The sequence below is a fragment of the Pseudochaenichthys georgianus genome, chromosome 10 (assembly GCF_902827115.2).
Source record: "Pseudochaenichthys georgianus chromosome 10, fPseGeo1.2, whole genome shotgun sequence".
Taxonomy (NCBI): domain Eukaryota; kingdom Metazoa; phylum Chordata; class Actinopteri; order Perciformes; family Channichthyidae; genus Pseudochaenichthys; species Pseudochaenichthys georgianus.
Window position 1 is genome coordinate 3,787,576 of NC_047512.1, and position 72,089 is coordinate 3,859,664.

General features: G+C 41.7%; 1 long non-coding RNA gene across 2 annotated transcripts; it reads right to left on the minus strand.

Moving 5' to 3' along the window:
* Window positions 1-28,832: 28,832 nt before the first annotated feature.
* On the minus strand, window positions 28,833-29,748 carry LOC139434565 (uncharacterized). 2 transcript variants are annotated; one of them, XR_011643884.1, is made up of 3 exons: window positions 29,580-29,748; window positions 29,374-29,485; window positions 28,833-29,090 (listed from the first exon to the last, which is right to left on the minus strand). It is a non-coding gene; the product is annotated as an uncharacterized lncRNA (long non-coding RNA). The 2 variants fall into 2 exon arrangements; XR_011643885.1 differs by having other exon boundaries at window positions 29,374-29,482; window positions 29,580-29,747.
* Window positions 29,749-72,089: the final 42,341 nt, after the last annotated feature.

Below are 72,089 nucleotides of genomic sequence, written 5' to 3' on the forward strand. Positions count from 1 at the left end.
TTCTCTGATCATTTAAGAACCAGACCACCAGGAGCCACATTTCCTACAAAGTTCTCCTCCCGTCCAAAACAAATGGACATGTTGAATTTAACTGATAGCATTTTTAAATATAAGCAGCTTTAAGTTAAAAAACAGTGTTTATTTTCTGCAGTTTGGCGGGTAGAGAGTGGCTACGAGCTAAAGGCTAACGCTCAGCTTGTTTTTCTGATAACTTCATATCTAGATTTCCCATGACTAAAATCCTCCATACAGTTAAATTGTAGCGATAAAAAGCACCAATATCCAAAAAGTATATGTTAAAAATGTGGCCTTAAACTGTATACAAATTATATGTATGACTTCGGAAAGACAAAGGTGGTGCTTAGTGACAGGGGCGGGGCTTAAGGGTAAACTCAACTATGCTGCTCTCTGAGCTACATACGGGTACTTCTGCTCTGACAGCAAGGCATGATGGGTAATCTGTGACGTTTTGCTCTCGAAAATCTCAGGCCATTTTGTCCTCATTTAAAAAAAAAAAAAATGTATATATTTATTTGACACATTGATTGACATTTCTGTAAATGCGCCAGAGTTAGCCAACAGGCTATTTTTCGTCTGTAGTCCCTTGACAGATGTTGAAAGTCATCCTAAAAACAAAAATTCACTTCAAATAACAGGTAAATATAATCAGTAAATCAACATTCAACAGAGATACTTATATTATGATAAAAGCATATATAAAAACATAAAAACTAAACTAAAATACATATTCACAAAGCAGACAGATAGCAACATGCGCCAATGAGCAGCTCTTATAGGAAAGAACGAGGCCTCCAACACTGTATCCAGTTCTTATTATACATCCATGACCTGGACCTCTTACAAAGTCAAAGCCAAGTCAACTTTATTGTCAATCTTTCAGTTTGTGTGTACAGGCAGAGAGATCGAAATAACGTTTCCCACAATCTCGAATACAAAAATACAAATATATATAAAAATATGTATACAAAAATATATGTACCTATATATACACAATCAACAGACACATGTATACATATGCACACATTAAGACATACATAAAAGCACAACAATAAATATATACAAAATAACAGTGACTTCAATATCTTTGGGAAATGTACATTAGTGCCCCATTTTCAGTGTTAAAAGACCCCCCCCCTGGCTCCTGAAAGCAGCTAAAGTGCGTTGCCAGCTCTGAGAGAATCGAACCGTCTCTGACCCAGGGCTTTTGGCCGCCACCACCAAAACCCCGGGAGAAATCAGAGTCTGGAAGCGACCCCTCTGTAATTACCCGACGCTCCGCTGCGCGCTGATTGATGCCTCTTGATGAAGTAGCTCCGTGATTGAAGAGAGAAGACGCAACGGAAAAATCTATAAGAGGCCTTTAACTGCAACTGGAGAGCAGCGCGGGGATTGGCCGTCCTCCACTCTGCTGGTTAATCAGACGGAGGTTTGGCCAACGATCATCAACGCTCATCAATCAGATCGATCAATGATAGAAGAAACAGGAAGTCTCACATGCTGGTATCTCTGCACTCCTGTATATCCTCATGTGTGTGTGTAATGTGTGTAAACAGAAATTTCCCTGTGAGGGATTAATAAAGTACGTCTTCTTCTTCTTCACTCTCTGATTTAATGGTTTTATGCTTTCATATTTCCTCAGCGCTGAGTGGGAAAGTGCAGCTTTAAAAAAAGGGCTGATGGTTGTTGAAATATGGAGAAAAATGCATTCATTCTTTTTGATGGTAAACAGGATTTGTCAACACTTGGTCAACTGAATCTGCTTTGTGCTTTAAAACAAATGTATTCATGGACACACACACACACACACACAGAATATGTTGTTGAGATTTGTTGTTTTCAGGAAGACAAACCAATTTCATTTGTGTTGAATTTCAAATAAAACTTGTTTTTGTCCCTCAGACAAAAGCAGCTATCTCAATTTCCCAGGTTTAGGACGTAACCAAATAGTAACCAAAAATAGATGGTTACTATTCGTGACACCTACTGTATGAATTAATCGTATCAACGGTTTCTTTTAAAGGGTCACTCGTTATAGTTGTGAGTAAGTCAGAATGAAATGCGAGAGGTCCCGGGTTCAAATCCCTGGAAAAGCCCGCATTATCTCAAAACATGTATTCATGGACACACACACACACACACACACACACACACACACACACACACACACACACACACACACACACACACACACACACACACACACACACACACACACACAAAGCATATGTTGTTGACATTTGTTGTTTTCAGGAAGAGAAACCAATTGTATTTGTTGAATTTCAAATAAAAATGTTTTTCTCAAGCAGACAAAAGCAGCTTTCTTAACATTTACCTTTTAGAACGTACCCGTAAACAAGTATCCCTTTTGACGTGACCAAAAATAAATGGTTACTATTATTGTCACCTGAATTAATCATATCAACGGTTTCTTTTGAAGGGTCACTCGTTATAGTTTTGAGTAAGTCAGAATAAAATGCGAGAGGTCCCTGTATAAAACAAAGACACCAAACGTACAGAGGCACTTTAGTTTGTTTCTTGTTTTTATTAATATAATGTTTGCCTGTAGGTGTGCCCGGTCAACCTTTAAAACCCCACGGAGCCACAACCACAAGGCTGGACAATTTGTATTCAAAGTTTGCTGAAGAAAGCAGTAAAATAAGCATTTTATAATTGGCTTTTCTGGAGGTTTGTCCGACACCTAAAAAGCCATTTGGAGACTCCAAAATGGCCATTAGTGACCAAACGATACCATGGGTCAAAACTAGGGCTGTCGAACGATTACCATTTTTAATCAGATTAATCACAGCTTAAAAATTAATTAATCAGATTAATCACCATTCGAACTATGTCCAAAATATGCCATTTCTTTATGTATATTGTTGTGGGAATGGAAAGATAAATGAAAGAAGGCGGATATATCCATTTAACATACAGTATGTATGTTTATTATAACATTGTTCTGTGTGTCAAAATGAAAGACAGCCCACACATCAATCATCAAACCGTGGGGTCTTAATTCATTACGTGTTGATTTCAACCCGATATCACGGCAAGACGTGAACATGTGACGATTTACCATGCTGGGAGACGTGTCACGATTTCGTCCCTTCAAACGTGACAGTTAACGGGATTGTTAACCCATGTTAACCAGTGGAGAAATAACCGGAAATGCCAAGCAGATGCTCCCCCGACGCTCGGTTGTTATTGTCAATATTAATATAATAATGATTTATTATTTAATAGTCAAACTCGATTACGCCGATTTTCTTGTTGCCCCAGCTGGTCGACACCTCTTCTAGCAGAAACAAAGGCTACATTAATGTATTAAATCTATGTTAATCCATGCGTGTGGATGTGGAATTAACGGACGTGACGTTGTGCGATTGAGTTGCCAGGCAACAGCTTCGGTTCATGTTAATTTACAAACTCTTCAACTACAACCGTAGTTATATTTAAAAACATGTTGGAAGGCCTCACGAAATACTTTAATGCAAATTAAAATGTGAAGGAATGTGTGTATAACAAAATACATCGGTGATAAATGAAACTGGAAACTGACGATTGGATGGTTTAGCCGCAATGCATGCTGGGATTTGGGGTTTATGTGATGTGAAATCTGAAAATGTTTTTTAAAAACAAAATAAAACTTTATTCCGAGTGTGCTTGCTTTTCTCTTTGAAAGTCATCACATAACGGCATTGTAATACACGGTTCGGGTGCATTAAATATTACACATCTGCCGTAGTTCTCTATTTATAGAGCCCTGATGAGAAGACTTCTAGACAAACAGGAAGAACTGCCGCCAAAACTGAAAACGTGACGTGGATCATAAATATATCAGCAATTCAATCTTACATTTATTTTCACACAATGCGTCTCCTTGCAGTATCAACACTAATTCGGCTGACTTTTATATTTGATCCAATCGGTAGATAGGCTGTATTTACACCATAAAGGTGCACAGCTGATAGAAAGGGACACCTAGTGGTTAACCCTCTGAGACCCACGGGGCCGTATACGATCCCAAATATCACGTTGTGTTAAAAGCGTCATAACTTCTCAGCTGTTTGAGCCAGAGACATGCCGTGTTTTTCCTCTTCAACTACAGAAACGGCACTAAACAACTCTATTCAGTTTTTCATTGAGAGGCGTTTACTTATTTCGGTGAAATGAATGCATAGAGTTGTATATGCTGCGGATGGTCTCACCTTGATTCTGGCGCATCGCTCATCATTTATAGATCTATTCTCATCCACCATCTTTGTTTCTGACGTAAACAGTGTAAGAGACACGTCTCTGAATAGGACACTCTGAGTGGATGAAGTCACAGCCAATCGGAATCTGATTCAGAGGGTTGCCAGTCAGTTCCGTTGTTTACAATGTGTTGTGTATTGCAAGTTGAAACCATAGAAACGAGATATAATACTGTATAATTCCACCCGCGAAAATAAAAGTTAGAACACATACTGTTATGGTCTTATAAATAAACTGAGGTATAATATATATTTTGTTCTATCTATTCTGTTCTATAATAATTAATTAGATTGTTAGTTAGAGCGCTTTTAGGTATGGCAAGGAAGTTTACCACAGCTGAGGCTTTGGAGCTGATTTTTCAAGGTGACGACGTTGAGGAAAATTCAGAGGAATCTGCGCCCGAGTCGTGCTACTCTGAAGACGAGAGGAATTTTGGCGATGGGATAGATCCTCAGGAGGACAAGTAAGTAATTATATAATGCAATTATTTAAAGTATGACGAAATATTTAGACTACAAAGATGGTCTATATAATTACGGGCGGTGTTTGGGACAGTGGTTTAGAGCGTTGATCATCAGACTATTACATTTTGAGGATCACCAGTTCGAAACCGGCGTCAGGCTGTTCTGTCCTTGGGAAAGACACTTCACTCTAACTTGCTCCTGTGCTTACTGTGGGTATTGTCCACAGTAATACTGTTACATGTATAATATGTGTAATTTGTCATTGTAAAGCGCTTTGAGTACCTTGAAAAGCACTCTAAATAAAAATGTAATGAGTTATTATTATTATTATTATTATTATTATTATTATTATCATTACTATTGGAGTCGTGCTCCACTCTGACTAGAAGGCCAGGGAGAAGAAGTGAGTCTTTAGTGTAGATTTAAAACCCCTAGGGTCTGGGGCCGACCTCACATGGAGGGGCAGAGTGTTCCAGAGATAGGGCCAGCTGCTGTGAAGGCTCGGTGACCTTGGGTTTTATTCATATTCATATTATTTATATTGTGCACTATGACTTAATTTGGGCAAAGAAAACTCAGACTATTGCTGTAAAATATGTGTGTTTTTATGGGGGAGGTGGATAAGATAAGATCACTGGGGAAGTGTGTGGTTTTTGAATAAGTCTTTGAGTAATTATTATGATCCAGTGAAAAAGTAGTTTTATTTATTTGTTTTCATATGTTATAGTGTGGATGCTGATGAGGTGGGTCATCACCAGAGTGGAAACAGTAGGGGAAGAGGAAGTCTGTGTCTCCCTGACCAACCAAAAACATCCCTTCTAGAACAGACGTCTCTTCCAGGTCCCACTACTTCAAGAGAGAGGAGAAGGTTTAGGAGAACACCCTTTCTCCCTACAGTTCCAGAACAGGGACCACCTTCCACATCCCAGCAGAGACCAAAGAGGAGGGGAGGACAACCATACACACACTCAGATGGTGGACCTAGCCGTGGGCGTAAGGGTCGTAGACGAGGACGTGGCCATGTCACTCCAAGCCCACCAACCCACTCAGATTCTGCATGGAAGACAGAGACAGATGCTGACATAACACCTGATCTCCCAAGGTTCAACCCGAAGCACAAGCCTGGTGTGCAGCCACCACTAATTCCACTCAACAAACCAAGCCCCCTGGAGATCTTTAAAAACGTTTTTGATCACAGGACTGTAAAGACCATCACAGAAAACACAAACAAGAATGCTGCAAAAAACTCTGCCAGTGGGAAGAAATTCAAATGGACGGACGTCACTCCAGTGGAGTTTTTCAAATTCCTGGGACTTCTGGTGTACATGGGAATCCTCAACCTTCCAAAACTGAGAGACATGTGGAGGGTAAAAAGTATCTTTCATGTCCCATTTCCACGCACTGTTATGACGAGGAACAGATTCATGGCGATTTCATGGAATTTACACATGAGTGACCCAGCAGAGGATCTATTGAATGACCGCAAAAAAGGCACAGCAGAATATGATTGCCTGCACAGAGTCAATCCTCTGTGTGATTCAATACGGAATGCCTGTAAATCTGTGTACCAACCCTATCAAAACGTGTCGGTGGATGAAAGGATGGTTGCAACAAAGGCCAAAATCGGACTGAAACAGTACCTGAAGCTCAAGCCATCCAAGTGGGGGATCAAGCTGTTTGTTTTGGCAGATACAAATGGATACACCGTTGACTTCAAAATTTACACAGGAAAGTCAAAGTTTGTGAGTGGAAAAGGATTCTCTTTTGATGCTGTGATGTCACTAGTGAAAAAGGATTACCTGGGTTCTGGTTACCATGTATACTGTGACAATTTCTACACTAGCCCAGCCCTTTTCACACACCTGAGTAGCTTGGGCTTTGGAGCATGTGGTACCTACCGTGATGGAAGATTGGGGACCGGGCGAGGACGTGGCCATGTCACTCCAAGCCCACCAACCCACTCAGATTCTGCATGGAAGACAGAGACAGATGCTGACATAACACCTGATCTCCCAAGGTTCAACCCGAAGCACAAGCCTGGTGTGCAGCCACCACTAATTCCACTCAACAAACCAAGCCCCCTGGAGATCTTTAAAAACGTTTTTGATCACAGGACTGTAAAGACCATCACAGAAAACACAAACAAGAATGCTGCAAAAAACTCTGCCAGTGGGAAGAAATTCAAATGGACGGACGTCACTCCAGTGGAGTTTTTCAAATTCCTGGGACTTCTGGTGTACATGGGAATCCTCAACCTTCCAAAACTGAGAGACATGTGGAGGGTAAAAAGTATCTTTCATGTCCCATTTCCACGCACTGTTATGACGAGGAACAGATTCATGGCGATTTCATGGAATTTACACATGAGTGACCCAGCAGAGGATCTATTGAATGACCGCAAAAAAGGCACAGCAGAATATGATTGCCTGCACAGAGTCAATCCTCTGTGTGATTCAATACGGAATGCCTGTAAATCTGTGTACCAACCCTATCAAAACGTGTCGGTGGATGAAAGGATGGTTGCAACAAAGGCCAAAATCGGACTGAAACAGTACCTGAAGCTCAAGCCATCCAAGTGGGGGATCAAGCTGTTTGTTTTGGCAGATACAAATGGATACACCGTTGACTTCAAAATTTACACTGGAAAGTCAAAGTTTGTGAGTGGAAAAGGACTCTCTTTTGATGCTGTGATGTCACTAGTGAAAAAGGATTACCTGGGTTCTGGTTACCATGTATACTGTGACAATTTCTACACTAGCCCAGCCCTTTTCACACACCTGAGTAGCTTGGGCTTTGGAGCATGTGGTACCTACCGTGATGGAAGATTGGGGACCCCATCAACAAAACAAAATGCCCTCACCAAGAAGTCCTCCAGGGGCTCAATAAGGTGGATAAGAGAAGGAAAACTTCTTTTTGTCAAGTGGATGGACACACGGGAGGTGTCAGTGTGTTCCACTTTACACACCGCATACTCTGGGGAAATGATCATCAGAGGCAGGAGGACCAAGGAAGGTGGATATGAGAGAAGCAGAATTGCAAGACCTACCCCTATCGGAGAGTATAATAAGTACATGGGAGGTGTGGACATGTCCGACCAGCTGTTAGGATATTACTCGGTGCACCACAAATCAATGAAGTGGTACAAAACCCTTTTTCACCACTTTGTGGACATTGCAAGTACCAACAGCTACATTCTCCACAAGGACATGTGTGCAGTGAGACAGGATACTCCCATGAAGCACCAGGATTTCCAGGAGCTACTGTCAGCTCAGCTCATGGGAGTACCACTCGACTTTTCTCCAGGGGACAGGCAGTACAACCACACACCCGTTGCCATCGCTCCAACAGACGATCAGTCCAAAAAGGGGACTGCAGGACGCAGAAAGTGTGCAGTCTGCAGGAAAAATACCCCATTCTGGTGCAAAGCATGCCATGTCCCCCTGTGTGTGATTGTGGACAGGAACTGCCATGATATATATCATGTGTAGTCGTTCTTATTTTCAGTAAAAAAAAAACGAACGAAACGCCCATGGACACTGCCCACAAGAATGGGCATAACTAATGAACAAAATAAGTTAGGATCTTCAAATCAGTTCTGATACAATGACAACAAATGTGTGCAATTGTATGTGTCAAATGTTTCTTTCAATAGTATAGTCAGTAGTTATTTTTAATAAAATAAGTACAAAATTCAAACGTCTTTTTGTTTTTTTGTTTTATGGAAACATATCCCCTATTTTAATGTATATAAGTCTCTAATGAGTGACATATATCATTAGCTGAGGTTATGCTGATTTCTGGGATGTGTAAAACTTGATTATACTGTAAAGAAATGACAATTTATAAGGCAAAACACAAAAATATACAAAAACGGTAATGTCATATGTGGGTCTCAGAGGGTTAAAGCACGTTATTGAATTGTATTATTTTATTATTAGATATTAATAGGATCCCTATAAAGTATATTCATTACTCGTTATTCTCTACTAATAGTTAATTAAAGACTGTGTTGTCACAACAGACTGTATAAAATGACTAGTTTCCACACCCCTTTCAAGATTTCAAGATTTTCTAAGCTAAGGTTTATTGACATGTCATATACACAACTACGGTGTAGTTATGCAATAAATGAACAACTTGGGTCGCAGGTTCCTCAACAGTGCATTACAAGCCATCTATCAATATGTGTGTACCTCCACCATTAAACTGTCATTCTGCACATTTCTTATACTATCTACATACATCTTATAAGAGTATAATACATATGTATAATATCATTTTAATAATAAACAAATAATAAACAAATAAGTGCTTAATCATAGTTAACATTGCAGGAAAGCAATATATTAGACGCTAAGTACTTTGTCAGGCTTAATATTTATCTGTAGATACAAATGTCACTGTGTGTGCTGTGTGCTCTGCATGTGTGACCATTAAAGAGGGTTTCATCTCTCCATATTCTTCTTCTATACCCTCAAAGCTTTTTTCTTATTCAAAAGAAGACCTTAACCTAAAGTACTCTTTAATGTTTGAATTAAGCCTTATTAGTTTGTCTGTTTTGCACATCCTCCTATTAATATCTAATAATAAATAATACAATTCAATAACGTGCTTTAACCACCAGGTGTCCCTTTATATCAGCTGTGCACATTTATGGTGTAAATACAGCCTATCTACTAATTGGATCAAATATAAAAGTCAGCCGAATTAGTGTTGATACTGCAAGGAGACGTATCGTGTGAAAAGAAATGTAAGATGTTGTTTAATTGCTTATATATTTATGATCCACGTCACGTTTTCAGTTTTGGCGGCAGTTCTTCCTGTTTGTCTAGAAGTCTTCTCAGCAGGGCTCTATAAATAGAGAACTACGGCAGATATGTAATACTTAATGCAACCGAACCATGTATTACAATGCCGTTATGTGATGACTTTCAAAGAGAAAAGCAAGCACACTCGGAATAAAGTATTATTTTGTTTTTAAAAAACATTTTCAGATTTCACATCACATAAACCCCAAATCCCAGGATGCATTGCGGCTAAACCATCCAATCATCGAGCTGAGGATCTTGCCTACGTCAGTTTCCGGTTTCATTATCACCGATGTATTTTGTTATACACACATTCCTTCACATTTACATTTGAATTTGCATTAAAGTATTTCGTGAGTCCTTCCAACATGTTTTTAAATATAACTACGGTTGTAGTTGAAGAGTTTGTAAATTAACATGAACCAAAGCTGTTGCCTGGCAACTCAATCGCACAACGTCACGTCCATTAATTCCACATCCACACGCATGGATTAACATCGGTTTAATACATTAATGTAGCCTTTGTTTCTGCTAGAAGAGGTGTCGACCAGCTGGGGCAACAAGAAAATTGGCGTAATCGAGTGTGACTATTAAAAAATAAATCATTATTATATTAATATTGACAATAACAACCGAGCGTCGGTGGAGCATCTGCTTGGCATTTCCGGTTATTTCTCCAATGGTTAACATGGGTTAACAATACCGTGTAACTGTCACGTTTGAAGGGATGAAATCGTGACACCTTCACGTCTCCCAGCATGGTAAATCGTCACATGTTCACGTCTTGCCGTGATATCGGGTTGGTTGATTTATATTAACGGGGGAGTAGGCTACTTCAGGAAAGTCGACGGGGGGGGGCTAATGGAGTACTTGTACTTGTGATCAGCTGTTTTAGCGCAGTTCTGCAGTGAAGGGGGGAGTCTCCCTCCGCAGCCGGTTGGCGTAGTTTTGGCACAGTTCCGTTGTACAGACCGACGTTAACAGCAGCCCTGTTTGTGCACACGGAGACCGACTCTGTCGTCCGGTGATCTAACCGCCTTCTGGAAAAGCTTCACAAGTACGTCGGTACGCAAATGCGCTTTGTGACACAAGTGACGGTACGCATTTCAGATTACGCACATAACCTGCTTACCAGGTATGTGTTACCTGTATTGCAGCAAAAGTATTCTCCGTCGGGACTTCCTGCAACAACACCACGCCGTTATCTTGATTCTGATTGGCCAGAAGACATTATCAAAGATGTTCTATTGAGAAGACGATCACTACGTGACAAAAGTTTTCAAAACCGTTTCTGGTCTTCGGTATTTCCAGACAAGTGGCTACTGAAATCAATCTTACTAACTGCTGTCTGTGCAATTCTCGGCGCGAGTTGGCGGACTTTATTTTGCTTACTTTAACATCATTTTTCATGGTGGGGCTGAGCCATTTCTTGGTATGGGTGTAGCCTACCCCAGCCATACCCTGGCGCTGCCACTGGTGGGATGTATGGGGCGGGCCATTCTGCACATGCGTTAATTGCGTTAAATATTTTAACGCAATTAATTCAAAAAATTAATTACCGCCATTAACGCGATAATTTTGACAGCATTAGTCAAAACACTAAATAATGGAAGTGTTTTTCGATTTTTGTGGGAAATTCAAACAGCAGAAATACTGCTTAAGCTTTATTATAGCTGTTATTAAAATATAGTTTTGTGCCATCTCCCCGCAGAGCTAATGGTCAAAGCGAGATGTTCACCTCCTCTGACTCCTTTAGGTTTGACACCAGTAGCAGGAAGTGGGAATAAACTGAGCTAGGACACTTTGAAGTATTTCATCTACAGTGTTTCTATATTAGCTCTCACTGCCTGAACCGTAGACACATGTCTGCACTTTAAGTCTAACCATAGGATGTTAAATAATATCTCCAATTTAAATTATAAGAGCCACACATTTGGCGATAGCGATCAGATAACATTCGCTAGCTAGCTTGTTAGCTAACTATTTGTACAGAGAGTGCCTCACAAACATGGCGGCTCGTTTGGCAACCTTCTCTTCATTACAAAAATATGTGTTTGTTAAAGAATTCAGATGCTGACTGTCTTCATTTCAAATTGACAACAGTTCAAGTCTTTGGGGAGGTGGTGAGTTGTCATTCCCAATTGTTGATGGGGTTTATTAGTTCCTTAACTCTTTATAGAAATGTGTACAGTCAGCATCTTAGATCTGTTTTTCCGTTTTTCCAAGTGGCTTTGCGGCAAATCTAACTTTTTAAGGTCGCGATTAATCTCGACTTAGTTGGTTTGGTTTCATGCTTAAAGCCATTCATATTTTCCAAACTCCAATAGCATAATGTAAGGGAGAAATCGGAGCAGTTTTAAAATCGCGCCGTTACATCTGTCGGCGTAGCTCCATTTCTAAAGAGATACAAAAATGTACTTCAACTTTTTCTTTGAGTTTGTTTGCATACCTGAATTTCATCGACGGATAGGACATATGAATCCAATTGAAAAGCCTTTGATCTGCTTCACAGAAACTATTTTCAGCATAAGTTGTCATCAATAACTAAAAAGACGTATCTCACAAAGCTGAAGACTCCGTGAGGTATTTCTCAGGAGGTGGAAGCGTCTCGTTTCTCACGTTTTCGCCTTCCTTAATCAACACGGCAGCTGTGATTCTGCCTTCCTCCCTCCCCCCTCCTCCCCCCTCCTCCTCTCGCTGTCACTATCACCGGCAAGCCCGCCATGACAGGTAGGTATTTGCAAGAGATTAGGGCTGTAGTATGTTGGCAACTCGGCATTAAGGTGAATTAATACAGCAATGAATATGCAAAATGCGGGTAATTACCAACTCTGAGGCGCTCTGAGACGCTTTAGGGACGTGTCAGAGGATTTTCTCTTCCTGCTGTCTTCTTTACCCTCCTCTAAAACTCCACCAGGCTTTCCTCCCCTGCTGTTATCATCGTCTCTTCTGCTAATAGCGCAGCGACCCCCGAGCTGGCAGAGAGCGAGCGTAAGACCGGTTGAAAGCATTGATTATCACGGAGCATTCCTTGATGGAGCTGTTTGGCTTGATGCGTGTAATTGTGGTGTAATTAAACATTGACACAGGGGCTTTAACGGAGGCCTGTCAGACTCCCTGACCTTCTCGCGGCTCGGAGATGAACGTGTCGTTTATTTCCTGCCGCAGAGAGACAAAAGAGGAGGTTTGCTCTGTCTGTTGGACATAAAGGTTCCCAGCAGGGAGTCTATGAAGTGAAGTGTGTATATTCTCTGATTCGTGGGATGTCGAGCTGTATATACACGTTGTGCAGATGCAGCCTTTTGAGGTTAGTGTCGCGGACGTTTTGGTCGCTTTCAAGCTCGAAATATAAAGTCATCATAAAAGATCCTTAATTATGTAATGACTTCTGATTTTGACAATACTTCATTTGTTGCTAGGTAGATTTACTCAAGTACTAATCTTAAATACAATTCAAAGGTATTTCTAGTGACTAAAAGGGGCCCTTTGAATATTTAAGCATGTTAACGTGTCACATTAGAGGCAGAACATATACATATGAACCTGAAAACAAGCAGAATAGGGACCCTTTAAGTTATTCTATATCCTGCGACCTGATTTATCTCCTGCACGGTTCAAAGGAAGTTATTGCACTTTTCACCCATTTGATCATTTTAGTAAAGATTCAGATACAATTACAAAAAACAACTTGTATTGCTAAAGGTTCAGATTAGCCAACTGTATTCCTCTGTAAAAATTAAACTATCCATCCATCTTCTCCCGCTTATCCGTGGTCGGGTCTCGGGGGTAGCAGTTCCAGCAGAGAGCCCCAAACATTCCTTTCCCCTCATCAACCAGCTCTGACTGGGGGATCCCAAGGCGCTCCCAGGCCAGCGAAGAGATATAATCCCTCCACCTGGTCCTAGGTCTACCCCTTGGTCTCTTCCCAGCTGGACGTGCCTGGAACACCTCCCTAGGGAGGCGCCCAGGTGGCATCCTAACTAGGTGCCCGAACCACCTCAACTGGCTCCTTTCGACGCGAAGGAGGAGCGGCTCAACTCCGAGTCCCTCCCTGATGACCGAACTTCTCACCTCATCCCTAAGGGAGACGCCAGCCACCTGGCGGAGAAAACCCATCTCGGCCGCTTGTATCCGCGATCTCGTTCTTTCGGTCATGACCCATCCTTCATGACCATAGGTGAGGGTAGGAACGAAAATGGCCCGGTAGACAGAGAGCTTTGCCTTCCGGCTCAGCTCCCTTTTCGTCACAACGGTGCGGTAAAGCGACTGCAGTACCGCTCCCGCTGCTCCGATTCTCCGGCCCATCTCACGCTCCATTGATCCCTCACTCGAGAACAAGACCCCGAGATACTTGAACTCCTTCACTTGGGATAAGGACTCATTCCCTACTACCTTATTGTAAATAATGGAAGATAAGATGTACTTTATTGATCCCAATTAGGGAATATTTTGCGGTGCAGAAGCATAAAAAGACAAGGCATTGTACATTAAAGAAATTAAAATAATGGAAATAAACAATTCAAAATGTAAACATCACAAATAGAAATAAAATAGCATTAAAAAAGTAGAACATATACATGATGACATACCAATTTACAGTAAACTAAATATGAAGCAGGATATTAAATATACATTAAGTGAGTAAACTGCAACATAAAAGTGACGAAAACATTATCGAGTCTATAAATGTAATAATATAATATAATATATATTAATCTGGAATACGATTACTTTTACTTTAACGCTAGTACTTTTACTCAATTACTTTCCTTTCCTTTTCCTATAGAGTATTTCTACACTGTGGTATATCTGAGTACTTTGCCCAACTCTGGTCAAAATACAGATGAATATTATATTGTCTTTTAGCTATGAAAGTAACAGCTCTAAATACAAAACAGTTGCCTATTTTTGAGGTGTAACAACATGGGAAGATCTCCAAAAACATTTACTTTGCGACTTTCTCACTGAACTTTGGATAACTATCCTCAGACAGAGACTTAAGGGATTCTTTAAAGAGACTTTTAATTGATGCCTTTGTTCTGTCACAGTTTTCTTCGCCCCGGCAGCCGAGAGAAAGACCCTGATCCACTGGGATCAGCAGTGTCTGCCTAAAGAGAGGTGAAGTCAAACCATTACTTTAGGGTTGTCTTCCAGAAGCTTCCACACAGTTCTGGGCCAGGTTTCTCACATTTTAACCAAATTATAAGAACATGTGTTTGAGTCCATGCACTACGGTTGGACTATTGTTTCATTGTTCTCGTGTTGATGTTGTAGAAGCTTGGAACACCACACAACGGACCTTATTGTGTATCTTCATGTCAACGGTTGACACATGTTTGCTCTTATAATGGACAATAAAGTGGTGCACTATGATGAAGAACATAAATATGTCTATAGTTACAAGAGGATGGATGGATGGGAAACAGTTGACACAATACAAATACACACAATAGATTACAATACTCTATATAATACACACACCTCCAGACTACATGGAGGTATAGAGTACTTTATACATTACAACTTGTGCACAAATTAGCTGGTTTTTTTAATTGTAATGTAGATCCTGAGAGGTATTTTAAGTACAATCGGCGCATTCACACTGCGGTACTTTTCCCACAAAGGTTCATGAGAACTTAGTTCATGAGAACTTAGTTCATGAGAACTCTTTAGTTCTCATGAACTAAGTTCAGATCGTGTTCACACCGGAATAAGTCCCTGGGGGAGGATTAGGCAAATGAAGCCGCTGAAGTAACTTCTTCTTCTTCTGCTTTGGGTTTACTGGCAGGCCGCAAACCACTTCACGGTGTATGCTGCCGCCCAAAGTCCCCGTCCGGAAGTCCCCGGAGTTGGGGAAGGCTTCAGTCGAAGCTGCTGGGAGTCCCAGCAGCTTCTACTGAAGCCTTCCGAGTAAATCGCCAGAACGCCGACACCTCCTCATCTCCACCGCTCCCATGTTTTATTTTGTGTTGCCATAAGTTAGTCTCTCTGCGTTTCTGCGCTGGGCTAATGCTAATGCTAATAATGCTAATGCGAGGATAATAAAATGGCGGCTTCACAAAAACTTTTTGGGAGCTTTACGGGGTGTGGTTTGCAATCCGCCCAGCCAATCAGACACAGGAACCTTGTTCTCCCACGAAGGTCCCTGCTCTCTAGCAGGGACGGAAAAGGGGGTAAAAAGGTCCTCATGAACTCATTTTAGTTCGGCTCTGTTTGGTGTGAACGCAACATTTCGGAACTATATTGGAACCAAAGTGAGAAAATTACTGCGGTGTGAACGCGCCTAATGTGTACAAATTGTTCAGGGTGTTTTGAAAGGGATAGCAACAGACCAATGGAGCCGGGATGGATGGTAGCTGTAGTTTCTTGACGGCTTTAGCACCGACATTTTTCTTAAACTCATCGCCTGAAAATATAGACCCAAAGCACATTGAAACCTTTTCTGATAGACATGATAGGTGCAGAAAAACAGGCGATCCAACTTCACACCTGTAGGAATAAACGTGTCCCTCGTAGGTTTTCCCCTCTCCTCTTTTCTTCACCTCCCCTTCATCACCATGATCACGATCACATTTGTCCCATCTGTTTCTTTTGTCCGCTGTGGTTAGGTTGGAGCCCTGTGAGCAGCACTTGAGGTGGAATTGAAATCTAAAATGTAAATGCTTTTTTCCTCTGAGTGTGTGTGTGTGTGTGTGTGTGTGTTTTGTGGCATGAGAGCAAACACATCAGAAGGTAAAGAAGGGCCACGACGCCTCGCTGTCGCAGCAGAATCATTTCCTCGTGCATTTACATGCAAATTCTCCCCTCTGCTGCCTCTCCTCGGCCACAATGGAGCTCAGCAAATCATTGTCTCATCACACAGAGATGGATTCGGTCCCCGGGCCTCGTGGATGTGGCTGAATTCATATGTGGAGCTCTGAGCGGCTGCCAGACTCCTCGTCCTCCATCACGCAGGAAGGCAAACAGCCCGGGCCCTTTAGCATTTGTGCAAATGTCAGAGAAAAGGACAGATCTCAGGAATTAACAACGGCAGAGGTGGAGGCGGCCTAAAGAGCGCTCTCCAGAAGAAAATGGATGGACTTTTGGTGCCAGCCGCCAGCTCTTCCTCTGCAGAGAGAAATACATCAGCAGGGGCTCGGAGTTAAACAGCCTCGTGAAGATCATAATACATATTTAGATAATAAAGCACGCTACAACGCAAGCAGCTGAAGATGAAGGATATGTATACACACGTCATTATATTCATTGGATTTGTTTTAGCCAATATAACGATTACATGTTGTGTAATTGATGTGCCAGATTGTCATGCTTTGTTATCAATTTGACAATATGTGTTTACCCAGCTGACTGTCAGTGAGCAGACATCGTAAGGGAAGAGTTAGACATCTTGGGAAATGCATCGCGTTAAAAACAAAGGCATGAGATCAGGAATTAGTCCTACCTCGTCTGGTTCCATCGAAGTCTGGTTTTCTGAAATGTGTTGTTGTTCAGAACCTGAAATAAGTGGTTACCAGAAGCTGAAGAGATGTTTACATTTTGATCTGCTACATAAGATACGTTAGATAACACTCAACTCGTAAATATCCGAACCGTCTATGTGTCATAAAAACTACGGAGCCCCCTAGGGGACATGGAGAAGAAAAAAAAAAATAATAATAATAATACTTTTCATTTAGCTCAATGTACTTCCTGGTCAGTTCGGCTGCTACGGAAACACAGAAACCACAACAATGGAGTGGTTCATCGATTGTACTTTGAGCTTGGCCTTAAAAATAAAGATATAACATCAGTGCTTGGCAATAGGCACGGATTTCACACATAGACTGTATATATAAAGGGTTTCACATAAGTGAAGACACCTCAAGAGAACACTCAGAGCGAGGGGACATGCACGTTCCTCTGAGCTGAGTTATTGACAGATTCGAATTTCGCGGATCAATAACTCATGAACATAACGTTGTAAAAATACAAACTGAGAGTGATGCGCAGTTTTTAAAGCATTGTTCTAATTCAGTTGAATACGAGGTCAGCGCAGATATCACATTAAACTCTCCCTCGTACAGGAACAGAAAAACCTTCAGAGGGTTCAAGTTGAACCTGATGGAAGTCAGCCAGGTGCATCGTGGGGGAAACAGAGAAAACTCCGGCGAGGAGAGAAGTCGGCTGCCAAGTTCCTGTCAGACTCTGAAACCGATCAGTGCTGCAGAGAAAGAGAAGACAGACAGCTTCTCTCATGGCGGTTCAGAGGAATTACAACCGGACTGATTCCTGGGATGAGTTTTACTGAAAGCACACAAGCCCTATGTCTTCTCCTCACCTCGTGTCTTCAACCTCAGTGAGACAATGTGGGGTTGAGGAAAGAAGTAAGGTAGTGTTACAACCTTCCTTAAGGCTGGCCACACCGAGGTAGGCCACACCGAGGTATGTCAATAAGTTGTTTATTTAACACTTAAAGTACCTCTTAGTAAGTGGGGTGTGTAAGAATAAGATTGTCAGTCATGTCAGCGATGTGTGGATGTGTGGAAGTGTGCTGTAGGCACGTTGGATGGTCATCAGGATGTAGGAAAAGAGACTGGGAGGTGTTCGGATGTAACGGAGTCTGCCGTGGGGAAACTAGAATGTACCGTAGACCAGGGGTGTCAAACTCAAGGCCCGGGGGCCACATTCGGCCCGCGACTTCATTTTATGTGGCCCCACAAGAGCTTGCAAAGAATATAATATGTTTATTATACGGTTACATGCTACAGAAGCACGTTGCCCATAAACTACATGTCCCACAATGCATCTCAAATATGACTTTTTTTCTTCAAAATATGCATTTTTTTCATAGAATTCCTTTTTCTCAGAATTAGATTTTTATTTCAAAATGTCACTTCTATTTCTTTTTTCTCCAGAATTTGGCTTTTCTTTTTAAATCATTTTGGGACATACGCACTGAAGAGACTTGCAATTATTTGCCCTAGACTTCTGCTTTCAGACGTAGTTAATTATGAAGTTATTACCCTATCCGATGATAATCCAATGCAGAGGCAATGATGTAATATAATACATTATTTTATATATATGATATATTTATATATGTATTTTTATATAGTCTTAAAGTTACAACCGGCCCTTTGAGTGCAACCATAATGCTGATGTGGCCCGTGGTGAAATTGAGTTTGACACCCCTGCCGTAGACGGACTAAAAGCATCTAGATACCTCGCCCTGTGATTTCTTAACGTGTTGTTTCAGGCTTTATAAACTTGGACACAGTGATATGACTGCTTTAACAATCATCGTCATGAACCCTAATGAGTACGATTGTATGAAAATAATCAAATACATGACACTTGTTGCAGGTCATGCAGAACATGTTAAGCCTACACATATATCACGGTGCTTTCCACAGCTGTAGCTTAAAGGCAAGTGTGTTCATTTGGCACAAAAGACCATTAAAAGTGGTTCATAAAACAATTGAGAGTATTAAGACGAAGACTCAGCAAACACCTTCAAACTTTATTTTAACAATTTACAGCAATTCACGTAACGCTCATAGTTCTCATTTTGGTTTCACATATAGTTGAACATTCAAAGCATACAGTATAGGCACATATTTCGGCATGACGTATACAATTATGAATACAAATAATATTCATAAAAAAGTATCCGTTGTTTCCGTGAACGGCCGAATTGTGATGCCATTATCTCCGTCCATTCGTAAAAACGGATCCATTGTACCCTAAAGGAGAAAATAAATATCAAACAGATCTTATGATGGCTGCCACTGAGGTGCTTCCAGGTCATTCCACTGCGTTGGAAACCTTCCTAAGAGAATAATGATGATCTCCACCAACCCCTTGTGTTGTCCGGAGAGCGAAGTTCTTGTGATCTTCAGACTTCAATATCATCTTCAGATGGGTGGGTAAAATGTCATTTCCATTCCAGCCTGCTGCGAGTAGAAATGCCTCATCATTAGACAGACTGTCCAAAGAACATCAAATGGCCACATATCAGTCGGATTCTGTTATCGTCCGAATTGGATTTGGCGAGTCTCTAGAAACCAAAGAGGGAGTTCTGACCCGGAGTGAAGCTCAGCGAGCGGCAACGAAACAGATGGGATCTACGCCTCGGAACGTTTGAGTTTGGACCAATGACTGGTGGCTTCTCTTAATTACTCTGCCTCTGTGTGTGTGTGTGTGGTGTGTGTGTGTGTGTGTGTGTGTGTGTGTGTGTGTGTGTGTGTGTGTGTGTGTGTGTGTGTGTGTGTGTGTGTGTGTGTGTGTGTGTGTGTCATGCTGCTTTTGTCTCCTGTTTGGCTGCTGAAGGTCTCCATTTGCTCTTCAGACACATCCATTATCACTTTTCATTCAAGTCTTGTGAGAGAATCAGCTGAAAGGAACTCAAATGAACCTCAGATAATTCTGACACCAAAAAGCAACTCAATTGGATTCATCATTATGGGAACAAACATAACTTCCAAGGACTCTGAATTCAGAATAGAGCACAAAAGAGAACTGTCACTAAAACAGATTTGACTAAACTACAGCAACTTTCTGATAGAACAAAACAGCGTGCATCATGGGGGATCAGACGGGAACAGTTCTCTACATTTTCCTATTTCATTAATTGTCCTGTTTTTCAATACAATTATATACAAGACATGTTGGTTTCCATTCTGGTGTCAATACAACATCATGTCCTTGAGCTCCAGCAGTAAGCTAACACACACTATGATGCTTTGGCTCTAGCTAGTAGCTTCGTTGACCAGATGTTACATTACTGACATTAGATGCTTTTATCCAAAGCGACTTACGTACTCAATACTGTGGGCGATCCCCACAGGAGCGATTTGGGGTGAAGTGTCTCAAGGACACAACGACATGCTGACTGCAGTGGGGTTTGAACCTGTAAACTCCACTGCGCCACACGCCTCCACACAGAAGTTCCAAATATAGTCGATTGCATGCAGGTCCAGAGTACCTCGAGTTGAAGAGTCTTTCTGTTTCTGAATGTTAGAAGGAATGTTGCATGAGATCCTCAATAACGTTACCTTCAGCTTCAGGGCAGGTTTTAAAGGAGCATTCATACATAACAGCATGCTTCTGGTTAAGGAAGGCAATTAAGTAAGAAGTGAGAAAAGGAAGTAAGGAGCAAGGAAAGGATGAAGGAAAGGCAGGATATAACGATGGAGAGAAGGGAGGAAAGTAAATTAAGTAAGGCAAGTTTATTTGTACAGCCCCTTTCAACACAACGCAATTCAAAGTGCTTTACAACAATTATTAAGGAGGATGGAAAGACAGAAGACAAGGAAGGAGCAAGGAGGGAAATACGTGAGTAATGGAAGATGGGAATGAAGTAAGGAGGAAGGAAAGGAGGAAGACAACAAGGTAAGAAAATAAGGAAAAGGGTTTATATAGGGAAAAGTAGAAGGGAAGGAAGGAAAGATGTGAGGAATAGACGAAGAACGGGAAGTAAGGAGGAAGGAGGAAGGAAAGGAAATACACAAGGAAACAAAGAAGTAAGGAAAGGAATATGGCAATTAAGTAAGGAGGAGGGAAAGACAGAAGACAAGGAAGGATCAAGGAGGGAATAAGTGAGTAATGGAAGATGGGAATGAAGTAAGGAGGAAGGAAAGGAGGAAGACAACAAGGTAAGAAAAGAAGTAAAAGGGTTTATACAGGGAAAAGTAGAAGGGAAGGAAGGAAAGAAGTGAGGAATAGATGAAGAACGGGAAAGTAAGGAGGAAGGAAAGGAAGAACACAAGGAAAGAAGTAAGGAAAGGAATATGGCAATTAAGTAAGGAGGAGGGAAAGACAGAAGACAAGGAAGGAGCAAGGAGGGAAATACGTGAGTAATGGAAGATGGGAATGAAGTAAGGAGGAAGGAAAGGAGGAAGACAACAAGGTAAGAAAATAAGGGAAAGGGTTTATACAGGGAAAAGTAGAAGGGAAGGAAGGAAAGATGTGAGGAATAGATGAAGAACGGGAAGTAAGGAGGAAGGAAAGGAAGAACACAAGGAAAGAAGTAAGGAAAGGAATATGGCAATTAAGTAAGGAGGAGGGAAAGACAGAAGACAAGGAAGGAGCAAGGAGGGACATAAGTGAGTAATGGAAGATGGGAATGAAGTAAGGAGGAAGGAAAGGAGGAAGACAACAAGGTAAGAAAAGAAGTAAAAGGGTTTATACAGGGAAAAGTAGAAGGGAAGGAAGGAAAGATGTGAGGAATAGATGAAGAATGGGAAGTAAGGAGGAAGGAAAGGAAGAACACAAAGGAAAGAAGTAAGGAAAGGAATATGGCAATTAAGTAAGGAGGAGGGAAAGACAGAAGGACAAGGAAGGAGCAAGGAGGGACATAAGTGAGTAATGGAAGATGGGGAATGAAGTAAGGAGGAAGGAAAGGAGGAAGACAACAAGGTAAGAAAAGAAGGAAAAGGGTTTATACAGGGAAAAGTAGAAGGGACGAAAGGAAAGACGTGAGGAATAGACGAAGAACGGGAAGTAAGGAGGAAGGAGGAAGGAAAGGAAGTACACAAGGAAACAAAGAAGTAAGGAAAGGAATATGGCAATTAAGTAAGGAGGAGGGAAAGACAGAAGACAAGGAAGGATCAAGGAGGGAAATAAGTGAGTAATGGAAGATGGGAATGAAGTAAGGAGGAAGGAAAGGAGGAAGACAACAAGGTAAGAAAAGAAGGAAAAGGGTTTATACAGGGAAAAGTAGAAGGGAAGGAAGGAAAGAAGTGAGGAATAGATGAAGAACGGGAAGTAAGGAGGAAGGAAAGGAAGAACACAAGGAAAGAAGTAAGGACAGGAATATGGCAATTAGTAAGGAGGAGGGAAGACAGAAGACAAGAAGGAGCAAGGAGGAAATAAGTGAGTAATGGAAGATGGGAATGAAGTAAGGAGGAAGGAAAAGGAGGAAGACAACAAGGTAAGAAAATAAGGAAAAGGGTTATACAGGGAAAAGTAGAAGGGAAGGAGGAAAGATGTGTGGAATAGACGAAGAACGGGAAGTAAGGAGGAAGGAAAGGAAGAACACAAGGAAAGAAGTAAGGAAAGGAATATGGCAATTAATAAGGAGGAGGGAAAGACAGAAGACAAGGAAGGAGCAAGGAGGGACATAAGTGAGTAATGGAAGATGGGAATGAAGTAAGGAGGAAGGAAAGGAGGAAGACAACAAGGTAAAAAAAGAAGGAAAAGGGTTTATACAGGGAAAAGTAGAAGGGACGAAAGGAAAGACGTGAGGAATAGACGAAGAACGGGAAGTAAGGAGGAAGGAAAGGAAGAACACAAGGAAACAAAGAAGTAAGGAAAGGAATATGGCAATTAAGTAAGGAGGAGGGAAAGACAGAAGACAAGGAAGGAGCAAGGAGGGACATAAGTGAGTAATGGAAGATGGGAATGAAGTAAGGAGGAAGGAAAGGAGGAAGACAACAAGGTAAGAAAAGAAGGAAAAGGGTTTATACAGGGAAAAGTAGAAGGGAAGGAAGGAAAGATGTGAGGAATAGATGAAGAACGGGAAGTAAGGAGGAAGGAAAGGAAGAACACAAGGAAAGAAGTAAGGAAAGGAATATGGCAATTAAGTAAGGAGGAGGGAAAGACAGAAGACAAGGAAGGAGCAAGGAGGGAAATAAGTGAGTAATGGAAGATGGGAATGAAGTAAGGAGGAAGGAAAGGAGGAAGACAACAAGGTAAGAAAATAAGGAAAAGGGTTTATACAGGGAAAAGTAGAAGGGAAGGAAGGAAAGATGTGAGGAATAGACGAAGAATGAGAAGTAAGGAGGAAGGAAAGGAAACAAAGAAGTAAGGAAAGGAATATGGCAATTAAGTAAGGAGGAGGGAAAGAAAGGAGGACAGAAAGAAGTGAGGAAGATGCGAGAGAAACTGTCCAATGCAGACAAACACAACATCTAGATCTGCAGTTAAATCTACAACACAAAGCTTGTTTTTTAAAATAAAGATCGGGGTAAATAAAGCTGAAGCTGTAACATGACGCTGGTTGCTTCGGATTTAGAGCAGAGTGAATGAGAGATGGCAGGCAGAGAGGAAGCAGGAAGCAGTAATCCAGTTTCAGGTGAGCTGCAGCTTCGTTTCAGAGATAATCTTTCAGCGAGATTCAATAGAGAGTGACCTGGGAAACCTCAGGCTCTGACAGCAGCGTAAAGCAGCTCACCTCCTGAACTCCTGCTCTAATTATATTCCCTTTCAATATCAAAAGGTCCCACGGAGCAAACCTTTAACCCATTAAAGTAAACAGGTTTTTGATTATCAATATGTGTGGTTGTACCCCCTGTTTTTGTGTCTAAGTGCCTTAACCTGTTTTTCAGGCCTCGAAAATGACATTCCCAGAACAAATGAGAATATCTTCACTTCTAAAAGGGGTACATTAACAATCTTCTTTCTCAAAGCGATGATAAACCTGTGAGTTGGATGTAGAAAAGTCAGAATTAATATAGATTTTTTTTATTTTAAAGTAAATTCAGATTGAATATAGTAAAAAAAATGATATTATAGTGTCCGTCCAAAAACAAAACATGACTCACCCTTGAATGATGGGATGGTAGACTAAAAGCTTTAGGAACCCAAACTATAACATATAATAAGTACCCTGTATCAAGACTGATGCAACACAAGTGACCTTTGACCTTTTTAGAGAGGTTTAGAAGAAAAAAAACCCACTTCTGGGGTCATTTGGGTGCATTTTCCATATCTCTGGCCCCCCTCGGTCGATTTTGATGATTGACACTTCTTGTTAACCGTTAGAGCCAATAGAATCGAGGGGAAGTTCCTAAATCCATCTAAACATTACCCATTGGTGAATGAGTGATGCGTAGACAGAATGCCCAAAACCGGAAGCTGTCATACACTCTCGTAGCAGCTAATATGAAATCTCCGTTATTGACATAAATATGATGATGGATTATCAGCAATCATTTCAAAGTGACACAGACACATTCGATTAACCTATGCATTAACCTTCAGCAGCGTTTTTATCGTTTTAACGCCATTGAACACAACTTTGGATCAGAACAACAGCTACGGTAAGAAGTTCTCCCGTGTTTGCTCCGTAATGCTACGTGGTGTGATGACTGGTTTTGCTTCCCATGTCACGAGTTCTGATCGCTTAGTGATGATACTTATTACATTACATTACATTTAGCTGACGCTTTTATCCAAAGCGACTTACAATAAGTATATTCGACCAGGAAGACACAAACTTGAAGAAAACAGAATCATAAAGTACATCAGGTTTCATAGAGCAAAAACATTTCAAGTGCTACTCAACAGGCTTTAGGTAAGCCAGTCCTTTATTAGTATATAAGTGATCTGTTAATAGTTCTATCGCTCGAAGTGGAGTCGAAAGAGATGAGTTTTCAGTCTGGAAGGTGTGTGAGCTTTCTGCTGTCCTGATGTCAATGGGAGCTCATTCCACCATTTTGGAGCCAGGATAGCAAACCCACGTGTTTTTGCTGATGGGAACTTGGGTCCCCCTCGCAGCGAGGGTGCAGCGAGCCGTTTGGCTGATGCAGAGCGGAGTGCACGTGCTGGGGTGTACGGTTTAACCATGTCCTGGATGTAGGAAGGGCCAGATCCATTCGCAGCATGGTACGCAAGTACCAGTGTCTTGAAGTGGATTCTAGCAGTTACTGGAAGCCAGTGGAGGGAGCGGAGGAGCGGCGTGGTGTGGGAGAATTTAGGAAGGTTGAAGACCAGACGAGCCGCTGCATTCTGGATGAGCTGCAGAGGTCGGATGGCACATGCAGGTAGACCAGCCAGGAGGGAGTTGCAGTAGTCTAGGCGTGAGGTGACGAGAGCCTGAACCAGAACCTGCGTGGCTTTCTGGGTCAGCTGGGGACGCATCCTCCTGATGTTGTAAAGCGTGTATCTGCAGCAGCGGGTTGTAGCAGCGATGTTTGCAGTGAAGGACAGGTTGTTATCTAGGGTCACACCCAGATTCCTTGCAGTCTGAGTCGGGGAGACAACAGAGGTGCCGATGTTGATTATTAGGTCAAGAGTGGGACAATCTTTTCCCGGAAGGAAAAGCAGTTCAGTCTAGTCAAGGTTGAGCTTGAGGTGATGAGCAGACATCCACTGAGAGATGTCAGCTAGACAAGCAGAGATACGTGCGACGACCTGGGTCTCTGAGCGGGGGAAGGACAGAATTAATTGGGTGTCGTCAGCGTAGCAGTGGTAGGAAAAACCATGCGGGCTAATGACAGATCCGAGCGAGTTTGTGTACAAGGAGAAGAGGAGGGGACCAAGAACAGAGCCCTGAGGGACCCCTGTAGTTAATTGACAAGGGTCGGACTTGGACCCTCTCCAAGTTACCCTGTAGGTGCGTCTTTGTGGTATGAGGTGAGGAGGGAAAGTGCAGAGCCTGAAACTCCGATGTCTCCAATGTCTGGAATCTGTGGAATCTCAGCTTGCTAATCGATATCTTGTTTGTGCAGAAACGATAAGTAATAAGAGTATTTTACCTTGAGTTCTGTGCTAATTGCGTTAGCATTTTTTCGCTCAGGGCTAATTCAGAGCCTTTGTTATTACACTTTTGTTTTGTTTAGCTAAACATGGTTAATATTGTCTGAAAGTTGGGTTTCTTCCCGTTAAGTGAGTATGACACATTCATAGTTCATTACATGTTAAGAAGCCCTCGTTTTGCCCCCGTGGGGTTTAACTGGTTAAGAATCCCTAATATCTATTGTGACATGTTGCCTGTAATATTCATTGTTGTTATTTTTTTTTACATTCAAGATTCAAGGCTTTACTGTGATATAGTAGCTACAGTGTAGATATTAAACTTAAGTCCCAGGCTCCAACATGAATATAGGACATAGAACTAATTAAACCAATAATATATAAGTGTTGACCCCTCTGTAGTCAGGGAAAAGCCACCTGGTTTAAGATCAATTGTGTGATTGGTAACATATCTGCTCTTAGCTCATAGTTTAAAGAGCTTACGAAATGAAGGACAATACTGTTCTTATTACGATAATATATATACTATTATTAATGGGAAATCATGTCATTCATGACAATATGCCCGCAGTATTTATAAATCGTGGTTTATTACAACTTTCCATGCTCACTTCCGATGTTACACGACCGCTCCGAACAAAACAGCTTTCGCCGGTTAGTGACGTCACTCACGTCACGAGTAGAACACCTGTTGAATAATACACTACCTCTGTGGCTGATGTCGGACTCTGGAGACAGAATCGAGTGACAGACAAGACTCATTTGGCGGAGATCCGATGCGGCAACAGAACACAGACTGGTATACATTTGACTTTAATTCAGAGATTCTCAAAAAATAGTAAATCAATAATAATACATCGTAATGTAGCAGGCAGACTTGGCTCAGGCAACAGAACAGAGACTGGTATATACATTTGACTAAAATTCAGAGATTCTCAAAAAATAGTAAATAAATAATAATGACTCTGCTGAAATAACCAGTTTAGATACATATAGCTGGTCAGGCTGTTGTAAATTGACCAGCCAGTATATATTAGGCTGGAATGGTTGGCTGGAGAGGGGTTTTGGACACTTCAGCTGGCCAGGAGGGCTGGTTTATCCATCTATCACCAGCTTATGTTTAATAATAGTATTAAATATACCCTGCTGGGAGCTTACCAGGATTCCAGGTGACCAGCATACATTAAATACTGGTATGATTATTTAAACAAGAGAACATAAATATATTACAAAGATTCACTGTGTCATGTATTCTGGTATCTACAAAATAAAGACATTGTAGTGTTCATAATAGTATTTTAATTTAATAAATAGCTAGTTAATATAATAAAATACACAGTAACAATACAATAATTATACAAATAACAACCAACCTGCAAATCAACCTACACATCAAAATAAATATATTATCTAAAACCGGTGCATTTGATTTAAAATAAAAGTAATACATAGAATTCAATATTTAAATGGTAACAAAAACCGTAACACTATGTATGATAAGAACAAGGCAACAAAGAAAGTGTTTGTTGTTTTTCCTTGTTCATGTCTATAATGTTTCCCGTTGTGTAGCGTCCAGCCTTTCCCAATCTGGCCTGCACGTCTGTCTGTTGAAGCCACTTCTTGAAGCAAACTGAAAAGAAATGTACAGATATAAGTACACTGTAAAAAGAAAACTTAATATTTACGTTAACATTTGGGCTGCTGTGGTTGCCAGAACCGTTAAAGTATAATACATTACAAATTACAGTTGGTTGGCATAGAGTCTAGACGTTACAGTCAACAATTGCTTATGGTGAATTACAATGGCAAAAACAAATAGAGCTAGTGTACACGGTGCAGCTGTGTTATCTGGGAAATAGAAGAATCGGATCAGGATTCGGTATTGGCAGACAATCAATATCAAATGAATCGGATCATTATTAGCATCTGATCACCTTTGTCGACTTGCAGCCTAAATACAAAGATAACTCCACTCCTCTCCTACCACTCTTACCTCTAATAAGCATTGGTAGAACTAGTGTCCGAGTCATAGGGTCCAGAGGCCTGTACTACGAAGCCGGTTCAACCTAACCTGGATATGTTTGAGTTAGCCGGTTGGCCTAATCCAAAACATACGTGCTCTCGCTAAACGGTCCTACAACGGGGGTTATCAAGTGGATCGCTCAAGCCAGCCGTGTCCTATCTAGTTAGGTGCGCGTTCACATGAAAGGGGTGGTATCTGGAGCATTCGACCAATCACAAACATGGAGAAGCGCACTGACAGTGCAGCGTCATACTTCCTGAATGAAAAGTGCACTTTAATACTAGTCAAAAATGAAGAAGTTAAACTTTAAACATCCATGACTTAAACATTACATGTGACTCGAGTGTTTCCTCAACTTATGTGTTGCTTAAAATAATACTTCTGCATCCAGTCTGTGACGCTGTGAGTGTTGCACGGCCAGATACGGCTCAGCTGACTCAGATCAGGAGATATGTGATACATTATGAAGTGATGTGCCGCGGACTGTAGGCCTACTTAATGTTACTCTGATCCGGTTACTTATGTTGTGGCAGATATTTAAGTAAGCTTTCTTAACGCTAATGTTATAATAGTCAGATTGCTCTGAAGATGGAGGTGATATTCTATTAATGTTCACGTTCACACAGTCGGTGATTTTTGCCGGCCGTCTTTCCTGCGACGGCAGCTTTTCTGTGTTTCCTTTCTCCTGTGACTTGATCGCTTTAAACTCCGCACACTGAGCTCTGATTGGTCAGCAGGCGGTGCTTTCACTGAGTTGAGCTCTTAGCCTGCAACCTAACCTGCTCCGGGGCAGTTTAGCCGTTCAGCATCAGTTACCATGGAGATCTAGCCCGCTAAAAAGAGAACCAGCTTCGTAGGACCGGAAAGCCGGAGTTTTCCCTGAAGTTAGCCGCGAAGAGAACATCCTGCTTCGTAGTACAGGCCTCAGGACTGACTGAAGACATGTGGAACAGAGGACAGGCATGGTTCCATGTACAGGAAACTGGAACAGGTGTTTTCATCTTTTCTGCCTGAAGATTCACAAGTTCTTGATCAGGTGTTTGATGTGGGCTGGCATGATCCTTTCTGCAGCGATAAATAAAGAAAACAAAGATTTTCTTTTTAATAATGGTAACAACAATAATATTAGTATAATTATGTATAATTATGTATATAGCACTTACACAATTGCAAAGTGATTCTCACAACAAAAATAAAGAACAAAACAATATCAACAATAAAAAAACAAATTATTACAGGAATGTTGAGACAAATAAATGTTTTTTCAGTCTTTACAATGCAGAAATTACCTTCCAAAGGCTAAATTTAAACTCAATACCATAAATAACTGGGTACCAAAGTGCTTTACCTGATAGAACACGCTCCACACGGAGCAGCAACCATCCGGCTCGGCCTTTTGCTGCATATCATCTCCTCCCTCTATCTCTCTCTCTCTGGTGTTAGGTTCCAGTAGATCTCTACTATCCAATAAAACAGAAATTCCCCAAAAAAATCCTATTAAAAAAGTTAAAAACAATGACTGGCTGTTGGCATTGAAATGGATTAGAATCTCACCTTTTTCCTGGATGTCAGGAAGGCCATGGAGTCGTTCCCTTCAAGTCCGCAACCAGTCATAGGAGTTCAAATGCAAAGCCTGAATGATGACAAGAGCAAGAGACATACATTTTATAATTATATTTTTAATTCATACCAGAGCAGTGTGTACAGGCCCTGTACGACATGCAAAGAACAGATCAAATCCCCTGACAGACTCACACACTTTGGTGATGTCCTCATCTGATAAAGTTTCATTTTTAGCAGCATAGTAACATTACTCAAAGTATATGTCAGACCCAACTCATTTACAGTATGTTTTGCATCTCCTCAACAATGGTCTGTATAGTTGAGTAGAAAAAAACTGTCCCTACAATTTCAGGTAGATTAACACACATTTGTAAGAAATGTTTACAATGAAGCACAAAATCCCTCTTTGTATTAAGCGAGCTGCCACAGAAAGTGCAGCTTAACATGCTAACCTTTGGTGAGCTACAGTAAAGCTAACTTCATGCTCAACACAAAACCTTTAAAGGAATGGTCCACTCATTAGATAATTAATCAAAACTTCAGTATTTAGTGAAACGTTATGTTTAAACCATACCCTGAAGAAATCAGCGATATTCCCCGGTAAATAATGATTTTATAGCTCTTTTTTATCAAGACCTGTATATTCCGTCTGGCCGCCGCCATGTTTGCCATTTTCAGTAGTCACGTGATGGTCGTGACGTCATCCATGCGTTCACTTTGTCAACACACGGAAACATGGTGGAGTATTTCAGTTCGGACTCGTCAGCAGAGGAACAAGTTTTGACCAATGTGAAGAGATTGGATGGGGGAATTCATCCATACATATCAGTATGACAATACGACACCCTCTGTCCTTAGACCCTCTGTCCTTAGACCCTCTGTCCTTAGACCCTCACATCGTACAAGGAAAAACTTCCGAAGAAAACCCACAGTTTAAAGGGAACATGGGAGAAACCTCAGGGAGAGCAACAGAGGAGGGATCCCTCTCCCAGGACGGACAGACGTGCAATAGATGCCGTGTATAAATTGAAAAGATAATACATTTGCAACATAGGTAGTCCAGATGTTTGGAAATGCATGTGTGTATAATGGGAAGATGATATAAGATACTATATGTATGCATGTAGTACCACCCTTGCTAGCGATTCCCTCTCTATAGTTTAGCATACTCAGCTTCGTTGTCCCTGGCCATAGAATCACGATTTTATGGGGCCGGAAAAACTGGGGGGAAATAAACACCAGTCGGTACTACGCTATATGGAAAGGCCACCAAAAACTGTCCTGGCCTGGACGCTAAAGGACGTTAAAACGGGGCTAGCCGCTGCAATGGAAATGCGCTATAACATACCTTATTCTTACTCCGAGCACTACTTCTGCTCCTCCGTCGCTTCACACTTGCAGAGGGCGATTTCTCTACTGGCCGAACTGGTGTCCTGGTCGGTGATGACACCAGAAAGACCGATGGTACTGCATCTCAATTGAGTAATGGTTGTTCTTTAAATCCCATGTTATGTTTGATCATACTCTCAGAGTAGTCGTCCGGAAATGTGAAATGTTCGCTGCATACATGAGCCTGTAAATCTCTCGGTTCGGGCCGGCCACATTTCGCTAGCCACTGCCTCCGAATGTACTTCTTACGCTTACCTTTTGGCAACAGATGGAACCGAGCATTCCGTGGATTGTTCCTATCCGAATTATGGCAATATTTCACGATACAGTGAGGCATATTTGAAGAGAGAAACTACAGTAAATAACATGGAGATCAACGTGTCTTCGAAAACCAAACGCATGGATTACGTCACGTCCGGGAAATGGCGGCGCCCACAGTGTTGATGTTATTTCGGTATATAATCAGTTTAAAATCACTGATAATGTCATCGGATTAAAAAAAAAGAAAAAAGAGACTGGCAGAGACTGGTCTGTTTTATCGGATGATAATTTTTTAAAAATGAGTGTCATGAGCATACCATTCCTTTAATGTGCATTACATTGACGATTTTAAACACAACTTAACTTTCTCTACTTGTAAGATAACGTTTAGTTAACTTACCCTTAAATAACTACATCACGTTTTTCAGTGGAAACACAAACTGCAGAAAACGTTAGCTGCTAACTGTTGTTAGCTAAGACAGCTAGCTCTTAAGGGAAGTAACATAGCCTCATGGCAAACGTAAGGTTGAGTTAACGTAACGTTGTAAGAAAGCAAAACGAACCTTCGAGAAAGCGTTTACTCTCTCTCTCCTTAGCGGGCATTGTTGATTGTTCGAAACACGATCTCTTGATGTGCTGCCCACACATCGTCGGTTTCATCGACCCCGGGTTACCTGGTCTAGCAAACATCCCCATACAACATATCGCTTGCCAATTATTCTTGGCGTCTTATTGCTGTGCATCCTTTGTCGTAATATTTGGCCCTTCAATGCATTCAAACGGGACTGAGCTCAGCTGTGTTCCACTCACGACGTCACCGCCGGAAATGGCCGAAGTTGATGTTTCCGGCGCAACGAACGATTGTTACTAACTGACAACTTTTGTATGCTGTTATAATCGTGATTTATTAAAAATAGATCAATAATAAAAAAATCATATGGCACATTCCACAATACAAATGCAACCTCTATCATATACTAATCCCACTAACAGGTGCTAAAAGCATTTCGTAAGCTCTTTAAACTGTTAAACTGCAGGTCTCCCTTGAAAAAGAGATCATTGATCTCAATGGGATAAATAAAGGTTTTGAATTTAATTGAATTGTTATGTCACAATTTCATATTTCTAATAAAAGCATTTTGATACTTGGAGCTTTCGTGACAACCTTTATTGTACATTTACATTTAATCAACTGTTCAAATAGACCTTTCATTTATTTGAAGTAGCCACTCTCAGCCATGTCTACTACCTAGGAAAAGCTACTGATAGTTTTCAGAAAAACAAAAGCTCTGTCCACTTCCTGTTTTGATCTCACATTCTTGACAGACGTTTAATTATTATTATGTTATCCTCTTATTCTTGTTCCTCCTTCTTATCCTCCATTCATCCTTCTCCCTTTGTCACAGGAAGGGTAGGGGGAAGAGGAGGAGGAGGAGGAGGAGGAGGACTCTAATGGCCGACATGCTTCCAGTCGTCGGCCATTATTACCCCGCTCTGTCTTTCTCCTGCAGATCAATGAGAGGCATAATGAAAGCTGTGACACAGTGAGGGGAGGGGAGGGGGGGGTCACAACCGGCCAATCAGAGGACAGGGAGGCCTACAGCCGGCCAATCAGACTACAGCGTTTGCTTGTGTACGAAGCACATAATGACGTTGATCGACGTCCGCCGCTGATATTATTAACCTGAAGCACTGATCTGATTTACAAATGATCGATTGAAGAACTGATGAATAAAACACATTAACCTGACTAATGAAACACAGTCATCAGAACACACACACACGCACACACACATGCACACACACACACACACACACACACACACACACACACACACACACACACACACACACTTAATATAACATAATCATCCTGTTCCAGTGGAGTATTTTTGTCTCTTTACACTTCAGTATTAAGATATTATGGGTAGAAAATGTTGTTGACTTTAACTGGAATCAGCCTCCAGAAATCAATCAAATCCTCGTTGGCAGTTTACAGAGAGTTTTATTTTGTTCAGTCAGCAGTGGAAGAACTAATTAAACTCTTTACTGAAGTAAAACGGGCAAAACCACAGTGGAAAAACACCCAATTAGGAGGAAAGCACTTCATTTTTCATTTTATTGGGCGTTTAATGCCTTCATGAGTCAGTGATCATAAAGAGAGACAAGCACAAACCTTGGCAGTGAAACACAAACAATATAATTGTAAATATTTTACAATTTAACCTGTAATTAAACAGATGTTCATGATAACATAAGAAAGTAAAGTCGAGTAAAAGAAAGACACTGAAGAGAGTATTGTAAAGGTTAAGACATTATTAAAAAGGTTAAAGAAAATGTTTTTAAAGTTGAGGTTTGATGTGTTTTTTTGTGAACTTGCAGCAGACTTAATGTACAACAGGAGAAATGCAGGTTATTATGTATAAATATATATGGAATATTGGTGCAGAAATGAGTCCTAAAACCCTGAAATTAGACAACATTTTATCAATTCCAGTTCCCTCGTCTGGAAGTCAATAATTTTGCTAACGTTGTTTTGGTAAGAAGGCTGAAATAAGCTGGAGAGATTTTAATGTTTTGTTCTATGACATTAAATACGTAAGTAATTCTCCCACTGGTGAATTTAAAAGGTCTTAAAATGGGTTAAATGAGACGACTAAACGTCATCACGCCCAACATTAGCCACCTTTAGCTTAGCGGTGGTGACGTGAAGTCATGTGACCGTGCAGTAGTTCCTTTATAGCCCAACATTAGCCGCCTTTAGCTTAGCGATGGTGACGTGAAGTCATGTGACCGTGCTGTAGTTTCTTTATAGCCCAACATTAGCCGCCTATAGCTTAGCGGTGGTGACGTGAAGTCATGTGACCGTACTGTAGTCCCTTTAAAGCCCAACATTAGCCGCCTTTAGCTTAGCGGTGGTAACGTGAAGTCATGTGACCGTGCTGCAGTTCCTTTATAGCCCAACATTAGCCACCTTTAGCTTAGCGGTGGTGACGTGAAGTCATGTGACCGTGCTGTAGTTCCTTTATAGCCCAACATTAGCCACCTTTAGCTTAGCGGTGGTGACGTGAAGTCATGTGACCGTGCTGTAGTTCCTTTATAGCCCAACATTAGCCGCCTTTAGCTTAGCGGTGGTGTCGTGAAGTCATGTGACCGTGCTGTAGTTCCTTTATAGCCCAACATTAGCCACCTTTAGCTTAGCGGTGGTGACGTGAAGTCATGTGACCGTGCTGTAGTTCCTTTATAGCCCAACATTAGCCACCTTTAGCTTAGCGGTGGTGACGTGAAGTCATGTGACCGTGCAGTAGATCCTTTATAGCCCAACATTAGCCACCTTTAGCTTAGCGGTGGTGACGTGAAGTCATGTGACCGTGCAGTAGATCCTTTATAGCCCAACATTAGCCACCTTTAGCTTAGCGGTGGTGACATGCCATAAAGGAACTAGTGTCCTACTTAACAAAACGTTTAAGCATCATAAACGTGTGTTAGCCATAGAGATTATTTTCAGAAATGTCTCCAAATCCAATGGAAAAATCCCATTGGCACTTGTGGAGGACACCAGGAAGCGGACAGCCTACATAAATACGTTATTACTGCAACACCATTGTAAGGCCACAAATATTACTTACATTTGAAAGGTTTTCATATTATTTAATAAAAGCTTCACCTTGATATTTCTAGACATCTAACCATTTAGGAAGTTTAGACTTTGTTCCCGGAGACTTTATCCTTCGTAAGAGCAAACTAGGACATTGAAAGAAAGAAAACTTCTCCGACTCTCATCACTTCTCATTCACTCTGCAGTCTCCACACCTTTCTTCCCTGATACTTCCTGCAGCACTTTTAATTTTCCAAACCGTTCCTGTGGGGCCGGAGCTGTAAAGCAGGAAGGCCATAAAACCCGGAAAAGGACATTTCTGTAATTCACTGGAACGTTATGATTCCCAGCTGAGTCCCAGGAAGTTCTGTCAAACTGCCGGTGTCATCACTTTCTGATTTACTCATTTTCATTTATTCACTTTTGGCTTTAAGTTTCAATCCAATAGGCTAAATGAGCAGCTTTGATGGTGCGAGCACTGAACCTTCACCACTGACACTGCAGCAATATTTAATCAAACAGGGACCAGATCTGAAGCTCAGGTAAGACCGGGTCAACTCTCATTTAGCCGGCACTTAAACTGTACAGAATATGATTTGTTCTGCTGTTGTTGAACAGTGTTGCCAATAGAAACACTCTGAAGATTCACAGCATTTGCCTTTTGACCTGAATTATCTTTTATCTATTCTACTGAACGCTCTTGTTGGAGCATTAGCTGGAGGTGCTTTCTTACAGCCATTTTGTGATTGCTGTTTGTACTTTTAAAGGTTCATTGTGACCTTCTTTAAGTAAGTTACTCCATCTCTTTAGACTGGTTTGTCTCTCTGTTCTGACGAAAAAATGACTTGCTCGATTTCCATGAAACTTGGTGGAAGGGCGTTTCCATGACCAAGTAGGAGCAACAACAAAAACATCAGATTTGAATCACACTTTGAATTATGTTTCATTTAATCATCAATTTGGTGAAATATGGCATGTGTGCGATTCATGGGTAAAATGAAATACACCCTCAAACTGATATAACCTGAAATGTAACACAAACATCTTATAACGTCCCTGTTGTTTCCACATTACGACTTTAAGCTCAAGAACAAAGTCTGAAAAACGACTCTGAAATGGTCGGGCATGTAAATGTAAATATTGAAACATATTTTTGTATTTTTGAAGCTTAAATGCAATTTCAGTACCCGGTAAAAAGCTAACATTAGCCTATAAAGGAACTACAGCGCGGTCACACGACTTCACATCACCCCCGCTAAGCTAAAGGTGGCTAATGTTGGGCTATAAAGGAACTACAGCACGGTCACACGACTTCACGTCACCACCGCTAAGCTAAAGGAGGCTAATGTTGGGCTATAAAGGAACTACAGCACGGTCACATGACTTCACGTCACCACCGCTAAGCTAAAGGTGGCTAATGTTGGGCTATAAAGGAACTACAGCACGGTCACACGACTTCACGTCACCACCGCTAAGCTAAAGGCGGCTAATGTTGGGCTATGAAGGAACTACAGCATGGTCACATGACTTCACGTCACCACCGCTAAGCTAAAGGAGGCTAATGTTGGGCTATAGAGGAACTACAGCACGGTCACATGACTTCACGTCACCACCGCTAAGCTAAAGGCGGCTAATGTTGGGCTATAAAGGAACTACAGCACGGTCACACGACTTCACGTCACCACCGCTAAGATAACGGCGGCTAATGTTGGGCTATAAAGTAACTACAGCACGGTCACATGACTTCACGTCACCACCGCTAAGCTAAAGGCGGCTAATGTTGGGCTATAAAGGAACTACAGCATGGTCACATGACTTCACGACACCACCGCTAAGCTAAAGGTGGCTAATGTTGGGCTATAAAGGAACTACAGCACGGTCACACGACTTCACATCACCACCGCTAAGATAACGGCGGATAATGTTAGGCGTGATGACGTTTAGGCGTTTCATTCAGACTACTAACTAAAATATATTCCCAAAACCATTGACTTCCAGAAAGGGGAACAGGATATGATAAAATGCTGACTCATTTTCGGGTTTTAGGACTCATTCCTGCACTACTCAATAGTTTCTTACAATCTTCTGGAAACACTTTTCTTACAAAGAATCAGCTGGTTTGTGCGCCCCCTGGTGTCTGCAACCGAAAGCGCATTAATAATAAAAGCTCAGGGTGCGTTATTACATTTACAAAGACATTCAAAACAACAATGAAAAACACAATTATAAATAAAAAAAATGTTTTACACAGGACTTTTGCATTAAAGGTGGGGTAGGTAAGTTTGACAAACCGGCTCGAGATCGCTAGAATTTGAAAATACACAACCGGAGAAATTCTGCCACTTCCTCACAGAGCCCCTCCTCCAACACACAGGAACGCGCACATGACCAATGAGGGCACGCGATAAGTTTGTGCCCCGATGGAAGGCTGACAGGCAGGTAGGCCGTCCAATCCGATTGGTTGTGCTTTTTACAGCACCACGGATTCTACAGATGAAATATTTTTATGGATTTTTTGTCAAAGCACTTCAGATATTCATTGCTATCGGGATGTTCAGAGCATTCCATGCAATATAACAAAAAGTGTATCTCGAGCCGGTTTCTGAAACTTACCTACCCCACCTTTAAGCATTCATCCCACAGTAGGCCCATTACATAGCAGCTTGTTATGCTGGAGTTTTTTTATTGCCTTTTTGGGTTTTCTTTCTTTCCTAGATAATATCCTCATCAGTCTAATTGACTTTGTGATGGTCTTTATGAGCCGCAGCTCACTCCTTGCTCAGCTGCCTGTAATGTGAAGGACGCTCAGTAAATAAAGCTGTTAAACTCAGTTTAAATGCGACTGGATGTAACCCATCTGTTGAGCAGACTGAACCTAAACTCACGGCCTCACATCACCTTCGCCTTCTCTAACAGCTTCCTAAAAGCTAATGTTTACCCTCACTCTCAGAGATACTCCACCTTCAGACTCAGCCACATGTATCCAGCTGCAGACACGCATTCGCCCTCACCGTTACTGAATAGAGGTCATTTTTCACGGCATCTTAAAGATCTTTGGCGGTGTAAATAATGAAAAGGATGGGAGAAAAAGTGGAGCGCAGTGTGTGTGACCTGTGAGTTTCTAAAGAAGTGGAGAGTATTTTATCTGTGCTGAAAAACCCATCTTTTCTTTTTAAATGAATCCAGTTCAGAGGAGCTGGAGAGGCGGTTTTTTTAAGCTAATTTCCTGTAACTGTGATTTGTTTTTCCAGGTACCAGCAGATTAAAGAAACAACCTTCACTTTGTTCAGTCGTCCTGCAGTCTCTCAGTGAGTGTCCTTGCAGAGGACGGTCCTCCATACATCTTCAGGTTCGACAGAGCTCAATTAGCGGCTCCCAAATGTCACCGTCTTTTGTTTCTGCCAGACAATTACTGTTTGATATATTTTATTGTTGTTTGTTTGTGTGAGAGCCAATCCTCATTTAGTATTCAAAGGAATAAGTGCAGACAGGGTCATTAGAAACGGCCGAAGTAATTAGAGTCTATGAACTGCTCACTAATCATCTCAAAGGAAACGCAGATGTGTTTTCTAAAATGGGCTGGACGGGGAGAGGGAAGGGTCAAATGTGGAAAACATGGAGCTGTCTGATTTAGATTTGTTTTCTTTATATACAATTTCTTTTCACAATCACAATTCATAAGTCTTTCTAGGAATGTTAAATATGTGTTATATTATTTTTGCACAACTGTTAAATGTATTATATATTTTTAAATACGTAAATATTGAAATAAGTTGAATAAATTGAAAGAAAATTGAAATATGCATTTTTTTTCAACAATGTTTAATAAATGTTTCTACAATACATGTAGTCTTAAACGTGTTTCTACCATTTATATATATTTAAATTATTTACCACCATGTTTGCATTCATTGTAAATCTTTTTCTCACATTTATATGTAATTTCTAAATGTTATTTAATACAATTTCTCGATTTAAAAAAATAATCAAAATACAAAAAATAGAGAACCACAATGTGTTTTCACTCCAAATAGAGAAGCCTTTTTCCAGACAGCAGCAGCAGCAGCAGCTTTCTGCCCCGAGTCGACACGAATCCACAAACAGACATTTTAGAAACATAGATGAATATAGATTCACCTTCTGTCGCTCCTGCCTCGTCCATTTGTCTCCATTAGAGTCTGCAGAGGGGATTAAGCTGAGCATCTGCTGCAGGTCAGGGCTGGATCTGTCGTCCAATCACAGCGCTGCACTCAGAGGAGCACGCAGGTTCATTAACTACAAGAGCAACAACACAACTACACATGCAATCTGTAGTTTATTCAATACATTAACCAACAGGAAGCTTAAAGGCAAAGTGCATATCACAACAGACGAGAACAATATTAATTATCCCATTACACTCTGGGGTTGTAGTCTTTCTTCTGTGTGTTCATGAGTTTCGTCAATGTGGACAAATCCAAGTTCCCTTTAGTGTTTACTTCCTGTCTGTCTTCTTCTGTTGTTCCCTTTAGTGCTTACTTCCTATCTGTCTTCTTCAGCTGTTCCTGTTAGTGTTCACTTCCTGTCTGTCTTCTTCTGTTGTTCCCTTTAGTGTTTACTTCCTGTCTGTCTTCTTCTGTTGTTCCCTTTAGTGTTTACTTCCTGTCTGTCTTCTTCTGTTGTTCCCTTTAGTGCTTACTTCCTATCTGTCTTCTTCAGCTGTTCCTGTTAGTGTTCACTTCCTGTCTGTCTTCTTCTGTTGTTCCCTTTAGTGTTTACTTCCTGTCTGTCTTCTTCTGTTGTTCCCTTTAGTGCTTACTTCCTATCTGTCTTCTTCAGCTGTTCCTGTTAGTGTTCACTTCCTGTCTGTCTTCTTCTGTTGTTCCCTTTAGTGCTTACTTCCTGTCTGTCTTCTTCAGCTGTTCCTGTTAGTGTTCACTTCCTGTCTGTCTGTCTTCTTCTTCTGTTCCCTTTAGTGCTTACTTCCTGTCTGTCTGTCTGTCTGTCTTCTGCTGTTCCCTTTAGTGTTTACTTCCTGTCTGTCTGTCTTCTTCTGTTCCTGTTAGTAGGCTTGTTTGAGACAACCTCGCAGTTGCGATCAACGTCTTGCTAGTGCGTTGCATGATGGTTAGTCATTTTGTCCGACTCGCTCTGGAGGCTCGCCCACATGAGACTTTGAAATCTCGCGGGACAAAGACGCCCGCAGCCTTGAGAGCGAGGCGCAGCGAGGCGGCGCAGTTCCTCTCCACGAGCTGCGGAAGAGAAATGCTTGATGGGAAACGGCTCGCTGGTATCTCGAGCTGAGCGCTCATTGGTGGTTTTTACCACGTGCTGCTGATGAAGCTCTCCAATTGGCTCGGCTAAAGTTTGTTGTTGTTTGTGTCAGTTTTACGTCGCCACATCCATTCCCATTTTTCATCATTGTTCCACAATGTTTATCATCATGAAATTAATATCTATATATTTTATACTATACTGCTTACCGTTTTCATACTTTATATATCTTAGCATATTAATACACACTGTTCATACTGCTCACAGGCTGATATCTAGTGTATTCATACCCCACTGTTTATTCATCATTCAATTCCTTCTATATGTTGTTCTGTAGATTGTGTGCATTACTTTCCACTTCGCTGCTTGTTGCACCTGGTTAGAAGCTAAACTGCATTTCGTTGTCTCAGTACCTGTAATCTGTGCAATAACAATAAAGTGTATCTTTAAGTTAAACCAAATCATTAAAATAAAATCTATTGTAATGTAATGATTTGGTTTAACCTTATTTATTGAATACATCATTTACAATGGCAAGATTAAATCAAATTACATTCTCCATACAATACATGTGGGATTTCTATTGCATCCACTTCATCTGCAACGAAAAACGCCAACGCAATTTCCGCCATTGCAAACCCAGCCAGTCAAGGCGACTCCGAGTACGAGCTGTCCGACTTAAGACGAGCTTTTTGACACCTCCCCCGGCTACGATCGGCTACTCTCGTCTACTTTCGAGGCGAGCCGCAATGTGTCTCAAACAAGCCTAAAGTTTACTTCATTTGCCATCACTCAACAGTCGGCCGTTCACGGAAACAACCGATTATGACCGAGAAATGATATCATGAAAGTTACGGTGCTTATTAAGCATTTTAAAACATAGGTGGTAAGTTGGCAAAGTGCTTTGTTCTGAACGTTCATCAGTATTATAATCAAAGAGAGAAATATGAATGTTAGTTTTTACTGAAATGATCAAATAAAGTCAACATCTCACAGTCTTTACTGAGCTGTGTGGGGTTTGTTCAACTTTTAAAAGATGTTTGAATGGTGATATACACAGAGATAGATGTTAAGGACTAACGTTTATAATAAATACATTTGTATTGATTTATCTTTCCATCAATCATACGTATTGGGATCATGTGTATTAATGTGGACCGGAGGGAGAGGGTGACGAGCATAAGTTTCACTTTCCTTTTGTATTTCAATTCCAACTTTGGTCATGAAGAATATGTTTCTCTGTTGTCCACGTTCATAAAGCAAAGCAGCAGCATCAGAGCACGGTGCAGAGTCTCTAGATGAGTTCACAGTAGTCCCTCCTTCTTATTAAACATCCATGTTGTAGTCCGCTGTATAGAAAACTGTGGTTTCCATAGTTTCCCCACAGCAGCAGACGCACACAATGACGTCCGCTGGCGCATCATAAACACGTCGGATAGTGAAAGTGCATTCGGATTCTCTAAAGCACTGCACTCTCTTCTCCTAAGTCATTTTTAATTCTCCTATCCACTATCCCTTAACCCCGTGACGTTTCACTCAGAGGTCAAGGAATAGACGATAGGGTTAGAACTTAGGAGCTGATTTTTAAACTATCCGACTGCAGCCACTGTCTCTCTGCTTCCGTAGAATTATCTGACATCCATCTCTCTGTCTTTTTAATCTTTCCTTCTCTTATTCTTGACAACATGAAGCAAAATCTACCTTTTACATACATGGCAGCTCTTATCTCGTGTTACATGACCAACAGTGACAATGTATTTGACAGTGGCTGTCACTTTTATTAAAATATAATCCGGTATAATCGTTGGGTTTGCACAGGAGATATACACACTGTGGCCTCACTTCCAGATCGATTGCAGCTCATCTCGCTGCTCGTTCAATACTTTTGTCGTCAATAAGCTTCCATATGGATTTGTCAGATAGCTGTGGATGGATAGAGAGGAGAGGGGAAGAGCTATGAACTCTGGGAAACTGTGTCTCTTTGCTCAGCAGAGGGTGTCAGAGCCGGAGAGAGTCGTTCTGCTTCAGCGACGGGGAAATGCCACTGCTTCCACGGTCATAAATACTCTCAAGGACCGCGGCTTTACAACAAGTCAATAGCTTCTCTTGGCAACACACACACACACACACACACACACACACACACACACACACACACACACTGGCAGAGAAATACACAGCAGCAGTGCACACAAATAAAAAAACACACATCAGCAAAATACACAGATGCATGCTGTCAAAATATAAATCAACAATCAGAGCACTACATAAACACAAGTGCCAGGCCAGCAGAAAGGGCTGCTGGGAGAAATACTGACGGAGCGGGAGGTAAATCTTTCGGGGGGAAGAGAGAGGGGGGAAAGAGAAGGAGGGAGAGAGCGCAGATTAAAACACGAATCTTCATTTAAAGAAGTCCTCACCGTGACAGGGCGAGGAAGAGAGAGAGATGCAGCGTGAAACTTTCCTTTCGCAACTTCCTTAAACGCCCCGTCAGCAGAAGCGATTACAAAACACCTACATGTATATATTAGTTTTGAGTTATTTGTCATATCATATTCCTATTGTACTTCCATTTCTTGGTAACAGTTCTTCGTATTATTTCAAATAGTTGTCTTACAGCAGGGGTGTCAAACTCAAGGCCCTGGGGCCAAATCAGGCCCTCGACTTCATTTCATGTGGCCCGCAAGAGCATGCAAAGAATATAATACGTTTATTATACGGTTACATGCCACTTTACAGAAGCAGGTTGCCCATAAACTACATTTCCCACAATGCATCTCGTTTTGTGACATTGAAGAGACTTGCAATTATTTGCCCTGGACTTCTGCTTTCAGACGTAGTTAGTTATTACCCTATCCGATAATAATCCAATTCAGAGGCAATAATATAACATAATACATTATTTTATATAATTATATATTTATATATGTATATTTTATTTATATAGTTACAACCGGCCCTTTGAGTGCAACCATAATGCTAATGTGGCCCGCGATGAAATTGAGTTTTACACCCCTGTTTTACAGTATACACTTAAACACACTGAAAAAATGTTATTGATATATTTTTTTGCATTATATTTGATATTGACGTAATCCAAAAGTAACGTAAAGTAATCAGGTTACTTTACTTTTATATTGTGATACTGAGATAAGATACTGATTACAATTTATTACAGTAACTTTTGTAACAGACTGTAATGTTAAAGGTACCCTAGCGGTTGTTGATGATTGTCATGACCATAGTTTTGGGGTAATCTGTTTTATTTTACCTCCTGATCGTCTCGTCTGGCCTTATTACTTTCACCTGTATGTTTTAAACACGATGCTCTAATTGGGGTTATTGAGCAGCAGGTTAATTGGTTACCAATCTGATTTAAAAGATCAGTCCCTAATAACGTCCCTTTCTGTGGGTGTAAATTGCCGCTTGCTGTCAGTGGAAGCAGGATTTTCCTTCTGATCTCATCACGGTCCTTCAGCTTCAGAAGCATCCCGCCGCCGCTTCGATTCCCTCGCCATCCTCGCAGCGTGGCCTCCATCTTCCTCTTACTTACCGCTTGCTCCGTCCCCTCGGGTTCAGAGACAAAGAGGGAAACCGCTGCATGATGCCTCTGTTTCTGGGGAGCCTGTTATTTTTAGCCAAAGCAGCCCATAATTACCCGGGCAACGTCAAACAAAATTGTTCAGGCTCGGCCGGGCAATTAGGCCAGGCAGAGCAGCTAATGGAGAGAGCATTACACAGACCTCTCCCCATTAGCCCCCATTTACAGCAGGAAATTCACCGGGAGTGTATGGACCAGCCGTGACTCCAAACCAGATTACTGCTCTGAACCTCCCCCCCCCCCCCCCACTCTCTCACATCTCCCCCTGTATGCACTCAATACACATCCATTTGTACAACATAAGAGGTAAGAAGACGTTCCCCTGTTTTCAACTTACAAATGATTGGAACACTTTATATTAAGGTACACATATTCACCATCTGCTATTAGCTATTATTGGCTCTTTATTAGTCATTATAAAACATGTATTAGTGCCTTGTTCTACATGACCATATTGTACAAGTACGAGGCCATTAGTTCCTCAGTAACCCTCTAATTAGAGCCTATTTATTGCAAGTAAGGACGTTGTTGTACATTGAGTGTGGTTCTTTATATGCTCAATCTGGGCCTAATATTCTCTCATAATAACACCACACAAACATGGGGTGTTTCTCAATGTCGAGGAAGGATGCTCCAGAGCCACTATTTCACGCATACTATGTCATCGAGTGCCGCCGAAGCACTGTTCAAATGTCCAGGACCCTTGGAATTCTACCGAGGCCGGCGTCCGTCGTTGCGTGAAATTGCGAGGCTGCACATGCGTATCCTCCGCGGTCTTAAAATCCCCACAATGCTTTGCGCACGGACCGATTTCCCAAATCTTTGGCGGAAATCGCGCTCCATTTAAGGCGGGGCCTCGCATATGATGCACACCTGTTAGCCTGTTCCACCGTTCTTCGTGTTCTGAGGCTAGCAAGGGTTCTTGCTTCGCTTCTGAAGGACCTGACTCGGAAGACATTTCCTACCAAGGAAGCGTCCTCGACATTGAGAAACACCCACGGCCTATTCTTATGTAACAAGACATGAAACTACAAGTGTTAATTGTGTCAGAATGAGGTGTTTCTTACTCAGAATATGTTCCCAGTTAAAAGTGAAGTCTGGTTCAGAACCAATAAGCTAGTAGTTTCACTCTCATATGCATGTTAATTAACAACTACTTGATGGTGAATATGTGTACCTTAATCTAAAGCGTTACCAAATTAGGTATCTAATATTCAGAGATGGGGTCGTTACTAAAAAAAAGTAATATATTACATATTACTTTAAAAAAAAGCAATATCTTACACTACTTCGTTACTCTCTACATAAAGTAGAGAACTCGTTACTTTACTCGCAGGGCCGGCCCGCCCCTCCCTGCAGGCAGATCACGCAGACTGCTAAAGTTTCAAATGTTCTCTTTAGTTCAGTTTCCATTGTCGCATAAGACTGATCCAGATCCTGAATGATTTCCTATCTGACCATGGCTGTCCTCTGTCTCCTGCTATCTGACCATGGCTGTCCTCTGTCTCCTGCTATCTGACCGTGGCTGTCCTCTGTCTCCTGCTATCTGACCGTGGCTGTCCTCTGTCTCCTACTATCTGACCGTGGCTGTCCTCTGTCTCCTGCTATCTGACCATGGCTGTCCTCTGTCTCCTGCTATCTGACCGTGGCTGTCCTCTGTCTCCTGCTATCTGACCGTGGCTGTCCTCTGTCTCCTGCTATCTGACCGTGGCTGTCCTCTGTCTCCTGCTATATTTTGCGCAGTCTATCTCTGCTCACGCTGTTGCATCGGCGTGTTCTCCTGCGTGTTGGCCATGTGTTGCACTGGAACCAGACACCGCAAAGACTTCAGCCGAGCACGTACGAACTGCGCATGCGTGAGTGGCAATAACTCTCCTTACCAGCAGGTGGCGGTAGTGTGTATTCGTCATTCAAAACAGGCAACAACCGGAAAACAGAGCAGAATAACAGACCACGTGATATAAACAAACAACAAATAGCTGCGTTAGCTTCACCTTAGCATGTGTTCTTTGCAGGTGTTTGTTGAGGTTTGATTATGACTGACTTTAGAAAGTAACGAAGTAACGCGTGTCGGGGCAATGTTAGTAACTGTAGTGTGATTACTGAATTATAAAAGTAGCGTGTTACACTACTCCTACCGACAAAAGTAATATTATTACAGACCCAACTCTGCTAATATTTCATATTCCAAGTACTTGTATATAGACTCTGATTGCACTATTTATATTCTATTTGTATTTGTATTACTTGCGCTATTTTATCTGCTATAATGTGATGTTTGTCGGAGGAGCCTGTGCCCTCACTGCCCTGTCGCTGTACACATGAGAATGTTATCTCTTCTCTGTAAGCTGTACTGTTCTGCAGGCTATACTTTAAAGGTGAGTCTGTGCACCCGCTGCCTGAATCTGCTTCATGGTGCTTTGGTTCATTTGGTCAGCAGGTGAACGCATAACTGAACCAAGCAAGAGAAAAGCTCCATCTGCATCTGTTCTTTTGCAATTCGAGAAAACATAGTCCAATAAATAACCAACATAACAAAAGTAAAACAACCTTCATTTGCATTCGTTCATTGTTGAGTTATTTGTTTAAAGTACTAAAGTGACTAGACACAAATATATGTTAACAATCTTCCTAAGCTTCACGATCAATACTATTCAATACGTGTTGTTTTTCACAACACGATGTAACATTCGCTTCTTGTAGCTGCTGGTTAGGCTAAGGGGCGGGACATCTATAAGCAGTTGACCAATCACAACAGAGCCGGCCAGCTAACCAAACAGAGCAGCTCTGGTTTCAGACAGAGGGTGAAAAGAGGTGCTGCAGCACAGGCAGTATGAGAACAATAAAGAGCTTTTTCAACATTAAAGCCTGGAGACCAAAAGTACACACACACATATATATATATATATATGTGTACATAATAATAAGCTCAGCTAATGTTTGTAAGAACCTAATGAACTGGAAACGTTAGCTGTCAACATGTGGTTGTGTAAAAGGTTACATATTATTCACTGAAACTAGAATAATTAAAGTAGCAGAACATTAGTGCGTGTGTGTGTGTGTGTGTGTGTGTGTGTGTGTGTGTGTGTGTGTGTGTGTGTGTGTGTGTGTGTGTGTGTGTGTTACCTGTGGCTCTGCAGAGATGCTGCATTAATTATGAGGAACGATACGTTATCAAAAATGGAGGGGAGGAAGAGGCTGCTTCTCCACAGGTGAGAGGATGAATATGAAACAGGGGGATTTGTAATCTACTGACACACACACACACACACACACACTCTGCATCCTCCCTCTTCATCTTCTCTTAGTCGTAGCTGAGGCTTAACAAAATATCAAAGGCACAAAGAAAGTATTAACAAGGCAACAGTTCTTGATCCCTTTTATAAGATGAGAAAATGGGAAAGCAAAGCAGCAGAGCAGATTTCCATTCCGACATTAATTCCGGCGCTGGTGAATTTCCAATGTCGGCAGCCATTAAGACCTGTCAAATCCAATGTGACAGCTGGGGGGGGGGGGAGAGAGAGAAATATTCAAATCATCTCTCAAATCTTTTCTCCAGCGCTGCCTCTGAGAGATGACAGCTCTGACAATTAATTTATGTCGTTCAGATTATTCCATAAACCGCCGCTGACCCTGAGAGCGTGCAAGAGCACACAAAACGCACATACCTGCAGCGGAGGGCGGGACACTTTCCCTCCAGGCGTCAATCACGAGGAAAAGGTTAGTCACTGACACACATCAACAAAGATACAATAAAGCTAGTTTAATGCAGAGGATTTGTTCTGGAAATAACACGAATAATGCACTTTTAAAATACATGTTTCTACCTGAAGTTGCTCGTTATCTTATATTCTAATTGGTCATTTTCGGAGATTTTCAGCGGTCAATATGACAGTAGCGCAGACCGCTGTTAAGCACTGTATAATGACCGTTGCTAAGGGCGATCAAGAGAAAGCGGTAAAAAGACGGAGTGCTAGACGTCAGATACCAGAAATACAATCAGTTCAATTAACATTTGGGAGTTAAGTCGTTTTTTGTATCCTAACACCTGTGTATATAAAAGCGTTTTATTATATATTTCTTGCTTCACTTTTTCCACACTTTCTCTAAACTTATGTTGTTGTTATAAATACTTCACTATTGTCTTATTGCACAATTTTTCAATACTATCTTTTTTTATTGCACTTTTTACTTTAAAGGTGGGGTAGGTAAGTTTGAGAAACCGGCTCGAGATCGCTAGAATTTGAAAATACACAACCGGAGAAATTCTGCCACTTCCTCACAGAGCCCCTCCCCCAACACACACGAACGCGCACATGACCAATGAGGGCACGAGATAAGTGTGTGCCCCGATGGAAGGCTGACAGGCAGGTAGGCCATCCAACAGTATTACGGCTTCTACAGATTTTTATGGATTTTTTGTCAAAGCACTTCAGATATTCATTGCTATCGGGATGTTAAGAGCATTCCATGGAATATAACAAAAAGTGTATCTCGAGCCGGTTTCTGAAACGTACCTACCCCACCTTTAACTGTAAAAAAAACAACTATATTTCACTTCTATTTTTCTAAATAATGGTATTTATTTTATTATTCCATGAAATGAATAACGTCTTACTTTGGCAAAACATTCAACAATGAATAACAAATAATAATAATATGAACAAATATACTGTATATTGACCTTTTCTAAGTATTCAAAGACACTTAACAATTATTTGTACATGTTGACTTTCTTGTGATTAACTTTAACAGTATATTGAGATTAAACCTACATGGCCTTCCTCACATCCCCCCTCTCCGTCCTCCTCCTCCGGTGATGGGAGTTAATTTCTGTCGGTTTGTTCTTTGAGCTTCATTAACCGGAGCCAGATTATTCCTCGGTGGGACATCGTGGGGGAGACGTCAGTGCCTCCGACCTGCCGAGGTGCAAGCAATTAAACAGCAGAAGAGGAAGAAGAGCGTCTGGGAGGAGCTCCGGACTCCTAACCCACTTAGACCTCTCGGCTTTTAATAAAGAAACTTCTGTAAACTGTCAAAATCATAAAAGCCCGGGACACCTCTGGTAATTGCAATTAGAGGAGGTGAAGTAGGATAGTGCTACAGACAGACAGACACACACACACACACACACACACACACACACACACACACACACACACACACACACACACACACACACACCACACACACACATCCCTCTTGAAAACCTTAACCTAGTTTGTTTTTCTTTCTTCTGACATCAATGGCAGGCATTTCCGTATAATGCTTCCACTAAAGTAAAGTATAAAGGGAAGTAAGTCAATATTTCTGACTCGGTCCAAAAACAAAGTTGGTCTCGGAGCACTTAAAAGGAAAGTAAGAAAATGGAAAGTCCGTCTCTCAAAAGACAGAATTGGAAACAACAAATATTCAAAGAGGTTTGAAGGAAAGGAAAATAGTGAAATAAAATGAGACAGGATAAGAAGTAAGAAAGGCTAGAATGAGAAGGTTAAAGTGTATATCAGTATGCAGTGTGTCTACTTTAAAGAGTCCTTTCCTGCTGATGTTCAGGTGTATATCCGTATGTAGTGTCTCTACTTTAAAGAGTCCTCTCCTGCTGATGTTCAGGTGTATATCAGTATGTAGTGTCTCTACTTTAAAGAGTCCTCTCCTGCTGATGTTCAGGTGTATATCAGTATGCAGTGTGTCTACTTTAAAGAGTCCTTTCCTGCTGATGTTCAGGTGTATATCCGTATGTAGTGTCTCTACTTTAAAGAGTCCTCTCCTGCTGATGTTCAGGTGTATATCAGTATGTAGTGTCTCTCCTTTAAAGAGTCCTCTCCTGCTGATGTTCAGGTGTATATCAGTATGTAGTGTCTCTACTTTAAAGAGTCCTCTCCTGCTGATGTTCAGGTGTATATCAGTATTTAGTGCCTCTACTTTAAAGAGTCCTCTCCTTCTAATGTTCAGGTGTATATCAGTATGTAGTGTCTCTACTTTAAAGAGTCCTCTCCTGCTGATGTTCAGGTGTATATCAGTATGTCGTGTCTCTACTTTAAAGAGTCCTCTCCTGCTGATGTTCAGGTGTATATCAGTATGTAGTGTCTCTACTTTAAAGAGTCCTCTCCTGCTGATGTTCAGCTGTATATCAGTATGTAGTGTCTCTACTTTAAAGAGTCCTCTCCTGCTGATGTGCAGGTGTATATCAGTATGTAGTGTCTCCAGGGCCGGCCCTAGACATTTTGGTGCCCTAGGCGAGATTATTATTTGGTGCCCCCCCCCCCCCTCCAAGCAATACACTAGAATATATAAAGAATAAATAAAACATCTCTACAAAAGACCAAGGCCTCTATGCTGTTGATCCGACTCTCCCATCTCGTATCAGACCATGATTTCAATGTGATGTTCACATGGCTTTTTAGGATGGACCATCTCTGAGTGGAGGCAGAAAATAGTGTGAAAAGCTTCTGCCGGTAGCCAACGTAGCTAGTTGCTTCTGCAGAGCTTTTTGCTGCATCAGCTACCACCAGGTTCAATGTATGTGCTCCGCATGGCACAAATAAAGCCCTCAGATTGATTTGAAGAAGTCTGGCTTGGACTCCTTTCCTCTTTCCTTTCATATTTGCACCGTTATCATAAGACTGCCCTCTACAGTCTTCAAAAGGGATATCAAGCTGTTCTAATCAGGGTTAGAACAGTCTAATCTAATTTAGAATCAGGGTTGAAAGGCATTCTCCAGTGGACTGTTCTACCTCAAGGAACCCCATAACATGTTCTTTTATTTGGGGCGTGTCCTGGGTTGTAACTAGTCTAATAATGACTGATAGTTGCTCTGTATGGCTCAAATATGGGGTGCAATCCAAAATAATTGAAAAGTATTTGGATTGTTTGATTTCATTGACCATATGGTCCCCAATCTTCCCACTAATGCAATCTATCAGTTCATATTGAATTATTTTTCCCAAATATGAAATATTGGTGGTTCCTCTTTGGACCTCAGCAACATGCTGTTTGAGGACTGGGTCGAACTTCACCATGAGCTCTACCTCCTTCAGGAAGTTGCCTTTATTTGGCTGGTTAAGTGTTTCTGTGGTCCCTCTAAAGGCAATGTTTCGCTCTGCCAACGACTGAATTATTGCCACCAACCTGGTCAGGACTTCATGCCACTTCCTCTATTCAGCCTCTATAAGTGCCATTTCTACCTTGTCTATAGTTAGGCCTTTTTGAAGTCGAGTCTCCAGTTCCTTCCACGACGTCATGTGCCTCGAGTGTTCTGGGCTGTACTCATGTGTTTTTAGTTGGTCAGTGCAATTTTTCCATTCATTTAGTCCACTGCTGATTAGTTGGTACTCTTTTTGGGAGAACAGCTTGCAGCAAAATCAGTAAATACTTTTGTTTTTCTTGGAATACGCAACCCAGCTCCTCTTGATTGTCTCTCCATTCACTAATCTTCTGTAAAACTAGTGATGATGGCAACTTCTCCCGTCCTCCTTTTTAGGAAAAGTGAAGTCGTATTTTAAATGATATGGCCCTCATCTGACTAACTCCATCCTCACTGTATCAATCAATCAATCAATCAATCAATGTGTATTTATATAGCCCAATATCACAAATGTTACATTTGTCTCAGTGGTCTTCACAGTGTGTACAGAATATCAGTATGACAATACGACACCCTCTGTCCTTAGACCCTCACATCGTACAAGGAAAAACTTCCAAAGAAAACCCAGTTTAAAGGGAAAAATGGGAGAAACCTCAGGGAGAGCAACAGAGGAGGGATCCCTCTCCCAGGACGGACAGACGTGCAATAGATGCCGTGTGTAAATTGAAAAGATAATACATTTGCAACATAGCAACTGTATCACTCAGTGCTGGCCAGTCAGCGGGATCTGAGGGGACTGCAATGTTGGAATCAGATGGGCCTGGGCAGTCGGCAGGATCTGAGGGGACTGCAATGTTGGACTCAGATGGGCCTGGACAGTCGGCAGGATCTGAGGAACTGCAATGTTGGACTCAGATGGGCCTGGGCAGTCGGCAGGATCTGAGGGGACTGCAATGTTGGACTCAGATGGGCCTGGGCAGTCAGCGGGATCTGAGGGGACTGCAATGTTGGACTCAGATGGGCCTGGGCAGTCGGCAGGATCTGAGGGGAGTGCAATGTTGGACTCAGATGGGCCTGGGCAGTCGGCAGGATCTGAGGGGGCTGCAATAGTGGACTCAGATACTGTGCTCGTTATTCCTTCACAGGTGTATATCAGTATGTAGTATGCATACTGCGTATGCAGTATGTGTCTCTACTTTAAAGAGTCCTCTCCTGCTGATGTTCAGGTGTATATCAGTATGTAGTGTCTCTACTTTAAAGAGTCCTCTCATGCTGATGTTCAGGTGTATATCAGTATGTAGTGTCTCTACTTTAAAGAGTCCTCTCCTGCTGATGTTCAGGTGTATATCAGTATGTAGTGTCTCTACTTTAAAGAGTCCTCTCCTGCTGATGTTCAGGTGTATATCAGTATGTAGTGTCTCTACTTTAAAGAGTCCTCTCCTGCTGATGTTCAGGTGTATATCAGTATGTAGTGTCTCTACTTTAAAGAGTCCTCTCCTGCTGATGTTCAGGTGTATATCAGTATGTAGTGTCTCTACTTTAAAGAGTCCTCTCCTGCTGATGTTCAGGTGTATATCAGTATGTAGTGTCTCCATGCTTTAATGTTCAAAAAGCTCTTTATTTTTCTCATACTGCCTGTGCTGCAGCACAGGCAGTATGAGCCATGTCTGCTCTGATTGGTTAGCTGGCCGGCTCTGTTGTGATTGGTCAACTGCTTAGAGATGTCCCGCCTCTTAGCCTATCACGTACGATGTGTTGGAGCGATAGCCAATAAGAGCGTGAGTGTAACAGAGTGATGTCGATATATTCTGGGAAAAAATAAACGAGAAAGAAAGTAGAAAGGACAACGTACAGAAGATGGGAATTAAGATGGCAAGCACAATAAACAGACAAAATGTTGCACACAGGCAAATAATCACTGACAAAGAAAGAAGAAGAACAATTGATGAAAAAGGACAAACAATGGCAGTTATGGACAGAATAAGAGAGAAAGACAACAGTAAAGAAGAGAGACCTGAAAACATAAAATGCATTTTCAAATCAAGGCAAATGTGTGTTTTTTTGAACACCATGTTGTTCCTTTGGTCACTATGTAAAAACAGGAAAGAATAAATAAGTGCTAACGGGAGAAAAAGACCCCGTCCTTTAAAAGATGGATCTTACACTCGACGTCTGATGACAGGAAGTCATGTTGTGAAATGTCGTTGAAGTGACCGAACGAGCCCCGGGTCGCGTTGCTTTGTGTTTCCCTGATTCAACGAGGCCTTTATTCGATACGCGACATAACGAGGCCACAAAGATAATAAATGAAGACGGAGTTTTATTTGCATCTCTTCCTGCGGGGCTAAATTTAAAGGATCAGTGAATCAAATCATTAAAATAAAAGCCCCTCTCTGCCAAGCGTGAAGGAAGGAGTTAATTACTCAGATGTACTGCTTTTGGGGCGATTTCACTTTCTATAGACGGAGCTTTTCTTCCGCACTGAAGGATCCATGGCTTGTTTGTGCATGGATTAACAGCGAAGGCAAATCAAATAAAAATTAAGTATTAATATGCAATATGCATAATTGACAAGCCATCGCTCGGAGTGCTGTTGGAAAACTTGCAACAAGGTAATAAAGTAAACACGCAGAGGGAGAAACCAAGCGGCGTGATATACAGACAGCTCTATATTTCTATTTTCTTTCAATTTATTATCTCTGCAAAGACGTTTTCAGCAGCGTCTGTGGTTCTGAATATGTAAAGCTGCAGGCGGAGATTTACCTGTTGACAGGCTCAGTCAATTTTAGGATTTGAGTATTTTTTTTCGGAGAGAATTATCTGCCATGCTTCTGAATAAACTAACACAATGTAGGAGCAGAGGATCCAGGTGCTCTTAGGAGAATGTACACATCAGGAGAGGGTGCTTTTATTTGTTAGAGCTGCTGGATGCCAACATTTTGAAGCGTTTTACTACATAAGTGGATTTTTTAAAATGTATTTCTCGAGGTCAAACCATTTTTCGGGACTTTGTCACCTGCCAGAGTGATATAGTGAACAACAAACCGCAACATCCACAGAGGAACATTCCTAGTTTACATCTTCCTCTGATACCTTTTGTTCTGTAAAAACTGAAAAATAATGCATGCTTCAAAGTCTAAAAGTCTGAGGAAGGCCACTGCAGTACTGATCACATCGTTAGCCAAAAGGCAGAACACGTTGGAGACGGTATCGGCATCTTTTAACAACAACAGTAAGGATATCAAGAGGCGATATTGCTAACGGGACTAAAATATAGTTTCAATAAATGTTAAACATTTGGCATAACTAACATTCCTTCTGTATGATCAGGAAGCCGATTGATTTCATTTCATTTCATTTAATCGTTAATCGTTAACTTGGGACAATGGACATTGATGAACACTTTAAACAAATAATGCTTCAAATAGTGTGACGAAAAGGGAGCTGAGCCAGAAGGCAAAGCTCTCTGTCTACCGGGCCATTTCCGTTCCTACCCTCACCTATGGTCATGAAGGATGGGTCGTGACCGAAAGAACGAGATCGCGGATACAAGCGGCCGAGATGGGTTTCCTCCGCAGGGTGGCTGGTGTCTCCCTTAGGGATGAGGTGAGAAGTTCGGTCATCCGGGAGGGACTCGGAGTTGAGCCACTCCTCCTTCGGGTCGAAAGGAGCCGGTTGAGGTGGTTCGGGCACCTAGTTAGGATGCCACCTGGGCGCCTCCCTAGGTAGGTGTTCCAGGCACGTCCAGCTGGGAAGAGACCAAGGGGTAGACCTAGGACCAGGTGGAGGGATTATATCTCTTCGCTGGCCTGGGAGCGCCTTGGGACCCCCCAGTCAGAGCTGGTTGATGAGGGGAAAGGAACGTTTGGGGCTCTCTGCTGGAACTGATACCCCCACGACCCGACCACGGAGAAGCGGGAGAAGATGGATGGATGGATGCTTCAAATGTAAATATGCCGGATTTTAGCTTTGAGCTAATATCCATCCGTAGTCCCTCACATAAAACATTTAAAAACATGACATTTATATACATAGCAAAAATAAATACATTCACTTCCTTCCTTGATAGAGCATTGCATAAGGTTATGAGACGTGAAACGTGTTTCAGCTTCTTCTTTATCGTCACCCGACAAAGACTAACCCTGAATATGTTTGCCAATGAGACGCCGCCGCAGACATTAAACTCTGATAGGAATGATATCAGGATGCAATATTGTTGACAGCAAAATGACTGTACTTGAGAAACTTAACCCAATGCATCATTATGAAAAACAAACTTAACGTTACTACTGGTTTACTGGGTCCCCCCCCCCTCTGTAACCTCTGCAATGTCCAAATGGACCAATCAGAATCCAGTATTCAACGTAGCCGTGTAATAATATGTTATTCTTTGAGGGAAATGAAGAAATACAGTCTGCAGAACTTCCTCAGATCTTCTGTGTACTTCCTGGATAGACAGGACACCAAAGAGTGTTCTTCAGAGATTAGCAAGCGTATCTTCTCCTGGATTTCAATGCAATCGTGTCAAAGTCAACTTTATTGTCAATATTTCAGTTTGTGTGTACAGACAGAGACATCGAAATACCGTTTCCCACCATCCCGAATACAAAAACCAACATATATAAAAGTATGTATGCAAATATGTATATACCTTTACAGTATCACACAATCAAAGACACATATGCATACATTAAGACCTAAATAAAAGCATAACTAAACTAAATCAATATATACGATTGATACGGGTGCAGTTTTGGCGCAGTGGTTAGAGCGTTGGTCATCAGATCAAGGGGTGTTGGTGAACTCCAGTTCGAATCCCGCCTCGGCCGCCTCTGCGTCAGGCCGTTATGTGGGTAATGTCCGCAGTAATGACTCTTACATGTCTAATATGTGTAATGTGTACTTGTAAAGCGCTTTGAGCACCTGTAAAAGCGCTCTAATAAAAATGTAAGGCATTATTATTATTATTATTATTATTATTATTATACCAACATAATAGTCACTTCAATATCTCTGAGAATGTACATTAGTGCAAGACTGTCCATAGCAGCGTATATGTTTTAAAAAGCTGTTCATACAGATTAAACCAGATGACCTTTGCTTGTCTCTAACTTTTCTTAAAAACATGTCTAATTAATGTGAGCATATTCCTGCCAGCACACCACCTGGAGAGTGTCCATATTCATGAGAGGGACCCCATGCTGGCAGACAGCCTCAGCAGCGTGTAAGAGCAAGCTCTGCCAAACGTAAAGTGATTATTGCTGCTGAATCAGAGGAGGTATGCTTCTCCATCCTTCTGAGGAATGAGGGATGTAATGTCCTGTGTATTGTGTGTTTGTTTCCTGAAAGCTGCTTCACAAAGCTGCTACGCCTCTTCGTCTGTCAGCCAACACTCGACTGGAGTCTCCTCACAACACTTGATTATGTTTAACACACTGAAACGTGGTGTATCCAAAGTCCTTTATGCTGCTTTGCTCCGAACCAGGGTTGCACAACAACAACTTGAAATCTTGCCAAGTATAAGTGCATAATATCCAGTCAGAATATGTCTTTACTCCTAAGACACAATAACTTCAGAAGTAACACTGCAGTGAGATATCGGGTCTTGTTTTTAGGCAATGCATCATCTTGTTAAATCTAGGGTTAGGGTTAGGTTTGGGTTAGGCAGTGCTTCTCAAAGTGTGGTCCGCGGACCACTGGTGGTCCGTGAGCGCCCCCTAGTGGTCCGTGAGTATATTGGTACAATTTCACATTTGAAATAAATTAAATGTATTTAAGTTTTTCGCACTCTCGCGAGAATATCTCCGCAATGGAACGAGCTTAAGTTTCACTTTCGATTGCATGATATAGCCCAGATAAACACCTTCATCACACATATTGCCACTTGTTTGTACAATTTTCAGGCAATTTGTAAAAAACTATGTGTTTTTGGATATTTGTGGAGTTAGGTGGTCTGCGAGTGTTTTTTTATTGGTTAAGTGGTCCTTGGTATGAAAAAGTTTGAGAAACACTGGGTTAGGAGTATGGTTATGTATTCCGGTGTGGGATTAGGTTGCACTGGCCTAGGGGTCTGTGGATGGGTGTTGTGCGGGTGTCTGTCTGTTGGTGTTGGGGTCCATGGGCCAAGGAGGATGAGTAGGTCAGATCATCCCTGGGACTGGTAGGCAGAGGAGAGGGAGGATCCAGAGAAGATACGTTAGTGCACCACGCAGGGCTCCAGATAGGTGGATAGGTGTTTAAAAAAACATTAAAAACCTCGGTAAACATAAACCTTATAAAAACCCTTTTAAAAGCATCATAAAAGCTCCGTGAGGACAAGACCGTTTCAGACGAATGGTTAAAAAGTGCAGAGCGGAGCCGGACCACGGAACGGCGGCAGAATATGTTAAGAAGCAGATCTCCCCGTCCCAGGATCTGGAGGGTGGTGTGTGTGTGTGTGTGTGTGTGTGTGTGTGTGTGTGTGTGTGTGTGTGTGTGTGTGTGTGTGTGTGTGTGTGTGTGTGTGTGTGCGTGCGTGCGTGTGTGCCGATGTATTTACGCGTGTGTGTGCGGAGCTTGTCCCAATGGAATCTGTAAAAGACCCTAAATGATAGGGGGATCTAAAATGGCCAATTTAAAAGTGAATCCAGTTCTATTCGTATAAGCCATGCATAGAAGTGTAAGTGCAGTTAAAACACAAGTGCAATGATACAAATATAAATAATTAAAACAATCTCCCCAGTAATATTAATTTAAAAAGTAAAGGGAGTGTTAAAATTAACTAATAATAATAAAATAAAGGAAGACACACCGGGTTAGTAAAATCGTATACAATGAACTGGATGTCACTGAAAAACAAAAACCACTCAAATCGAGGTCGGGTAAGTCTAAAAGATTCCAAAGGGTAGCTGTTTTTTTGGCTCTGTTTATTTAAAAGGGTGGCAGGTGAAGAGTTCTTCTCTGCGGGTGGTTTTCTAGCCTCCAGGTAATAAAATAATTTAAAATAAATATAAATAAACAAATAAAAGCGTCCCTCCTCAGGTGGCTTTGGTCATTATCAGATAAAAACATACACATATATACATTTAAAATGATAAAACATGTAAGAAGTAATAAAAACATAAATATGAACACCATTAAGATAAATAAGATAGTGCTGAAAACATGCGATAAAAATGTAGCACACCGATAAAAAAAGTCCAGATGAGGAGGATCTATAAATAATTAATAAATAAGTGCTAAAATACGTGGAGGGCGGATTAAAACAGGCTGACACACCCGCAGAGAAGGGAATTAAAATCACCCTTCTGCAGGGGAGAGACCCTGGGAGAGGAGATCACAAAGGTTATTAAAGTTAAAACATGTTTAAGTGGTGGGAGGCGGACCCATCAATTATATTTTTCATTTAGTCCGCCCGGGTCAATGGTGCCCAGGCGATGGATCCACCTCCACATATTTATTAGAAAATCACCAACTAACATCAGAAAACAGAAATCTTTTTTAAGCATTTGCGGCTTATATTGTAACATTTCCTGATTCTGGTCAAATATAGTTCATTTTATTATTATTTTACAGCTTGTTTTCATTATTGTTTAACTTATTTTTGGAGCAGCATTTTGAAGTGGGACACACACGTTGGTTTCATAGCAGTGACTTGATAAATAACATATTCAGTACATAACCAGACAATCAATCTTTCATTGCGTCCACCAAGGCGATTGTATTTCTTTGACTTCATCCATCATGATGTTATTCAATGATTTAATGCAATGAATGAAATATGACGGATGCTGATGACCGGAACTTTTATTTTCATGAACAATGTATGCTAAACTTCTTCTTGCCCCTTTTGAATATGACGGAAACTATTTGATACCTTGAATACCTTATTTTGCTTCTCTTTGTCATTATTGTTTGTTTCGTTTTTAACATGTTCAATAAATTGACTCATAATATTCTCTCCGCGTATTTGTTCGTTGGTTTGTTTATTTTATCATAGCTCAAAGAATGACTTCCTGTCTGTGGGATAACGTTGCTGTGTCCAACACACTCTCACTCCCTAAGTGTCCAATAGCGACGTTTGGTCAGTGTCCGTGGCGTCCAGTTGTGACGCTCCTAGGCTCCTTCAGCGTCATAAAGGGACGCAAATAGCTTTCAACTGATTGCAATGTAGGCCTATTCCCATCTGCGTCGGGATTTGACGCTCATGGAAGCACGGCATTCGTTTATGCCGGCTGCCCTTAAAGGCAATGTGAGCATCCATTCCCATTGGATAACGGAGAATTTTACACCCGGAAGTAAGTACTCCTCTTACTGTCGATTGATTTTACAGTGATATCTGCACTACTCATCGACTAAAAAACACCAGATTATCCTTGTTAATTACACAACATTGATTGGTTTAAATTGTGTGCAATGCTTTTGTATTTTTCCCCTTCGATTCGGAGAAACAAATATGTTTTCTGAGTAAAGGATGGCAGAAGACACTACACTACCCAGAATCCCCAGCTATCGTTTGGCCTACACCATGTGCTCTGTTTGACAAACCCCGTTTTTTTCACCATTCATTCCGATGGCTGGCGTCTATGTCACGTGATCTTCAAATGTCTCCCTGCAGAAAAAGAAAACATGGCCGAACTTCGTTTTATTCTAGGTGTAAAATGCCTATTTTAAAGTTAGTTTGGCTATTAAAATGCGTTTTGATGTCATTTGATGCGAGAAATATGAGTTGTTATTTCAGATTATGTGTGCAGTGGATGTACATGATCTTTAGTTTGCTAGTTATTACGAAGATTACTTCAGGAAATCGCGACGTTTTCATTGTTACCAAGGTGGTTGCTAGGGACCCTGCTATCGATATTATTTCTGTTATGTTGTGTAACTGTTTAATGGTGTTATCTTTATTGCTACCCCCTTCCCCGTCAATGTATAGTGTTGGTCCACAGCGCAAACATATTAGTTTAACAAAATCCGCATCTAAAGATAGCCTACGTTATTTCCCCCCTGTGCAATTCCAGTCTCACATCTCAGAGCACACCGTCATTAACAAATACCGGAAACAGACCGAAATAATAATAATACCTTATTCCGAGTGTGCTTGCTTTTCTCTTTGAAAGTCATCACATAACGGCATTGTAATACACGGTTCGGCTGCATTACATATTACATATCTGCCGTAGTTCTGTATTTATAGCCCTGATGAGAAGACAAACATGAGGAACTGGAAACGTGACGTGGATCATAAATATATCAGCCATTAAACAACATCTTACATTTCTTTTCACACAATGCGTCTCCTTGCAGTATCAACACTAATTCGGCTCACTTTTATATTTGATCCAATTGGTAGATAGGCTGTGTTTACACCATAAAGGTGCACAGCTGATATAAAGAGACACCTGGTGGTTAAAGCATGTTATTGAATTTCAATATTTTTATTATTAGATATTAATACGATCCCTATAAAGTATTCATTACTCGTTATTCTCTACTAATTGTTAATTAAAGACTGTATGTAATGACTATTTTGCACATCCCTTTCAAGATTTTCTAAGGTTTATTGACATATCATATAGGCCTACACAACTATGGTGTAGTTCTGCACTGAATGAAAAACTTGGGTTGCAGGTTCCTCAATAGTGCATTACAAGACATCTATCAATATTTGTGCATACCTCCAGCAATGTTAACTATGTTGAAGCACTTATTTTAACTGATATTATACATAATGTATTATACTCTTATAGATGTATGTAGATATTTCATCTCCGGCCTTGTCAGGTATTGAACAATCAATAAATAAAGAACACAGAATTGTTGAATATAAAACACAGAATTTGTGTGATTATACTAAATGATTTTCAAATAAACACAACTGCATATTTAACTGTTACACATGCTGATGTAACGCAAATGTTCCAACTTGGGATCAATAAAGTATATCTTATCTTAAGCTGATCGATGGCTACTGCCATATTTGCACAATGTGCCTCTGAACCTTGACAAGTGCATGTTTCAGGCTTATCAATTAATGTAATGTAATGTTATCACAGGGGTCACACACATATGACCAGCTGTTAAATAAAGCTCTTCTGACCTTAGCTGGCATGTGGGTATATATAGTAATACTGCCCATAATGGGCACAAGCAATTTTCACCCATTTATTAATTATATGTTTTAAATGTGAGTGTTTCCTGTCCCCTAAACCTCCAGGGATGTACACAGTTTAATACTGGCAACTTCTTATTATGGGAAATACGAAAACGTCTTTTAAAACTACAACTCCCAGTAGAGACGTGCCATAGAGAACATGTTGCGAAACAGAATAGCCAGCATGTGTAGTTCTGGGGACGGGGTGGGGGAGGGGGGACGCGGTGGACCCGTTAAAATCCAGTTTTGGACAGTCTGCCGTGGTTCCATCCCATTTCAAGTGCTGTTCGAGAATCGGCTTAACCCTCGGAGCACACTCTCCAATCACAGAGCTTGAGGACTATCACGGGGTTTGTCAAGAGCACATGGTGTAGTCCAAACGATAGCTGGGGATTCTGGGTAGTGTAGTGTCTTCTGCCATCCTTTACTCCTGGGAATGGACGCTCACATTACCTTTAAGGGCAGCCGACATAAACGAATGCCGTGCTTCCATGAGCGTCAAATCCCGACGCAGATGGGAATACATTGCAATCAGTTGAAAGCTATTTGCGTCTCTTTATGAGGCTGAAGGAGCCTAGGAGCGTCACAATTGGACGCCACGGACACTGACCAAACGTCGCTATTGGACGCTTAGGGAGTGAGAGTGTGTTGATAAAAGACCCTAAATGATAGGGGGATCTAAAATGGTCAATTTAAAAGTGATTCCAGTTATATTCGCATAAGCCATGCATATTAAAACACAAGTGCAATGATAAAAATACAAATAATTAAAACAATCTCCCCAGTAATATTAATTTAAAAAGTAAAGGGAGTGTTAAAATTAACTAATAATAATAAAATAAAGGAAGACACACCGGGTTAGTAAAATCGTATACAATGAACAGGATGTCACTGAAAAACAAAAACCACAAAAATCGAGGTCGGGTAAGTCTAAAAGATTCCAAAGGGTAGCTGTTTTTTTGGCTCTGTTTATTTAAAAGGGTGGCAGGTGAAGAGTTCTTCTCTGCGGGTGGTTTTCTAGCCTCCAGGTAATAAAATAATTTAAAATAAATATAAATAAACAAATAAAAGCGTCCCTCCTCAGGTGGCTTTGGTCATTATCAGATAAAAACATACACATATATACATTTAAAATGATAAAACATGTAAGAAGTAATAAAAACATAAATATGAACACCATTAAGATAAATAAGATGAAAACATGCGATAAAAATGTAGCACACCAATAAAAAAAGTCCAGGTGAGGAGGATCTATAAATAATTAATAAATAAGTGCTAAAATACGTGGAGGGCGGAATAAAACAGGCTGACACACCCGCAGAGAAGGGAATTAAAATCACCCTTCTGCAGGGGAGAGACCCTGGGGGGGGATATCACACAGGTTATTAAAGTTAAAACATGTTTAAGTGGTGGGAGGCGGACCCATCAATTATATTTTTCATTTAGTCCGCCCGGGTCAATGGTGCCCAGGCGATGGATCCACCTCCACATATTTATTAGAAAATCACCAACTAACATCAGAAAACAGAAATCTTTTTTAAGCATTTGCGGCTTATATTGTAACATTTCCTGATTCTGGTCAAATATAGTTCATTTTATTATTATTTTACAGCTTGTTTTCATTATTGTTTAACTTATTTTTGGAGCAGCATTTTGAAGTGGGACACACACGTTGGTTTCATAGCAGTGAGTGGATAAATAACATATTCAGTACATAACCAGACAATCAATCTTTCATTGCGTCCACCAAGGCGATTGTATTTCTTTGACTTCATCCATCATGATGTTATTCAATGATTTAATACAATGAATGAAATATGACGGATGCTGATGACCGGAACTTTTATTTTCATGAACAATGTATGCTAAACTTCTTCTTGCCCCTTTTGAACACGACGGAAACTATTTGATACCTTGAATACCTTATTTTGCTTCTCTTTGTCATTATTGTTTGTTTCGTTTTTAACATGTTCAATAAATGGACTCATAATATTCTTTCCGCGTATTTGTTCGTTGGTTTGTTTATTTTATCATAGCTCAAAGAATGACTTTCTGTCTGTGGAATAACGTTGCTGTGTCAGCTTCTCGAAGATATACAATGTCTATCTGAAGAGTCTTATGGCGCGTTTCCACTGCAGGGCGCGATTTTGGTTGCGTTTCCACCTGGCCTAGTTTTGGCCCGGGGCTACTTTTTCACCTTTTTTCTGGTCCGACTAAATCGTGGTTCTAGGGCCAGGAACAACCAGGCTGAGTCGGCCTGAGCATGCTAAACTAGAGAGAGAATCGCTGGCAAGGGGCTACAACTACAACAAGATGAACATATTTGACCGTGATTTAATTGTAATACACGTTTCTAAAATGATGCCGAAGTAACAACATACTGATACCGGTTAGTAAAAACCATGAATTAATGCTTTGACAAGTCTGCAGACAGACGGCAGGCGAAAAACCCTTTAAAATGCGTGTTTTCTGAATGGAGATCGGCTAAGCTAACGTTATATATGCTCCGACCGTCCACACTCACAACAACGGCCTACAGACATAAATAAACCAGCGACTGTATTCTCCATGACACAGGCAGTCTGTGGTTTGGACTTGTTTAACTTCTGTCTAGTTTCTGAACAGATATGAGGAGCTGTGAGCTCTGAGTGCTAAGAGCTAACGGCTGATGTTGTTTCTCTGGGGCTCTCATTGAAGATGCCATCACGGCTCCGCCTACACTGCGTTACTATAGTAACTACTCCAGTTCCTAAACTGTAATGGAAGCGCAGCATTAAAGTGAGCCGGGCCTAATAAGGCCTAACCAAACCGAGCGAGGTCGAACGAGGCCGAGCGAGGCCTGCAGTGGAAACGCGCCATTGGTTAGACCAGTATGACATCTACAGTATCTTCAGAAGGACGTGTCATTACCGATTACCATTTTTTCTGCACATGTGCACAAATGAAGCTACTTCCTGTCACAGCCATCGTGTTACGGCATTGTGAGTAAAGGAATGATATCTTCGAGATTTATTTTGTTTTGTTTGAATAACAGATTCAACAACAACATCCAGCTCCTCCTTCGCGTCGAAAGGAGCCAGTTGAGGTGGTTTGGGCACCTAGTTAGGATGCCACCTGGGCGCCTCCCTAGGGAGGTATTCCAGGCACGTCCAGCTGGGAAGAGACCAAGGGGTAGACCTAGGACCAGGTGGAGGGATTATATCTCTTCTCTGGCCTGGAAGCGCCTTGGGATCCCCCAGTCAGAGCTGGTTGATGAGGGGAAAGGAACGTTTGGGGCTCTCTGCTGGAACTGCTACCCCCGCGACCCGACCACGGATAAGCGGGAGAAGATGGATGGAACAACAACATCCAAAACAAAGGGCACATCCGACTTGCTTCATATCTATGCTACAGCTTTCAGATGAAAAGAAACACAATGTAAACGTATGAAAACTGACCAGACATGAACTATTAATTAGACGTACTCTGGGCTACAAGACACTTGCCGAGTCACTCTGGATCGCTTGTTATGCTACACATGTGTATGCCAATAATACAATAACATTATCTAAGAGTTGTGTTCGAGAAATCGAAAAGGAAACCACAATGTGACTAAAATGCTTCTTTCCACATTCGGACACGTCATGTTGGTGCTGCGTCAGATTGTTCTAGACATCGGCGGAAACATTTTGTTAGGATGTCTCTCACTCATTGTTCTCTGTCACACACAGCGACTTTAATAGAAGTCTGTAACTGCCCGGTGGTGTCATGTCAGTCTTGGTGACTCCGCTTGAAGTCTGTTGAGTTGAGACAAAAGAAAAATCCACATTTTAATCCATATGTTTCAACATGTGTCCCCACTTCTTCATGGCTCTTCTACATCAACATGTGTCCCCACTTCTTCATGTCTCTTCTACATCAACATGTGTCCCTTCTTCTTCATGTCTCTTCTACATCAACATGTGTCCCCTCTTCTTCATGTCTCTTCTACATCAACATGTGTCCCCTCTTCTTCATGTCTCTTCTACATCAACATGTGTCCCTTCTTCTTCATGTCTCTTCTACATCAACATGTGTCCCCTCTTCTCCATGTCTCTTCTACATCAACATGTGTCCCCACTTCTTCATGTCTCTTCTACATCAACATGTGTCCCCTCTTCTCCATGTCTCTTCTACATCAACATGTGTCCCTTCTTCTTCATGTCTCTTCTACATCAACATGTGTCCCCTCTTCTTCACGTCTCTTCTATATCAACATGTGTCCCCTCTTCCTCATGTCTCTCCTACATCAACATGTAGCCTGATGTTCCCACTTCAGGCTGATGAGGTTTATTAAACTACAGCTCAGGACTTGAATGTGTCTTTGTGGGTTTCATGCAGGTGTCACAAAGAGGATGCCAGAAGTTTCTCTTTCGTCACGGGGGGGGTCCTTGAGGCATTATATTGTTAAAAAACGATAGAGAACCACTGCTGCTAAACTGCAAGGAACCACGGAGACACAGCTTATATAAAGATAATATATAAAAAGACATTTCCGTATCAGGAGAGTTTAGCAGCCAATGTGGAAATGTTGTGATATTTGATTCTGTCAAGGCTGATAAACCTGCGGAGACGCTCCCGACAGCCTCGTGTGGAGGAAGAAGTCACTGTCGTTCTCTTTTTTTAGGGTACAGCTGGTGGCAAAGTAGGCATGTTAAATGTTGCATGGATTCCCTTTGAAGTGTCAGGAGATAAGAGGGGAAGCTCAGCCATGTTTTTATCGGTTCTTTGTGATGTGAGAAGAGGAAGGTAAGGAAAAAGGCCAGGTACAGCCGGGATATCATTCAGCATGAAGCTGATAAAGCCGAGCACTAAAGTAAATCCCCCTTTTAGAATTCAGAAAGTTTTCAGGCGGATTCTCTTCCACTTGTTCCCTGAATTAGCTCTGGAGAACTCTGGAGACAAAGTGCTAATAAAAGTGCTCTTTAGTTTAATCTCTGTTTCAAACCTAGCAAAGGGCGAGCAGCACATGGTCGGCCTTTTTACACGGGTTTGTTTGAAATGAGAGAAAACGTCTGTCCGTCCTGGGAGAGGGATCCCTCCTCTGCTGCCCTCCCTGAGGTTTCTCCCATGTTCCCTTTAAACTGTGGGTTTTCTCCGGAAGTGTTTCCTTGTACGATGTGAGGGTCTAAGGACAGAGGGTCTAAGGACAGAGGGTCTAAGGACAGAGGGTCTAAGGACAGAGAGTCTAAGGACAGAGAGTCTAAGGACAGAGGGTCTAAGGACAGAGGGTCTAAGGACAGAGGGTCTAAGGACAGAGGGTCTAAGGACAGAGAGTCTAAGGACAGAGGGTCTAAGGACAGAGAGTCTAAGGACAGAGGGTCTGAGGACAGAGGGTTTGAGGACAGAGGGTCTAAGGACAGAGAGTCTAAGGACAGAGGGTCTAAGGACAGAGGGTCTAAGGACAGAGAGTCTAAGGACAGAGGGTCTAAGGATAGAGGGTCTAAGGACAGATAGTCTAAGGACAGAGGGTCTAAGGACAGAGAGTCTAAGGACAGAGGGTCTAAGGACAGAGGGTCTAAGGACAGAGGGTCTAAGGACAGAGGGTATAAGGACAGAGAGTCTAAGGACAGAGGGTCTAAGGACAGAGGGTCTAAGGACAGAGAGTCTAAGGACAGAGGGTCTAAGGACAGAGGGTCTAAGGACAGAGGGTCTAAGGACAGAGAGTCTAAGGACAGAGGGTCTGAGGACAGAGGGTCTAAGGACAGAGGGTGTCGTATTGTCATATATTATTGATTGATTATTTTTAAACACGAGTATCTGTACTTCTACTTGAGTAAAGGATGTGTGTACTTTTGCCATCTCGGATTTTTACTAACGTTAATATATTTATTAATGTCTGTGAGTGTTTCACACGATGTTGTTTTGCTCGTATCCTAACATTCGTGATATTGGGCGATATAACTAAACATTGATTTATTGAAAATAAAATACACCAGAGATAAAAGACACGACATATGTAGAACGTTAAACATTATGTGGCTAAAAACACTTTCTTTGTGTGAACATTTGGAATGCTTTCAGGCCGGATTGGCAGACTTTGATAACTTGATATTTGGCCTTCGACAGAAAACAAGCGAATGAAGTGAGATTATTCCACCTTTCGCCGCACATATTTCAACGTTTCTTAAATCATCCTGAAAGGAGTCAAAAAAGCAAATTACATATCGACAACATCTTAATAATTGGAGTGTATTCCTGTAAGCAAATGCCTTAAACAAACATGTGTGGTTCCTACTAGTAATCAGTACACCGACCACAAGCTGTTCCATCGGCATCATGTTCATGTCAAATTGCCCGACATTGGTGCATTCGACTTTTAAAAAGCAAAATAAAGGGTGAATGTTTCTATAATTTCAATGATTTTTCTTAAGTTTTATAAATGTAATAATTAGAGCCAGGACTCGATTAAATTAATCGCATTTTTAATCAAATAAACATATTTGACCTGAGAACAGTGAGAAGCAGTTTCCACATGGATGTGACTCCAAGTGGTCTACAGTCGAGTGCAATCCAGTGAGCCAGGGAGCTGGTTATTCTCTCAGACGTGGACTGACTTATCCTGAAACCAGTCGTCTGGTTGAGTGTGGGTTGGGTCAGGGTGTGGTTCCTTGCACTCGGAGTCGGGCTAACGTCCACGCTAGCTGCTACATGCTAGCTGCTACATGCTAGCTGCTACATGCTTTGCATTTAGGTGATACTTTAGGCTTGATGTGCTGCGGTGATATGCACATTCTCTTTTGCATAATTTTCACACAACCGTGCTCTTATCGACGCTTCCACCCGTCCGTTTTTAAAACAAAATGTCCCATCCACGGGGCCGACCAAAGCGGTCTCATCAGCTTGTTCGTTCATGTTTGACTATTGTTCACCGTGGGTTGTTGTTGTTTGAAGTCCCATGCTGAAGTCATGAACGTTAGTTGGTGCTCCAGTATAATCGGTACGCCTGAAACTCATCCAGTGAGAAACGTTCCGCTGTGCAAAAATAAGTGCGATTAAAGTGCGATTAAAATGCGTTAATTTTTTTAACACGTTAATTTTTGTGTAATTAATTAATCTTAATTAACGCGTTAAAGTCCCGGCCCTACTAATAATGCAATTGTGGCATGATAGTAACACAGCAGAAGTCAAATTCAGTTTAATTAAATGTAAAATTGCAAAGAAAACACCAAATGGAAATCGTAATAATCGTGACGTCAATATAACCTTGAAATAATTATTACAAATGTTCTTAACCCTCTATTGCAGGTATTTAGAAATCTGTTTGCAACTTATATCAATATTCCAATTACTTGTATATAGACTATTCTGCACTATTTCTATTCCTGTTATATTCAATTGTATTATATTAACTTCCACTTTTGGAATATTTGAATTGAATTCCTTTTCTTTTCCCTTCACTATATCTGTAAAGCGTCTTTGAGCACCTGTAAAAGCGCTAACAAATGAAATCTATTATTATTATTGTCTGTTGTATTGAGTTGCATGTTGGAGGAGCCGGTGACCTCAGATTGCCCTTGTCGTAACTACACTGTGTGCACAACAATAAAAGCCTTGAATCCTTGAATTGCATGACTTTTTGTTCTAAAGCAGGGATGTTTTTCGTGCTCAGCTTTCCCTGCTTTATACTGAATGCTATCCCCTTCACAAACCCCACCTTAACCTCCAGTATTATATCTCTGTGACCAGATGAGGGTAAGATGTGCACTCTGCAGTGAATCCTGAATGTGAGGGTAAAGACTTGTTATTCTCCGAGTGTGTGCCTCCTAAGTCTGCCTCCTTGATCAGCGCTCGCTGCCTGTGAGATATTTCTGCAGGAAGAGGAAGTGACAACAACGTCAAAGGCCTCCAAGCAGACTGACACCCTGACACCCCCTCGTAAATAGAGCCGCCCCACCTGAAACCACAGAGGGTTTACATTCAGTTGCTGGATCGTTAGCCGCGGGTATTAGCCGTCTTGCCTCGGCCTTGCATCATCGCCTCAAAGTTCGACGCTCCGTTTTTTCCCATGTCTACTTACTTCTCCCTGGCAAGTAGATTATTCTCATCAGCTTCCCCTCGACATCCTTTAGAAGACAACACAAAGAAAGATGGAGAGTGTGTTTTCATTCAAGTGCAAGGTGACCCCGTGAAGATGCAATCATATATGAAGCCGTCACAAAGCTCCTTGACCCAAAATGATACAAACAGAGAGGATTGTGGGTGATTTACCCGAGAGCCTGAGAGAAACAAGTTATTTCTGTCAAGTGTTTGTGTTGGTGACATCAAAAGCAACATCATTTACTGCCGGATGATGCATTCAAGGTCACGCAAAGATTCATATTATATCTGTGTTCCCTCGATGCCTAATCACATATAAACATATCAGCAACATGGGAGAAATGTACCGATGAAATGCCTGGAAATGTTCTTTATTTTATCCTCAAACAGACTAGACCCTGAACGCACCACTGAATGTATGCTGCTTATTTTATCCTCAAACAGACGAGACCCTGAACGCACCACTGAATGTATGCTGCTTATTTTATCCTCAAACAGACGAGACCCTGAACGCACCACTGAATGTATGCTGCTTATTTTATCCTCAAACAGACTAGACCCTGAACGCACCACTGAATGTATGCTGCTTATTTTATCCTCAAACAGACTAGACCCTGAACGCACCACTGAATGTATGCTGCTTATTTTATCCTCAAACAGACGAGACCCTGAACGCACCACTGAATGTATGCTGCTTATTTTATCCTCAAACAGACGAGACCCTGAACGCACCACTGAATGTATGCTGCTTATTTTATCCTCAAACAGACGAGACCCTGAACGCACCACTGAATGTATGCTGCTTATTTTATCCTCAAACAGACTAGACCCTGAACGCACCACTGAATGTATGCTGCTTATTTTATCCTCAAACAGACTAGACCCTGAACGCACCACTGAATGTATGCTGCTTATTTTATCCTCAAACAGACGAGACCCTGAACGCACCACTGAATGTATGCTGCTTATTTTATTCTCAAACAAACGAGACACTGAACGCACCACTGAATGTATGCTGCTTATTTGATCCTCAAACAGACTAGACCCTGAACGCACCACTGAATGTATGCTGCTTATTTTATCCTCAAATAGACGAGACCCTGAACGCACCACTGAATGTATGCTGCTTATTTTATCCTCAAACAGACTAGACCCTGAACGCACCACTGAATGTATGCTGCTTATTTTATCCTCAAACAGACGAGACCCTGAACGCACCACTGAATGTATGCTGCTTATTTTATCCTCAAATAGACGAGACCCTGAACGCACCACTGAATGTATGCTGCTTATTTTGTCCTCAAACAGACGAGACCCTAAACGCACCACTGAATGTATGCTGCTTATTTTATCCTCAAACAGACGAGACCCTGAACGCACCACTGAATGTATGCTGCTTATTTTATCCTCAAACAGACTAGACCCTGAACGCACCACTGAATGTATGCTGCTTATTTTATCCTCAAACAGACTAGACCCTGAACGCACCACTGAATGTATGCTGCTTATTTTATCCTCAAACAGACGAGACCCTGAACGCACCACTGAATGTATGCTGCTTATTTTGTCCTCAAACAGACGAGACCCTAAACGCACCACTGAATGTATGCTGCTTATTTTATCCTCAAACAGACGAGACCTCAATACCTTATCCTCCACACTAGGCCTCTGAACACACACTTGATGATCACCACTTGCATTTCGAGTGATTTATTCAACAGTGAAACACCCTTGATGTTTTCGGCCATAGGAAATGAATGGGTATGAGTGTATTATGTTCATCCCGCAGATGGAACACACACACACACACACACACACACACACACACACACACACACACACACACACACACACACACACACACACACACACACACACACACACACACATGAATAAAGGGTGAGATAAAGGCTCCCTTTGATTGGCTGACAGTCGTGACTCAATGGCTGCTTTGGGTCTGCGGGGAAGAACTCTGACTTCTCTTTAATATATTTTCTAAAAGAAACCCTTCGCAGTGCGCAGAGCAACAGAGGTTAAATGTATCATTCAACTTTTGAAAATTAAGAGTGTTGCTCCAGGAAAGCGAGGAGCGTGGCTTTGATTGACAGGTGAGCTGTCAGGGTTGAGCGAGGCAAGCAGGACCCACATGCAGATGAACAGAAACAAAATACCTTTACTTCAAGGCTACTGGAACAAACTTCGACAAAACAGTACTCTCACCCCGTTAACAACGTCCAAATACGACAAGGAACTCACAAAGACTAACAGAAAACACAGAACCTAAATACACCCAGGACTAATCAAACAAACAAGAGACAGGTGAGGAGGGAGGAGAAAACACAGGGGCACCAGGTGAACACAGTCAGACAACTAGACACACCAGGGAAACTAACGACAGAAGGAAAAACACAGGGAGAAGGACCAGACAATAACCCAGAGGAAAACATGACAGGGAGAACAGCAACACACCCAAAACAAGACATACAAAACGTGACATAACACAATAATCGTAACAGAACCCCCCCCTCAAGGGACGGATTCCAGACGTTCCTAAAACACCAAAACAGTCCAATAAACGTCCAAAAAAAACCAAAAAAAACAATGTCCAGCAGGGTGGGTGGAGGGGGTCAGGAGGAAGGGTTTGGGCTGACAACCCAGGAGCACCGCGGAGGACCCGGAAGGGATCTCGGGCGGACGGCCCGGGGGCAAGACAGAGTCCAAGGTGGGGGTTATGGAGGGGCGATGGCCACCGCGGCCGAACTCAGGGGGCCGAGCATGAGGGCGAGGACCGCGGCCGGAAAAGTCAGGGGGCCGAGCATGAGGGCGAGGACCGCGGCCGGAAAAGTCAGGGGGCCGAGCATGAGGGCGAGGACCGCGGCCGGAAAAGTCAGGGGGCCGAGCATGAGGGCGAGGACCGCGGCCGGAAAAGTCAGGGGGCCGAGCATGAGGGCGAGGGCCGACGGGACAACGCCGGAGGCCGGGCAGAACCCGGTGTCGGCCGGACAGGAACCGGCGCCGGTGGGACAGGCCTCGGCAGGATGCCCCACGGAAGAGGACCAGGAGTTGGCAGGACCCCCGGCAGGAGAGCAGTCGGTGGGACCTCCAACAGGACAGGACACAGGGTTGGC